The sequence below is a fragment of the Cydia amplana genome, chromosome 14 (genome assembly GCF_948474715.1).
Source record: "Cydia amplana chromosome 14, ilCydAmpl1.1, whole genome shotgun sequence".
NCBI classification, from domain to species: domain Eukaryota; kingdom Metazoa; phylum Arthropoda; class Insecta; order Lepidoptera; family Tortricidae; genus Cydia; species Cydia amplana.
Genome location: NC_086082.1, coordinates 1,142,909 through 1,203,000, shown reverse-complemented (window position 1 = coordinate 1,203,000; position 60,092 = coordinate 1,142,909). Strand labels below are relative to the sequence as shown.

The 60,092-nt window shown below is 40.8% G+C and overlaps 2 protein-coding genes across 2 annotated transcripts; one reads left to right on the top strand and one right to left on the bottom strand.

Moving 5' to 3' along the window:
* Positions 1–2,412: 2,412 nt before the first annotated feature.
* LOC134653937 (protein transport protein Sec31A) lies at positions 2,413–37,530 on the bottom strand. Its single transcript, XM_063509307.1, has 26 exons — positions 37,445–37,530; positions 37,074–37,294; positions 36,222–36,358; positions 34,959–35,128; positions 34,645–34,727; positions 33,991–34,107; positions 32,634–32,778; positions 31,601–31,759; positions 29,772–29,927; positions 27,875–27,946; positions 26,346–26,446; positions 24,375–24,487; positions 23,478–23,554; positions 22,624–22,680; positions 20,636–20,720; positions 18,667–18,777; positions 17,952–18,149; positions 16,659–16,867; positions 14,486–14,647; positions 11,922–12,030; positions 11,340–11,447; positions 9,483–9,961; positions 6,679–6,903; positions 5,978–6,106; positions 4,532–4,603; positions 2,413–2,627 (listed from the first exon to the last, which is right to left on the bottom strand). Exons 2-26 carry the CDS (start codon positions 37,274–37,276, stop codon positions 2,439–2,441), a joined length of 3,666 nt encoding a protein of 1,221 aa, XP_063365377.1. The 5' UTR covers positions 37,277–37,294; positions 37,445–37,530; the 3' UTR covers positions 2,413–2,438.
* A 423-nt stretch (positions 37,531–37,953) lies between these two features.
* Positions 37,954–59,655, top strand: LOC134653945 (trichohyalin-like). Its single transcript, XM_063509315.1, has 14 exons — positions 37,954–38,034; positions 38,234–38,393; positions 40,114–40,289; positions 41,005–41,208; positions 41,729–41,849; positions 42,529–42,699; positions 42,977–43,098; positions 50,408–50,551; positions 51,152–51,251; positions 51,703–51,879; positions 53,567–53,650; positions 54,745–54,885; positions 58,426–58,521; positions 59,472–59,655. The coding sequence occupies exons 2-14, from the start codon at positions 38,238–38,240 to the stop codon at positions 59,550–59,552; spliced, it is 1,773 nt and encodes a 590-aa protein (XP_063365385.1). The 5' UTR covers positions 37,954–38,034; positions 38,234–38,237; the 3' UTR covers positions 59,553–59,655.
* Positions 59,656–60,092: the final 437 nt, after the last annotated feature.

Below are 60,092 nucleotides of genomic sequence, written 5' to 3'. Positions count from 1 at the left end.
GCAGATTTTCGCGTTTCCCGGTAGGCCCTTTGTAAAAAAACCGTGAAACCGCCTTGATGTATCAATGTCGTATATTATTGTCTGTGAAAACTTGTCAAAAACAGTTTAAGGTACAGTATGTATAAGTTACTCAATGGTATACGATGAGTGCTGGTGCTGCACTCTGGCGGCAGAACATTGCAGTAATACCCCCTAGTATTAAGTAACAAATAGTATTAAGGAACAAATAGTAAATTTTATGATTACCAAACGCCTAACTAAATCATTTAAATGCACACAATTTTTAACATTACATATTTATTTTATTTTTTCTAATATTAGTAATGATAGATAAAATGGGGCATTATGTATGAAAAGGGACCTTATTGTCGATGGCGCTTACGCCGCACAGCGTCGCGGGGCATTGTATTTATATCGGAGCATCGTTAATAATGGCGTAAGCGCCATCGACAATAAGGTCCTTTTTCATAGATAACGTCACAAATAACGTGTTAACTAATAGCAATATCGAAACGCGTTTTTTTTTACACGAAACAGCATCGAAAATCGGTTACTTTATACATAATTTCTAACTACAATGACCTGAATTCATTGCTCGTGAGTTGAGTGTAGGGTAACTGCTATAGTAATTGGCCACTCCCAATGGATGACTGGCCCAATAAGGCTTCAAATGGCTTATTTCTTTCTGACTTGTTAAGGATGACTCAAGCCAGACCGGGCCGGGCCCGAGCCGAGGCGTCCCACATGTCATTTTCTATAACGGCTGATCGGATCGGTGATCACGTGGTGCTTTCCATAGAAAACGAAGCGCCGGAAGCTCCGGCCCGGACCCGGCCCGGTCTAGCTTGAGTCATCCGTAACAAGTCAAAAAGAAACAAGCCATTTGAAGCCTTATTGTTAAAAGTGGCCAATTACATACTATGTAGTGGCCAATAACTGGGCCATTTTATTTAAAGTTGTCCCCTAGCTACACTTTTTCCATCCATTCCGAAACCGCCATACAAAGTCTATGAAAAATAATTTGATTTTCCATAGATTATCAATATGGCTCCGAACTCGTGGTAGTAATTAATAGCATAGTTAACACATTAATTGCCACCCAGCCAAACAAGACATCCGCGCCAGCCCACAAACATCTCTTCATATAAAGCTGTAGTACCACGATCCCGACTATCGGGTCGTTCGGCCTGGGAACGAAATCATAAAATACCCGATAGTCGGGTTTTGGGCACTAAATGTGTTAAGTGCGGCACTGTTAATAGGTGTTTTTAATAGCATAATTAAAATAAGGCACAAAATAATATTAACTTACATCGTCGACTCGATAGATCTTATCGGATAATATAAAAAAATACTAAACGTGTTTAAAGTTCCAAACAATCTAACGTAAAATAATATATATTTAATTAAATTAATAACGAACACATTTATGGAAAGTCTGCGCAAATTATTTATCATACTTAAACATGGATAGAATTGCGTTAGATTGACACGTACACTGCAGTGTAACAAGTGAACGCACATGTGCGTTCTTGGCATTGACCGTCAGGTATCGTTTTTCACGTTGAAGAGTCGGAAAATACTGTTAGAATATATTTCATTTGTTAACATTTTTATAGTCATTGATTGTTTTTTTATGACTTAATTTCAATATTGAAAGGTTTTTTTTAGATAAGACATTCATCAATCTTCGTATTGAAGAGTCAACAATAGCGTTACATATTATTTATCATACTTAAATGGATAGAATCTTGGGCCATGTTAGATTGACACATTCACTGCAGTGTAACAAGCGAACGCACATGTGCGTTCTTGGCAGTTAAGATAGGCGGACATGTGCGTTCTTGGCAGTGGCATAGAGAAAAAAATACATAGAGTGCTCACTCCATACATCAGTTCAGACTATTAATTTCAGTGTCTACATCTAGCATGGAGTAGCGGAACTATCAGTATAGTTTGTAGCTTTCTAATAGACCCCGAAGGCTAATCCTATTGTCTATTGTTAAGAAAAACCGCTCGTGCCACGTGCCACAACCACCTGCATAAAAAATCGGTACTTCGGTTACTGAGTGCCGGCGAGTCGAACGCTACAGAACCAGTCTAAAATGTGTCATCGAGATGCGTAACAAAGGCGCGTTATCGGAGAGCGCACCTACACTGGTTTTTTGAGCGTTGGACTAGCCCGCGCTCAGGTGTCAAATAGAATAATTAGGACCCTTTTTTGCAGGTAAGTAGCACGTGCGGTTTTACTGAACAATAGACAATAGGAATAGGAAGCCTTCGGGGTCTACTAGAAAGCTACAAACTATACTGCTACTTGACAATAGATGTAGCACCGACCGGTCTTTTCGGTACTAAAACTGATGTATGGAGTGAGCACTCTATGTATTTTTTTCTCTATGGCAATGGCGACAAACGCACATGTGCGTTGATGGCGCTCACCGCACGTATACCTGCAGTTGGTACGCGAGTTGGAGCAGCGTCTTGAGGCCGGGCAGGAACGAGGCCGCGGCGGCGAAGTCGGCGCCAGTCGCGAGTGAAGTCGTCGCGCGCAGTGCGTTCTCGTAGTCGGAGGATTGGACGTGCTGCACGCAGGTGTGGAGCGAGCTTAATGCCGGCTCCGATAGCTAAACAAGATAAAATAATTATTAGCAGGGGTCGGACAAAAAGTGCCGATGACGTGAAAATGACGTAATCTTGCACACAGGATAATGTTTGAGTTTGTATTTAAACTTCCGTGTGACATGTAGTAACAAAGTAGTATTAATGAAGTAACAAAATAATCGTAAATAAATCCATGGAATTAATAATACAGGTGGTAGGGTGATGTAGTGAATAAAATAAATTTCTTCGTTGGTATATCTTGATTACAGCAAGAGCAGTATACGTGTTTGTCACGTACCTCCAAAAACGGAAAATTGCCACAATATTCGAGTACAGATGACATTTTAGAGCGTTTTCTTATACATTAGTAAATATACATTTTAGCTAAATATAATCGTGAAGATACAATAGCTAAACAATAACGAAGTCAATTTACTGTTCATCTGATTGACAATGTGTCAGTCAAAAACGTACTTACTCATTTCAAGTGGCGATATCGTTTAATAAAGAGGTTGATAAATGATAAGTGATAATTGTTTATGAAAATCAAAAATACTATTTGAAATCATCCTATAAGTGGTTTGACGTCATCCGCACTTTTTGTCCGACCCCTGATTATTAGTAAAAGCTGTGGTGTTCTCGGGATATTAGCAGGAATATATAGACGAACAGCATTCAGGACAATATCTATTTATTGATTAACTACATTGACATATATTCAAATTGACACTAGCCTTATGGCTTTCCAAATAGTTATGCGGCCGGAGGTCGCATACACTACAAAAGCGAATAGTTACTGATTGTAGAAACTGTGCGAGGTCCAGGAATCTAGGTCTAAAAGTCTAAGAAATATCTGCTTTTAAAATATTTAAAACTTTAGCGTTTTGAACACATATTAACTCACATTTCAGGGAAACCTGTGTCGAATGGTCGGTAAATATGGGTAATAAAATAAATTTCGCGATAGACCCGTCTATAAATGTGAGTTAGGTAATAATATATCTGCCTTTAACCTGCTTTTAATGTACGGGATCCGTACAGATACATCTACTTCAGCTGACAATATCGAAGCACACATTTTGTTAAATAGATTTTTTTAGCTCTTCTTAAGTCAATAACTCAGTATCTATATTCAAAAGTTACCACAAGCCACGAGGTGGCAGACCCAAGGAAAACGGCTAAGGATAAGGGCGAAACATTTTTTTGACCAACACAAGATGTCCACAACTTTTAAATTTTCAACTTAATGGCTTTTCTATGTTTCAATTTATTAAAACATTTAAAGCCCAGACTTTTAAACCTAATAACCAGAAACTATAAACTGAAATAGATATCATACACTAAATAAAATGTGCCTAAATCTACCAGTCGCCGAGGCGGGAATCGAACCCGCGAGCTTACGCGGCTAACGTCCTGACCACTAGACCACCCGGCCACAGTTAACCGGGTGGGGCGGGTACTTGAACAGAAACTATGTATATTAGAAGTCCTATTTCTTGGTAACCCCAGAGACATTTTGAGTAACGCAAGAGACACTCAAAACTAGTTGAACAGAAACTATGTATATTAGAAGTCCTATTTCTTGGTAACCCCAGAGACATTTTGAGTAACGCAAGAGACACTCAAAACTAGTTGAACATAAACTATGTATATTAGAAGTCCTATTTCTTGGTAACCCCAGAGACATTTTGAGTAACGCAAGAGACACTCAAAACTAGTTGAACACAAACTATGTATATTAGAAGTCCTATTTCTTGGTAACCCCAGAGACATTTTGAGTAACGCAAGAGACACTCAAAACTAGTTGAACAGAAACTATGTATATTAGAAGTCCTATTTCTTGGCAACTCCAGAGACATTTAGTAGTAACGCAAGAGACACTCAAAACTGCCAAAGAGTAGATTCGCCCAATGTGTTCGCCACTCACCCGGTACTCTCGCAGCAGGTCGTACAGCGTCTCAAGCCTCCGTTGGACGTCTTCTAGTTTCCTCTTCATTTGCTGAACGAAACAAATTATAAAACAGTTATTTGGGTCAATCAACTATTTCCAATCAACCTGCTACTGTCTACTCATACAGTAGCAGGTTGTGTGCAGATGTCAGCCGCACCTAATAATTAGTAGCTACCTACTTGTTTAGTTTTAGATTTAGTATACCTAGCTTTAATTTTATTGTATTATTGTAAAATGTAATGGGTTTATACCTAAATAAATAACATTTTATTTATTTATTTCTTGTTGTTATTCTGTCCCATCAGCGAGGAGACAATAGTAGCATGGATTGTTAGAAGAACTGCTGTACCATGTTCTACTAACATGCTCAGTAGATGTCCCATTGTGGAAAGGTCTTATAACTACCATAAAATGCAAGTTTGGTTCATTTAAATAAGAAAAAACCTAGAATTTTAAGGGTGACTCAGGAGACCGTAACCATAGCAACGTGTGACAAGAAAAAGTTGATTAACCCATTTAAATCCATAATTAAGTGTACATATAATGATAAAAGTGCCGATCCGTCACCGTCAACGCAAGCTTCTGATGACACTCCTCGGTACGGAGTGAAACATGTCGAAAGGTCGTTATACAATACGTGAGTGACCCGTTTTTAATATATTTAATATTCTGTGTCTCACAGGAGTGAAGCTCTTCCTTTTCTGACTGTATCTGAGAGTAGTAGTCAGCAGCAGAAATTGCTAAGCGGGCGAAGTGTTCAAAATTACCTTGACGCGCTTTTATTCTCTTAACAATAAAGTCGCGTCAAGATCATTTTGAACACCTCGCCCGCTTAGCAACTTCCGCTGTTGACTGCACGTATACAAATAGCCCTTGCCATATGGCGATCTGCCCAATCAACATTTTAATATGTCGGTCTTCCCTATCACAGACAAATCATTGATCAATAGTTATTTACGATACAAGTGCGGAAAAGAGGAAATTCGAAACGAGTGGCGATATACCTATTCGCACGTGTATCGAACAACGTTTCACAGTACATATGCCCGTTTAAATTTTTGACATAGCCACGGAATGTGCTTATTTCCGCACTAGTGCGGAAAAGTAGCACCATATGTACTGTAATAGTTATTTTCCATACAAGTGCGAAAAAGAGGAAATTCGAAACGAGTGGCGATAAATTAAAACACGACCGAAGCACGTGTTTCGAAGAACGTTTTACAGTACCTATGGCACTTTAAAGTTTCGACATCGCACGAAAAGTGCTATTTTACGCACTAGTGCGGAAAAGTAGCCCCATATGTACTGTAAAAGGTTTTTTTATAAAACAAATTGCTTGTTTTCAATTTACAGAACAGCTATGACCATGTTAGCTTTCACTGTAATCTAGACCTTGTTCACTGCACATTAAGGTCCACTTACCGGGTTGGCAGCTCTGTTAGAGCACTCGGCCCTGATGGCGTCAAAGACACTCTGCATCACTTTATGTTCCTCCGGTAGTTCGGCCTTCTGCGCGGGCTTTGCCTCCACGGCCGGTAAAGGTGATGCCGACTAAAAGTAGACCATATTTTGTATTAGATTGAAATAGTTATTTGTTTTACAAGGGGGCAAAGTTGTTGTTTAACCGCTCGTGCTAATATTTATACCCGAGCAAGCGAAGGATTCTAAAGTTGAATCACGAGCGTAGCGAGTGGTTCGAAATATGGATTCTAGAGCGTTGCGAGGGTTTCAATACACGAGGGTTAAACAAAATTTGCCCCCGAGTGGAACACAAAATTTTTCACCACACCAACCCCAAGCAAATATTAAATGTAAAATATCAAACAAAATCAAATCCAAATGAATGTTATTAAATATTTATCATCCAAAATCATCATTTAAAAGTCAATTCTACCAGCAAACATAAGAAAACAACTCAAAATTTGCATTTGATTACTTTGCCTCACATGTGAATAAAATACAACTTTGCTATCAGTTTCTGAACAATCAAGAGAGCCTTTGCCACTTGGTGTGGTGAAAAAATAATACGTTCGAGTTAGTTTTAGTATAGTTGAAAGAATTTAGACAATATTTTAGCGGTTTAACAGTATGTATCTAGTTAAAAAGGTGTCTAAGTTTGTTACCTGAGGATACTGCTTTACAGGTGGGTACTGTTGCTGCTGATACTGGTCGTACTGCCCTGGGTACTGTTGTTGGCCAGGATACTGTTGTTGTCCAGGATATTGTTGTTGGCCTGGATATTGTTGTTGTCCAGGATATTGCTGGGCCGGGTTTAGAGGCACGTGTGTGGGTTCTACTCCGTATAGGGGGTGGGTGATGGGTGCCTGTTCCTGGACTTCTTGTTTTGGCTAAAAATAGAATAGTTTTGGTAACATTTTTAGTTATGTAATTTGTCTCCGTCTCTCGACTCATTTTGATTTTGTCGGTCACTTTTTAGTCGTAAGATTATTTGCTGTGTTTATCAATATTTGTATAGTTATTTATTTTGAGGTTGTGCAATAAAGAGGATATGTATTGTATAGTTTATAAAAGTAAAGTATTACCTATCATGGTTACAAATTGCGGAAAACAAAACACATCAAGAACTCTATTTACAATTTAGATTAGTCGAAACACATCCAACAGGACCAAAAACAAAAATACAATATTTTAATAACGAGACAAAACACATGAAATTATGAAGGGAGCGAATGATAAAAACTTAAAGCTATGTTACGGGTTGGGGCTGATTCGTCATGTTTTGATTTTATTTCAGATTTTTACATTCCAAACTCTTTAACTCAATATATTTGGGGTTTGACTCGAGTTATATTATGAATATTTTTTTTCTTAGTTTTTAAGTCTAAATTTAAGGTTTATCTGTAAAAATGTGATGTTGAATAAAACTTTTCTATGTCTATGTCTATGAGTTATGATTCAAATTTATTATCAATGATTAATCTCAATCTGCTTTTCACGGGTTAACCGTGAAGTGGTTTTTCCCAATATCTCGGAGTTTGACGGCTGGGCCGATTTACAAAGAGGAATGTTTTGTGAAGTCGGTTTTTTTCTGGCAAAAATTGTTATGAAAAAGGGTCACACCATCAGACACACAAAACTCGTCCCAAGGCTACCTCGCCGTTGCGGCGGTGTTCTATAATGTGTCCCCAGCGCCTCGTCCCGGCGTGGAGCGCGGACATCTCGCCTGACTCGGGATGGTAACCATACTAAACACATTCATATTTTTAGGGTTCCGTACCCAAAGGGTAAAAACGGGACCCTATTACTAAGACTCCACTGTCCGTCCGTCCGTCCGTCCGTCCGTCCGTCTGTCACCAGGCTGTAACTCACGAACCGTGATAGCTAGACGTTGAAATATTCACAGATGATGTATTTCTGTTGCCGCTATAACAACAAATACTAAAAACAGAATAAAATAAAGATTTAAGTGGGGCTCCCATACAACAAACGTGATTTTTGACCGAAGTTAAGCAACGTCGGGCGGGGTCAGTACTTGGATGGGTGACCGTTTTTTGCTTGTTTTGCTCTATTTTTTGTTGATGGTGCGGAACCCTCCGTGCGCGAGTCCGACTCGCACTTGGCCGGTTTTTTTCATTTGACCCTGCCTGTGAAGCCGCGGTCCGAAGTTCGAATCCCGGTAAGGGCATTTATTTGTGTGATGAGCACAGATGTTTGTTCCTGAGTCTTGGCCGTTTTCTATGAATTTATGTATTTGTATATTATATATACCGTTGACAGAGTATCCACAACACAAGCCTTCTTGAATTTACTGTGGTACTTGACTGTGGTGCAAGAATGTCTTATAATATTTATTTATTTATTTTCAAACAGCAACACTCTTTAACTGTCCATCGGTGGACCTTATGCCTCTTATAATAAGGTTTACGAACTGTCAGTTAACAGTGTGGGCGATGGTACCTACTAAACCTGACATACTTCACTCTAATCAATTTTATTTTCTATGCTCACGGTTTACGAAATATTGTATAACTTGTAAGGGCCACTTGCACCATCCCACTAACTCAAGGTTAAGTGGTTAAACCGTTAACTCAGTGTCAAATTGTACTGGTAACCATGGTAACTCCAGGGTAAACTCTGCTAACCCAGGGTTAGTGGAATGGTGCAAGTGGCACTAATACAAGTAAAATATTATTTAAACCTTTTACGGATTTACGAAATTATATCATTTGATATTAACTAGTCGCTTTTCGGTGAAGGAAAATATCGTGAGGAAACCGGATTAATAATAATAAAATAAGGGCCTAGTTTACCCTCTGGGTTGGAAGGTCAGGTGGCAGTCGGTTTCGTAAAAACTAGTGCTTACACCAATCTTGGGATTAGTTGCCAAACGGAGCCCAGGCTCCCTTGAGCCGTGACAAAAAACCGTGATAACGTAAAGGAAGATGATCATCCTCAAATTTTCATAACTATATTAATATAACAATAACACGTTGTAAATATACATAAGTCAGTAATGTCAGTAACTTGTTGATAGTCATATATTTATCGCAGTAATATCTTTCCGTTTTTTAGGGTTCCGTACCCAAAGGGTAAAAACGGGACCCTATTACTAAGACTCCGCTGTCCGTCCGTTCGTCCGTCCGTCCGTCTGTCACCAGGCTGTATCTCACGAATCGTGATAGTTAGACAGTTGAAATTTTCACAGATGATGTATTTCTGTTGCCGCTATAACAACAAATACTAAAAACAGAATAAAATAAAGATTTAAGTGGGGCTCCCATACAACAAACGTGAATTTTGACCGAAGTTAAGCAACGTCGGGCGGGGTCAGTACTTGGATGGGTGACCGTTTTTTTGCTTGTTTTGCTCTATTTTTTGTTGATGGTGCGGAACTCTCCGAGCGCGAGTCCGACTCGCACTTGGCCGGTTTTTTTTTTAAATATACATATGTATTTATAAAACCTACCTTAGGCTTGGCAGTAACCGGCGGCGGGTCGTTCCAGCCAGGCGGCGCCTCCTGCCGCCGCTCCTGATGGTAGTTGCCGTTCATTTGACTCGCTACTGGCGCCGGGTTCATTGGAGTTACACTCGGGTTCATCGGGTTTAGTGGATTTACACTCGGGTTCATCGGGTTTAGTGGATTTACACTCGGGTTTAATGGATTTACGCTCGGGTTCATCGGGTTTACACTCGGGTTCATCGGGTTTACACTCGGGTTCATCGGGTTTACACTCGGGTTGATCGGGTTCAGCTGGCTCGGGTTTAGCGGCTGGCTGTATGTGTAGCTGCCACTGCTGGGGACTGTCGAGCCACTGTATTGGTCGGGGAGGGGGCTGTTGAAGCCATAAGTGGGGGGTTGGGGGTTGTTGAAGCTGTACTGGTTGTAGAGGGGCGCGGATTGCACGGACGGGTCCACTTTGTATTTGGATTTGGAGGTTATGCCACCTGGAACACAAAGGATAATGTTTGTAATCACTACATAGTATAAAACAAAGTCGCTTTCCGCCGTCTGTTCCTATGTATGCTTAGATCTTTGAAACTACGCAACGGATTTTGATGCGGTTTTTTTAATAGATAGAGTCATTCAAGAAGGTTTTTGTATAATCTGTTAACCCGTGCAAAACCGGGGCGGCGGGTCGCTAGTTTATTAATAATACAAGATTAATACATAGTCAGCACAGACTGTGTAAGTGTAACTTTAAACGTCAAAATTACAATTAAAATGTGTTTATGCGTTTAAAATAACGTTGCACAGACCGCGCTATCAAAATCGCCGCCGAGGTAGTTTGGTCTGACTCTATGTAGTAACTTGAAACATAACCCTCCCGGAGGTGTGTGGTCTCGTATGACGGCGTGTGTGCCGCGTGCGTGTGTTTGTGTTTTGTTGCCGGTCCCATATTGGGATACCCTCCTCCAATTGAGGGGGGATTTAAATCTTCTCGAGGCAGAGGTGTAGGGTTGGAGCCGGTGTAGCTTTATTTGACGTTCATAAGCGCATTGTACAGTCGCCATCAGATATATCGGAGCGGCCAAGGTATTCACAATATCTGAACACGCACTCAACACCCTGACAGTAGAGGCGTGTTCAGATCAGGGATGTTGCGGATACAGATTTTTTGACATCCGCGGATGCGGATATTTAAAGGCTCACATCCGCGGATGCGGATGTCAAGATTAGGTACTTAGAAAATTTACGTCAAATATTTTTAGTATTTTTTTTATTAAAAAAAAACGAAACGTTTAGTATTTGAGCAAGAATACCTATAGGTGCGTTATATTTAATAAACAGTAATTTGGCCGACTTTTCTGGATCTAGACCAGCGGTCGGCAATCCGCGGCCCGTGAACCTGTCACTTGCGGCCCGCGAGCCTCCCTGGCTATTTTGTATGTAATATTGACAAACGGCAATGTCTGATAAAGTCATAAATATTAACAAAGTGCGGCCCGCGTTAATTTCGTTAACTACTATGTGGCCCTTGGCTGCTAAAAGGTTGCCGACCGCTGATTTAGACGATTTCGTTATAGGTATACCTAATGACGAAATTACCTAGCACTTACGCCGCCGCTAAGACGTTCCTGTACCGACTTGTTCGACATCCGCATCCGCATATGCTCCGCATCGATTTTATGCGGATGCGGATGTTGAAAATAATGCGGAAGTTCCGCGGTTGCGGATGCGGATGCGAACGTTCGCAACATCCCCGGTTCAGATATTTGTGAGCACCTTAGCCGCTCCGATATATCTGATGGCGACTGTAATATGCCTACTTGAATAAACTATCTTTTATCTTTATCTTATCTTATCTTAGGCATGAATGTTTACCAGAGTGCGGCCCCACGCTGCCCGGGCGGGGCGGTTGTGGCGGCGCGGGGAATGTGGGCGCGGCTTGTTGTTGCTGCGCCCACGGGTTGGGCTCGTAAGATGGCGCCACTGTTCGTGACAAAATATTTGATGTAACACTAAAATAACAATCATACCTAAAGAAAACAATGCTCGCCCTCTTTTATAATTTTATTGACTTTCCGGTAGTCTATTGTACAATGTACAATCAACAGCAGAAGTTGCTTTGCTAAGCGGGCGAGGTGTTCAAAATTACCTTGGCATGCTCTAATTCTCATAACAATAAAGTCGCGTCAAGATCATTTTGAATACCTGGCCCGCTTCTCAGTGCTCTATACCGTTCTTAATCAATTCTCATCTATTCAAAGGTTAACTGGAAGAAATCCCTTAAAGAAATAAGTTCTCCTTTGTACAGCCTATCCTGTGCCATATTTGTGTTTTGTACAATAAAGAGTTTTGTACATACAATGCCACTGAATAGTTAAACCGCTAAACAAAAAAGTTTTCACAATCATCTTAAAAGTTCAACAGATTATCTATTTCGAAATACTAGCGAGAGCGAACCTGCGCTGTAGGTGTTAGAAACGTCGTTGTGTGCCACCAAATGTCCGCGCTTGGCGTGACCGCTCGTCGTGCGGCAGCGCGCGAACTGCGGCACACTTTGCTGCTGTTGCTGCAACAAAACATAGCCAGTTAACAAACAAGCTCATACAGATCTAACGCATAATTATTTTCCATCGTATTTTCACGAAAACGTACGAACGTGTCTTGCTATTTCAGTCAGTCTCGGTACAGTTGCCATCAGATATATCGGAGCGGCCGAGGTGCTCAAAAATATGTTAACACGCACTCTAGCGCCTTGAGAATAGAAGCGCCTTCAGATGTTTGTGAGCGCCTTGACCGCTCCGACATATCTGACGGCGACGTACTGAGGAAACAATTAGAGTTAGACCAAGAAAACGATTTTGATAGCATAATAAATAAATAAATAAATAAATATTGGGGGACATCTTACACAGATCAACCTAGCCCCAAACTAAGCAAAGCTTGTACTATGGGTACTAGGCGACGATATACATACTTATATAGATAAATACATACTTATATATACATAGAAAACATCCATGACTCCGGAACAAATATTAGTGTTCATCACACAAATAAATGCCCTTACCGGGATTCGAACCCAGGACCATCGGCTTCGCAGGCAGGGTCACTACCCACTAGGCCAGACCGGTCGTCAAGTCAAGTACGCAGTGCAAGTATTATTTATACGTCATTTCATAGAAATATGACATTTCAAATGACACTTGCACTGCGTGTGCTATCAGAATGGTTGTAATAGACTTATCTTGGTCTAACTCTATGCACTACATCTGTACGTTAATTAAAATTAGATGTATTTATTAAGGCATGAGTGGGGGGGGGGGGGGGAATAAGGGGACTTGTATAATGAAGTCTCGTGAACGTCAGCTGCCGCTCCTCGGGTGGGTTGAGGAACGGCACAGACAAGACATCCTCTAAGCATAGTAACGCTACCCCCTCTGCCACTCATACGGTAGCGTTACTCCATCTTCGAGTCAATCCCGTGCCGTGATTGGTCCGTGTCTTTGAACGGACCAATCACGGCACGGAATTCGCTCACCTCGTCCCCCGCACCCCCGTATTTTTGGCAGCATCGGTTTCATGAAATAATTGCTCTAAACTCAGTCTAGAGGATTCCTAGTCTATAAGGAACGGTAATTTCTCACGTCACAAACATGAAGTTTTCTTGTCGATACAAATCAGCTGTCACAAATATTAGAGTATGTTCGGAAAGAGAAGAGTCGTGGAATGTATGGGGCCCCATACATTCCACGACTCTTCTGTTTCCGAACATACTATACTGATTTAAACAACTCACGTTTTACGAAATACAAAATTGAACTGGAAGAGACCTATATACCTCTTTTTCTACTCCAGCACTTAAATGTGTCAATTAAATGACTGACAGTGATATCTAAAGCAATGACATTTGAATGATTTGTCTATAGGCTCATAAGATGACTGCTAGCAGTCATCTTATGAGTATAATACAACTGCTTTATTTTTTTTAAAGATACAAGTTCCGATCATCTTGATTGAAAGAGGTATGTTTTCATTTACAATAATAACTCTTTTTTTTTTAAATAATAACTCAATTTTTTTTAAATAATAACTCTTTTTTTTAATAATAACTCTTTTTTTTAATAATAACTCTTTTTTTTAATAATAACTCTTTTTTTTAAATAATAACTCTTTTTTTTTAATAATAATTTTTTTTTTTTGCTGCAGCTGTCATAGAAAAAGTAACGTATGCAACAGCTCATAATTGGTTCTTAAAATTCTCGGGTCTTTTTTTACAAAACTCGACTACGTCTCGTTTTGTAACTTCGACCCTTGAATTTTAAGAACCCTTATTATATCACTGTTGCATAAACTACTATTTAAGATGGTTTTGGAGTAACTTTTCAGTAATTAAGATTTATCTTAGACTGAGTACAAATACTTTATAATGTATGGTTACCCAGAAATAAATGGTTTTAAAAAAAAATATCGGCCAAGTACGATTCGGACTCGCGTTCCAACGGTTCCGTAGATTAAGTCCGACTCACGCTTGACTGCACATTTCTAACGGGTTTTCCTGTCATCTATAGATAAAGAACTATTCTGTGTATTTTTTTCCAAAATTTTAGACTCGGTAGTTTCGGCGATAAGGGGGGGGGGGGAATGGTAATTTTTTGCCTATTTTCTTGAATAACTGCTAAACTATTAATCCTAAAATTATAAAAAATATATATTTGAGATCCTTACAATGAGCTCTTTCATTTGATATGCAACACGATATAGTTTGAAAAACTTTTTTTTTCTCATATACCCCCCAAAAATGGCCTCCATATTCAAAATTCATTTATTTACGTTACACGTCCATCTTTGGGTCACAAACTTACATAATTATCTGTGCCAAATTTCGACTTAATTGGTTTAGTAATTTCGGAGAAAATAGGCTGTGACAGACGGACGGCCAGCAGAGGAGTGATCCTATTAGGGTTCCGTTTTTTCCTTTTCAGGTACGGAACCCTAAAAATAAATAAAAAATCCCAACTCACGTGGCTTTGCCGACGCGGGTTGAGTCCCAGGGCTGTGTTGAGCCGTTCGTGCAGCTCGTTCGGTGGCGCGCCCTCCAAGCTGTTGAGGGCGCTGCGGAGGCAGCCCTGAGCTGCTAATCGTCCCGCGTATTCTGTAAGTACGGCTTCCAGTTTGCCGCCATTCTGAAAAAAAAAATTGAATAAAGCCTTATGAGTTTAAAATTAGGGATGTTGCGAACATCCGCATCCGAAACCGCGGAACTTCCGCATTATTTTCAACATCCGCATCTGCATCCGCATAAAATCGATGCGGAGCTTATGCGGATGCGGATGTCAAACAAGTCGGTACAGGAACGTCTTAGCGGCGGCGTAAGTGCTAGGTAATTTCGTCATTATCTATAACGAGATCGTCTAGATCCAGAAAAGTCGGCCAAGTTACTGTTTATTAAATATAACGCACCTATATTCTTGCTCAAATACTAAACGTTTCGTTTTTTTTTAATCAAAAAATACTAAAAATGTAATAGTTGACGTTTTCTAAGTACCTAATCTTGACATCCGCATCCGCATCCGCATCCGCGGATGTGAGTCTTTAAATATCCGCATCCGCATCCGCGGATGTCAAAAAATCTGCATCCGCAACATCCCTGTTTAAAATCACGAATGTATTTTGCAGGTACCTTACAAAGGTACCCAGTTACAGAGACTATAAAGAAAATAAGACAAGACAAGGCGTCGGCACTAGCGCCCACTACTGCTGTCTCTGTCTCACCTGTGTGTCTCTCCCTCTAGCGGCCGCGGCTCGTCTCATCAGTAGCGCCAGCTCCGTCAGTTTAGCCAAGGCGTGCGCCCCCCCGTCCCGCCGCCTCGCCCCCCAGCGGGACAGCAAGGCGTCGGCACTAGCGCCCACTACTGCTATCTCTGTCTCACCTGTGTGTCTCTCCCTCTAGCGGCCGCGGCTCGTCTCATCAGTAGCGCCAGCTCCGTCAGTTTAGCCAAGGCGTGCGCCCCCCCGTCCCGCCGCCTCGCCCCCCAGCGGGACAGCAAGGCGTCGGCACTAGCGCCCACTACTGCTATCTCTGTCTCACCTGTGTGTCTCTCCCTCTAGCGGCCGCGGCTCGTCTCATCAGTAGCGCCAGCTCCGTCAGTTTAGCCAAGGCGTGCGCCCCCCCGTCCCGTCGCCTCGCCCCCCAGCGGGACAGCAAGGCGTCGGCACTAGCGCCCACTACTGCTATCTCTGTCTCACCTGTGTGTCTCTCCCTCTAGCGGCCGCGGCTCGTCTCATCAGTAGCGCCAGCTCCGTCAGTTTAGCCAAGGTGTGCGCCCCCCCGTCCCGCCGCCTCGCCCCCCAGCGGGACAGCAAGGCGTCGGCACTAGCGCCCACTACTGCTATCTCTGTCTCACCTGTGTGTCTCTCCCTCTAGCGGCCGCGGCTCGTCTCATCAGTAGCGCCAGCTCCGTCAGTTTAGCCAAGGCGTGCGCCCCCCCGTCCCGCCGCATCGCCCCCCAGCGGGACAGCAAGGCGTCGGCACTAGCGCCCACTACTGCTATCTCTGTCTCACCTGTGTGTCTCTCCCTCTAGCGGCCGCGGCTCGTCTCATCAGTAGCGCCAGCTCCGTCAGTTTAGCCAAGGCGTGCGCCCCCCCGTCCCGCCGCCTCGCCCCCCAGCGAGACAGCAAGGCGTCGGCACTAGCGCCCACTACTGCTATCTCTGTCTCACCTGTGTGTCTCTCCCTCTAGCGGCCGCGGCTCGTCTCATCAGTAGCGCCAGCTCCGTCAGTTTAGCCAAGGCGTGCGCCCCCCCGTCCCGCCGCATCGCCCCCCAGCGGGACAGCAAGGCGTCGGCACTAGCGCCCACTACTGCTATCTCTGTCTCACCTGTGTGTCTCTCCCTCTAGCGGCCGCGGCTCGTCTCATCAGTAGCGCCAGCTCCGTCAGTTTAGCCAAGGCGTGCGCCCCCCCGTCCCGCCGCCTCGCCCCCCAGCGAGACAGCAAGGCGTCGGCACTAGCGCCCACTACTGCTATCTCTGTCTCACCTGTGTGTCTCTCCCTCTAGCGGCCGCGGCTCGTCTCATCAGTAGCGCCAGCTCCGTCAGTTTAGCCAAGGCGTGCGCCCCCCCGTCCCGCCGCCTCGCCCCCCAGCGGGACAGCAAGGCGTCGGCACTAGCGCCCACTACTGCTGTCTCTGTCTCACCTGTGTGTCTCTCCCTCTAGCGGCCGCGGCTCGTCTCATCAGTAGCGCCAGCTCCGTCAGTTTAGCCAAGGCGTGCGCCCCCCCGTCCCGCCGCCTCGCCCCCCAGCGGGACAGCAAGGCGTCGGCACTAGCGCCCACTATATAGCACACTGTTGATGCCTCAGCGAGGGCTGGATCGGATTCTTTTGAGAGGCGATCGCCGAGCATTTCTACAACAAAAGAAAAACAATAGGGTATTTGACTGCATTTAAAAGGAATTATTTTACACCATGTACGAAATAAAGCACTATAGCGCCTCCCAGCGGCCGTTCAGCAAACTACTGGCTACTAGAGCCACCGGCTCATGTTAGTACATACCGCAGTAATGCTGCAGCTCGGCGCCCTCAGTGTGAGTGACACATGCCGCCAGCACATCTCTCCACGAAGACGGGCTAGACGAAGACACTAGCGCCTCCCAGCGGCCGTTCAGCAAACTACTGGCTACCAGAGCCACCGGCTCATGTTAGTACATACCGCAGTAATGCTGCAGCTCGGCGCCCTCAGTGTGAGTGACACATGCCGCCAGCACATCTCTCCACGAACACGGGCTAGACGAAGACACTAGCGCCTCCCAGCGGCCGTTCAGCAAACTACTGGCTACTAGAGCCACCGGCTCATGTTAGTACATACCGCAGTAATGCTGCAGCTCGGCGCCCTCAGTGTGAGTGACACATGCCGCCAGCACATCTCTCCACGAAGACGGGCTAGACGAAGACACTAGCGCCTCCCAGCGGCCGTTCAGCAAACTACTGGCTACTAGAGCCACCGGCTCATGTTAGTACATACCGCAGTAATGCTGCAGCTCGGCGCCCTCAGTGTGAGTGACACATGCCGCCAGCACATCTCTCCACGAAGACGGGCTAGAGGAAGACACTAGCGCCTCCCAGCGGCCGTTCAGCAAACTACTGGCTACTAGAGCCACCGGCTCATGTTAGTACATACCGCAGTAATGCTGCAGCTCGGCGCCCTCAGTGTGAGTGACACATGCCGCCAGCACATCTCTCCACGAAGACGGGCTAGACGAAGACACTAGCGCCTCCCAGCGGCCGTTCAGCAAACTACTGGCTACTAGAGCCACCGGCTCATGTTAGTACATACCGCAGTAATGCTGCAGCTCGGCGCCCTCAGTGTGAGTGACACATGCCGCCAGCACATCTCTCCACGAAGACGGGCTAGACGAAGACACTAGCGCCTCCCAGCGGCCGTTCAGCAAACTACTGGCTACTAGAGCCACCGGCTCATGTTAGTACATACCGCAGTAATGCTGCAGCTCGGCGCCCTCAGTGTGAGTGACACATGCCGCCAGCACATCTCTCCACGAAGACGGGCTAGACGAAGACACCAGCGCCTCCCAGCGGCCGTTCAGCAAACTACTGGCTACCAGAGCCACCGGGTCGCGGCCGGAGTGCGCCAGGTGGTATTTTTGGACTTTGTAGAGGAGCTCTTGACTGCCTGTGGAGAAATTAACTCGTTAAAGTATGTCTAGCAAATTGAAACACGTGCCAAAAATTCTTTGTCCAGAGATGAGACATAAATTAAAATAGTAGATTGTTAAACAAGGGATGAAAGGCACCCATTTCTGCCGAGGTAAATTGGTGTTCGAACGCAGTGAGAGCGCCAATAGTCCGAGGCTAAAATGATGCCTTTCACCCGAGTCAAACACTCTACTTTTCATTTCAAATACGAGGAAAGTAAAATGCATGTGTTTTTTTTTTAAACATGACTAAGTATAAAATTTTATAGTAAACCTTGAGGGTACTTTCAATTAACAACTTAGGCAAAAGTATCGTTATTTATGGAAATTGTAAATCCATTTAAACCCGAATTTCAGTTGCTTATCGTAAAAATAATCATAAAATCGTACTTTTGGAACGTAAAATGTTCTAGTACGGAAACGTATCATTTTCTGCACACCTTTTAGAACAACAATGACCCTCTGTCAGAGCATGAGAAATGAAAAATAAGTTACCCAGAGAGGCGATGACGAGTGCGTCAGCCACCCGCTTGGCGTCAAGACACAGCTCCACGGCCTCCTCGAGGTTCCCGCACACCAGCGCGCGGCAGATGACACTGGTCGAATCTGACAACATTCGACACATTTAGGGCACCCGTACATTGTGTTGGAACTTACTTTTTTCTACTCCAGCACTTAAATGTGTCAATTAAATGACTGACAGTGATATCTAAAGCAATGTCATTTGAATGATTTGTCTATAGGCTCATAAGATGACTGCTAGCAGTCATCTTATGAGTATAATACAACTGCTTTATTTTTTTTAAAGATACAACTTCCGATCATCTTGATTGAAAGAGGTATGTTTTCATTTACAATAATAACTTGTTTTTTTTTTGGCTCTATGTTTTGCTGTGTGCATAATAATTCATACAAAGTAACCCATTTTCTTAGTCTTAACTGTTTTGTGTCGGGTGCAGCTGTCATAGAAAAAGTAATGTATGCAACAGCCTTGGAGGATACAACTAAACGGAGTAGCCATTAACAGGCTTTCCCCTCTGTCGAAAATAGGCGGCCAACGGTCATACACAATGTATGGACTGACGTTTATCTGACATGGCTATTTTTACGTTACGCATACATTTGACGTTCCCCTCCCCCGCAAAAATCGGCAGACTGTTTTGTACAGAAAATTACAGACATGGCGTCTCCGTTTGATTATATCCTCCAAGGCAACAGCTCATAATTGGTTCTTAAAATTCTCGGGTCTTTTTTTACAAAACTCGACTACGTCTCGTTTTGTAACTTCGACCCTTGAATTTTAAGAACCCTTATTATATCACTGTTGCATAAACTACTATAATAGGGATGTTGACATGAATCGCGAATATATAACATGTTATGTTTTTACCATAACAGGGAATATTAGAACGCGGAAAATCATATTTTGCAAGTGTAAATATGTACGCATATATAAATTAATTAAAAATAATCAAAAGTATTTAAAATAATGCCCAGTATCACGTGACTGCAAACGCCAATCGGAGCGCGTGACGTAATCACAGTGGAATCACCAAAGACAAGTTATAAAACCTGCCTAAGTGTCTGCAGATTATCGTACCGAAACGCGATCTTGGTGCGGTGCGGCGCACGAATCGATAGTGTATAAGGTGGTGCGTTAAGGACGCAGCTATAAGTTAGAGCGAGAAAGAAGGTCGCTGTCCGATGCGGTAGTGTGTTAACGCTTTAAAAAAAATTGTTAGTTGCCATATAAAGAATTTAAAAAAATGACTGACAGCAGTTTGTTTAAAACGCCGTTACATCATCAAGGTCACGTGACAGTTTGGAGCGTTTAGGCGCGAAATTTAAACACGAAACTTATTATACATGTTTTTTTATTCAAAATTAATGAATATATTTTTTTAATATTTTTTTCTGTAATTATTACGTGTCTATCTACAAAATGAAACCAGTTCCAAAAAATTGTCAACATCCCTATTACAACAGTGATGTTGGCGTGTGTCTAATATACCTACATAGAGTTCGTATATGTATGTACCAACATAAACTCTGGCTATATAGAAGAAGTCTTCTAAGACAGATATGTGTCACATTTACATATATGTATGTCATTATCTTCTGATCGTTTGCCTGTGCGGATGCACAATACATTCTAACTGGTAAGAAGAGGGAACGGAATTTTATGGTTCGCGGGGAACGATATAATACCGGTTATTCTCGGCTTTCGGAGACTTTCGGTTAAACAAGTGGTCATGCGTGAAAAAGACAGCAATACTCATTCTACCTTGCTTAGATATTTTTAATACGAAAGGCGAAGGAATAAAACAGTTTTCGAGGCCTGCATTGCACACGTTTTCGCATCAACACCAATAACCTATTACCTACTTGTTTATTATAAAATAGTATTTATTATCCACTTATACAATACCTAATAGTAATTCATACATATAACAAATTTAAATACCTTCTCCGTTGGGAATGACGACATTTTGTGCTTGGGGCTCCAGGTCCAAATTTGACAGTTTCCTTTCGATCAGTGTGTGTGCATCCTGCAACGAATACATACTCAATTATAAACATTTATTATGACCTTAAGGCCCAAGATACACTTGTAAGTTTTACTTACGTAAGTAGGGACACAGCTATACGACAGAATGAGAGATGAATATCGTTATCTTATTCTAATAGCTTTGTTCCTACTTACGTAAGTAAAACTTACCATTGAGGTACATAAAAGAGACGACATCTCGAACAAAATGTTTCCGCACCTCAGAGAAGTGCATGCATGCATGCGAAGCCGGAAATTGTTAATAAAGACGCCACGAGTATGTTTTGACTCAGTTAAACAACGTTGCATACAATACTTTTTCTACGACCAAACATTTACTTTGAAAACTAAATAATAGTAAATCAACAGTTATTCCGTTGCTTACCGGAGTTACCGGTGAAATGTTATTCCATCCCTTTTATTATATTTTCTTGTGCTATTGTTGCAATTTTTTAACACGCACGCATTTTTTTTTTTTTTTTTTTTAATTTTCTGTACATGTGTGGCATCTCGTCAGTGGTCGGTGACGTACTAAAAGCAAAGAAGTGCATGCACTTCTCTGAGGTGCGGAAACATTTTGTTCGAGATGTCGTCTCTTGTATACCTCAATGAAACTTACAAGTGTATCTCGGGCCTAACAGTCCCCGGCAAGGTCGATTCTCCATACAAACGTAGTTACGCTCTCATTTTAAAACGACTAGTGAGATTGCTGTGAAACGTTGTACTTACAATAGTATAAAGTATATCTAGTTCTGTGATTAGTTTATGTAGTTTCAGATGCCATAGTTAAAAGAAAAACAGCGAATTTAAATTATTTATAAAAACTTGTTTTTGCTCTATTTCGTTTGTTTTATAAACTGGAGCTATATAAATTATAGTTCGTTTTTTTTAGCATTAGAAAGAACTTGCAAGAATGTAAGCGATCTTGACATGTCTTTTAATTGAAAAACGCTTTTTAAAAATCAAAAACTATTACTTATGAAAGCAGAAGAATATAAATGATCGTATTAGGTTCATAATTGTTACATATTTGCCGTGACTTATTTTTAAAATGTGTTTTTTAAGACACATCAAGATTGTTTACCTTATTTCTAATGCTAAAAAAAACGAACTATAATTACAGAACTTGATATAGCTCATGTCATTGTATGTGCAAAGTTTCATTACAAATCCAACACGTAGTTTTAAAATGAGAACAAAACTCCGTTTGTATGGGAAGGTGAAATTCGGACGAGCTTGTTGGCGACAGTGGCGACTTAAAAACTGTGTTAAATATTAATGTACATGCGTTATTTACTGTATTGAGGAAATTTTGTAAAGATGTTGTTAGTGTCAGTAAGCACTGAGATAGTTAAGAATTTAGATGACGTTCAATGTGTAACATAGCTCAACGACACAATTAAATATTTGACCTATTAATAATTATTGTTGTTGTGTTTATCACGTAATAATAACACTATAAAGTGTTCTATTACTATAAAGTGTTAATAAAACACTATAAAGTGTTCTATTACTGACAAAAATGGATAAGCATTTGGCCTTCTGAAGTACCTAACAAAATTCTCTTAAAATCCAAACGCTGCCATTATCAAGGAGTTAAAGTGAGATCAGTTATTTATGACCGTTGCATTTAATAGTACATTACGATACAAGTGCGAAAATTAGGAAATTCGCAACGAGTGGCGATAAATGACACGGGTTGCGAATTACCTTTTCGCACGTGTATTGTATAACGTTTTACAGTACATATGGCCCTATAAATTTTCGACATAGGCACTAGGGCACTAATTCTAACAGCAAGTATTCATAACCTGTCGCACTATTGAAATTTAATTTTGAACCATATGGATATAACTTTAAAGTCCACAATCGTTGAGCTACGTTACATAGTCGCCCGAACTCACCGAAAGATCAGTGCTGGTGTCAGTGGAGAGTTCCGCGTCGGTCTCCGTGGACTCGCCCTGGGCGCGTGTTAAAACAGACCTTATGTACACTGGTGCAGGGCATAGTTTACAGTGGCAGTGGAAGGGAGTTACGGCGTTATTGTGTGGAGAAATCTGATGGTTGTGTTTTTCATTGATTTTGTACTTTAAGGCGTTTGGAATAGAGTATATAACAGCTTATTCGGGTGATTCCGAATAGATGCTTCAGATTGACGAGCTATTCTAAAAATTGTGTCTAATGTGATGGATTTTTATAAGTGATTTTCTTTTAAGGTTGTTCAAAATAAAGTTGTATAGAGTATGTGCAATTGTGCATAGAAATACATATAGAGTTATTTTTTATAAGCACAAGATTGATTTTTCCACACATAACACTTTAATGAGTAATAGTAAATTATCGAGTACGAATATAGCAAAAGTAAATCTTATGTGGTGAGTGTAAGGTAGAGATTAGAGTTCTAGAAAGAATATTAAACATTAGCTTTAGCCATTTATTAATAGAAGGGAATAAGTTAAAAACACATAAGAAAGAACTCAAAAAAACTTTTCTAGCTAATTTTATTTTAGCTTTGTCAAAGCACGGGGTGTTATACTGATGGCAACACTTTATATTAATACAGATATAGAGCATATAATTATTTTCCATCGTATTTTCACGGAAACGCACGAACGTGTCTTGCTATTTCAGTCAGTCTCGGTACAAAACGTACTGAGGTTGACTGAAGTAGCATGACCAATACGAACGTTTCCGAGAAAATACGATGGAAAACAATGAATGCAATACATATATATTTTTCTATGTTTAGATAACTTACTCGGCTGAGTCCAGCGTGGTCTGTCTGGTCGGCGATTCCACTTTTGAACTTGGACGGGATTTCGTCTTGCTTGAATCCTGGACATAAAATAGTTAAACCCTGCGATTTTGGTAGATTTAAACTCTTAAGCTTAGAATACATAAAATTCAGAGGTCGTGAGTTCAAGTCTCACCCAAGACAATAATTTTTCCACTTTTAAATTACTTCTAAGCTTAATACCATCGTTAGCAGAAGTTTCTGCTTGTTAAAAATAAAAAATTCTTGACGCGCACAAACATTGATTTACAAAGAAATGGACATTCTAGAACCTTTTGAAAAAGCCAAACAAATATATTTTTTGCAATTTAACTACCTAACGCAAATAAATCACAGTATTCAAATCCCACTTCTAATTGACATTTCATTAACTTACGCCTTATAGTTACTGATTACTTGACTGTGTTTTTTTTATTATTGATATAAAAACACATGGACAGAAACACGTACATGACGGAGCTATAACTACATACTAAGTATAAATAAATAAATAATATAAATAAATAAATATTATAGGACATTCTTACACAAATTGACTAAGTCCCACAGTAAGCTCAAGAAGGCTTGTGTTGTGGGTGCTCAGACAACGATATATATAATATACAAATACATAAATATATAGAAAACACCCAAGACTCAGGAACAAATATCTGTGTTAATCACACAAATAAATACCCTTACTAGGATTCGAACCCAGGACCGCGGCTTAACAGGCAGGGTCACTACCCACTAGGCCAGACCAGTCGTCATAGTATAACTATTTAATTTTTTTGCTAAATCTCTAGTCACGGACCGGCGACGTAGTCAGTATGCGAATCTAAAATAAACACTAAAAAGCTGAAATGAAAATGGCGGGCGTACCCAGCAGATTGAGGACTTCGCTCCGGAAGTTAGGTAGGAAGCTCGCTCGCAGGAAGAACCACGTGTATCGATCATTTTGCTCGCTAGCGGCGTCGCCTTTCTGCCGACAGTACCTGACACACACAATGAATTCAATCGGATCTATATCTGAATCCCTAAAGTCTTTTCTCCTATGTTTGCATTCCCTAATATTGGTTGTCATAATGATCAGTAGTCCTAACACTAAAAACCCTAATTTAGGTTTCCCTAATTATTGATTCCTTATCCTAATGTTATTAAGCATATTTTATTTTTTGCGAGGGTCGCAGTTCTAACCCTAACCTAACCCACTTTTGTGGCAGCAAGTTCTAAAACCTAACCATTTTTCAGAACCTTACATTATGGAAAATAATCGTTATGACAATTAATCGTTAGGGCATGTGCTTATTAGGACACACCAGTTAGGGCAAGTGACTTTAGGACAAACGTTGTCAGGGATTCAGAATGACACCCAATTCAATCGCTGCTATCAAAAAGAACCTTCTGTGAAGCCAAGTTTATAATTAAAAATAATAGAAGATATCCTCCTAAGGCCCAAGGTTAGGACCTTGACCCAAACAAACGAAATATCCAAAACTTGCCACTGAAATTTGAACCTAAATTGTAGGAAATAGAGTTGAATTTGCGTTGTTTGAAAATTGAACGAAACAAAGCAAAAGCGACTCTGTTCCAACCTATACCTATAGTATTACCTATACCTATAGGCCTACCTATAGTATTCAGTTCGATGTAATTTAAACCATGTTCAATTGGAACAGAGTCGCTTTTGCTTTGTTTCGTTCAATTTTAGTACTATAGTACTAAAATTGAACGAAATTGATTGTAGTATTTTAGTAGTAGTAGTAGTTTTTACTATAGGTAGGCCTATAGTATTCAGTTCGATGTAATTTAAACCATGTTCAATTGGAACAGAGTCGCTTTTGCTTTGTTTCGTTCAATTTTCAAACAACGCAAATTCAACTCTATTTCCTACAATTTAGGTTCAAATTTCAGTGGCAAGTTTTGGATGTTTCGTTTGTATGGCTGGGCCTTAGGAGGATAGAAAAGATAGGAAACGCTGCCTCAGGGCTCATATAGACGGCGCATGAACTCGCATGCGATTTTAGTTACATTGCGGACCATTAAGGTGACATCAATTCAACCGACCGATCAAATGACGCAATGTAATGAAACTCGCATGCGAGTTCTCGCACCGTCTAAATGGGCCCTTAGGGTTTTGTTTTATAGAAGATTTGGTTGTAAATGTAAAAAGCGGCCAAGTGCGAGTCGGACTCGCCCATGAAGGGTTCCGTATTTAGGCGATTTATGACGTATAAAAAAAAACTACTTACTAGATCTCGTTCAAACCAATTTTCGGTGGAAGTTTACATGGTAATGTACATCATATATTTTTTTTAGTTTTATCATTCTCTTATTTTAGAAGTTACAGGGGGGGGGGGACACACATTTTACCATTTTGGAAGTGTCTCTCGCGCAAACTATTCAGTTTAGAAAAAAATGATATTAGAAACCTCAATATCATTTTTGAAGACCTATCCATAGATACCCCACACGTATGGGTTTGATGAAAAAAAATTTTTTGGGTTTCAGTTCGAAGTATGGGGAACCCCAAAAATTTATTGTTTTTTTTCTATTTTTGTGTAAAAATCTTAATGCGGTTCACAGAATACATCTACTTACCAAGTTTCAACAGTATAGTTCTTATAGTTTCGGAGAAAAGTGGCTGTGACATACGGACGGACAGACAGACGGACAGACAGACAGACATGACGAATCTATAAGGGTTCCGTTTTTTGCCATTTGGCTACGGGACCCTAAAAAATGTGTTAATATTAGTATTTTAATCTCATTATGTAAATATGTAAAAACCTTGACTTGTAAAATAAATTTTACCAATAAATAAATCAATCAATCAATCAAATATTGACTCACTGTGCCAACGCCTCGATGGCTCCCGGCTCGTTGCTTAGAGTGGAACTGAGAACCCCGTCCAGCTCGGCCGCCAGCTCGATTATCTCTGGTTCACTCACCACCTACATGATTACACCTCAATAAATAAATAAATAAATATTATAGGACATTATTACACAAATTGACTAAGCCCCATGGTAAGCTCAAGAAAGCTTGTGTTGTGGGTACTCAGACAACGATATATATAATATACAAATACTTAAATACATAGAAAACAACCATGACTCAGGAACAAATATCTGTGCTCATCGCACAAATAAATGCCCTTACCGGGATTCGAACCCAGGACCGCGGCTTCACAGGCAGGGTCACTACCCACTAGGCCACACCGGTCGTCAAACTCAATATTCGGGCCTTGGTCCAATGTGTATTTGCGTCTCACATTTTGCTTAATGAGAGAGTGAGACGCAATGCACATTGGACACGTGGAATACCACTCTTACTAAGGGTGGTATTCCACCTGTCCAAATTTTATATCCAATATTTGAACAAATTTCTTTGAGCGAGGCTCATTCCACTCACCTATCTTGGCTCAAGTTTTTATATTTCTTGGGCATAGAGAAAAAAATACATAGAGTGCTCACTCCATACATCAGTTTTAGTACCAAAAAGACTATTAGCATCTAGCATCGAGTAGCGGAACTATCTGTACTGCTACTTGACAATAGATGTAGCACCGACCGGAAAGTCTTATGCTGTTGAGATAAGACTTTCCGGTCGGTGCTACATCTATTGTCAAGTAGCAGTACTGATAGTTTCGCTACTCGATGCTAGATGTAAACACTGAAATTAATAGTCTGAACTGATGTATGGAGTGAGCACTCTTGTCTTATTATTATTTCTCTATGTTCTATGGCTACCCAAAGCCATTTTGGATTAAATGTCATTCGTAATATTTGATTAAATGTCGATGTTTTTAGTAAAATTGATGAAGTGCCCTAATTTCTTTGAGCGAATGCACATTGGACATAGGGAATATCACCCTAATAAAAAAGTGGTGCATGGAATTACATTTGAATATTAGATAATATCGAAAACTTCTAACCCCACATTTAAATTTAAATTGACGTCATAAGAAAAATATTTAAGAAATTAATAATTACTTAAGAAAAATAATCAAGACCTTCAATGCTCAGGGCTGAGATCCAATTATTTCAAATTCCCGTTTTTTTATAGATTAGAATTTTTATAACCTCAAAATTAAATCTGAGTAATTATGCACTTAATTATAGTGTCGTTTACATATTATTGTACCGCAGCGTTAGATATCATAGGAGCTCTAGCATTTCGGAAGAAAGCGACAATTACCACTACTTTTGAGGTTAGAAGAAATGCAATCTAAAAAAAATAAGGGGATAAAAAAGAATATTAAAAAAAATGCATTTATTTCAGACTTAAGACGAGACGACGACAACGTAACTAATAACGTATAGACAACGTATAGACAACGTATAGACGTAAACGTAACCGATCGTAAGAATATTAATTACCTGACTAATGTATACGGTCTTCTGTGGATTTTCTCGGGGGCACTTTTCAAACGTCACCAATTTGCCGCCGAACTAAAAAGAAGATATTTAATTTAATTTTTCTCAAAAATGGACGGCAAAGTCGACGTTGCCGGTTAAAAAATAGGTCGCGAAGTGTGTTGTTTATGGTCATTCAAAAAATTAAAAAGTTAAAAATCATTGCAGTCTCGATGTCGGGACTGCAATGTCGCATACAAATTCGATTTTTTAACGAGTTCCAAACTTTTTTAAACTTGAAATGGCTATATCAAATGAAGGCATAGGTCCCTTAAACAGCCAAACAGACGATCAGCACTTATTATTATAAAGCCTATAACAGACTATCTTTTTTTATTTTTATTTTATTTATTTAGAAACAAACAGTCTCGTATTGCTACATTGGATACAATAGCATTTAGTAATGTAGTAGACTTACAGTTTCCTTAATTGGATTATATAAACCTGAACATTAAAATATGAAAATACATAAGAATTATGAATTATCTATATAAATCAAACATACTTAAACGGTGTATTAATGAACAGTGCCAGAAAACTTGAAAGTTAACAATTATAATGCCTGTTGAATACATTGTAAAGATAATCGTTTGAAATTAGATAGTGTTTCAAGAAAAATATCTACATTTTGAAACTTTTCATCATAAAGCCTGCACGCTCTCCTAATGAAACCGTGTTTTGCATATGAAGTACGACTACGGGGGATATGAAAGAGGGGTTTTTTTCTACAAGCTCGCTCACAACGCCGGGGTACTCTAAAAGAAACAGAGTGTATTAACGAAGGGGCATCGATGATGTTATTAATAATTTTGTAGAGGATCAAGACATCAATACGTTCGCGACGAGAACTCAATAAAGTAATATTTTGTCTTTTCATGGAGGTGGTATAGTCTATGTATTTATGTCCGCACCGCACCGCGACCTTGGAGCGTCGCACCCATAAGTGAGAGCGAGAAACAGATATCTCTCTCTCGCTCTCACTTATGGGTGCGACGCTCCAAGGTCGCGGTGCGGTGCGATAGTCTGTTACAGGCTTAATGTTGGTACCGCGACCATTTAGGTGTCTCAAATAGGTTGGCGTATTTTCAGCAGAAAAATACACTTCTTTTTTTTTAAAGGCGGCAAGCTAATTTATTTAATGGTTGTATTTTTTTCTGTGAAAATTAATGGAAAATTAGAACGTTGCTTCTGTAAGTTCTGTAAAATATTTGTATTTCTTGCACCATCTTTGAGAAAAGCACTATATATGATTCGGCCGGAAGGCTACTTGCTGGCTTCGGATTCAATTAAACGGACTCCCAAGGTCGTCCGTTTAAAACGAATCCTCGGCCTGCAAGGAGCTACTTTCGAACCTCGACAATAATGTACTATTAAACGATCTAGAGCCAACGTCCACTTTTTGCCTGGTCGTCGGTTTGAAGTAGGGATGTTGCGGATGCCGATTTTTTGACATCCGATTTTTTGACAGCGGATTTTTAAAGGCGGATCCGGATCCGCGGATGCGGATGCGGATGTCAAGATAGGTACATAAAAAACGTCAAATATTACATTTTTAGTCATTTTTATTTCAAAACACCGGCCAAGTGCGAGTCGGACTCGCGTTCCAAGGGTTCCGTACATTAAGTCCCACTCACGTTTGACTGCTAATTTCTAATAGGTTTTTTGGCTAATGACTAAATTACCTAGCAGTCTAGCACTTACGCCGATGCTAAGACGTTCCTGTACCGAACTGTTCCATATCCGCATCCGCATTAAATCCGCATCGATTTTATGCGGATGCGGATGTAGAAAATAATGCGGAAGTTCCGCGGTTGCGGATGCGGATATTCGCAACATCCCTGGTTTGAAGTGCAATACTCACGGCGAACTTGGCTCCTGAGGGTCTCCGGAGCCACTTGGGAGCCCTCGGCAGCGCGGCGCGCGGCGCGGGCGGCGGCGCGGCGCGCGCCACACAGGGCAGCTGCCCCAGCGACGCTGCTCCGAACGCCTCCAAGATGTTTGACTGGCTCTGACCGCTCTGGAACGATGCTATTTGTTTATACTCCGATCACAGACAATCCAACCTCTAGACATAGCATAGTCGCGCTACCCCCTCTGCCACACACACGGTAGCGTTACTCCATCTTCGAGTCAATCCCGTGCCGTGATTGGTCCGTGTCTTGGAACGGACCAATCACGGCACGGGATTCGCTGACCTCGTCCCCCCGCACCCCCGTATTTTTGGCAGCATCGGTTTCATGAAAGAATTGGCCTAAGCTCAGTCTAGAGGATTCCTAGTCTATGACTCCGATCGACCACGAGGAGTCGTCTCCGTGTCATCTCGGGCGAAAAAGACCCGGTAGATAATTATATACAGGGTGGATTTTCTTTTTGGGTCGGCGAGGGCGGCTCCCGGATCCCGTGCTGCGACGAGAAAACGGTCTCGGAAGACCTACCCTCGATTTCGAATTAATGAAAATTGGCTTTTACAGATTTTGGAAAAAACATACAGGGTGCGAGAAAAATGTAATTTTTGACAAAAAAAAATTTTTATGCCGTTCGATCCCATTCCTATTAAGGATCAAAAGCTTGTATGGAACCAAAAAAAAAATCCGGCTCTCAACCCAAAAATCGAGACAATTTGTATGAAAATGAAAACTTTTATTTTTCACATGGTATTTTTGTATGCCAATCGATTCCATTCCTATCTAGTATCAATAGTTTCTTATGGGTCAACTTACGGCAATGTACTAAAAAGCCACAAATTAATAAAAACTTTTTCCATACATTTACTATGAAAAAAATGTGAAATTTTATTCACTCAAAAATTCTCATCAAAAATTACCTTTTACTCGCAACCTGTATATTTTTTCCAAAATCTGTAAAATCCAATCTTCATTAATTTAAAATCGATGGAAGGTCTTCTAAGACCGTTTTCTCGTAGCAGCACGGGATCTAGTAGCTGCCCTCACTGACCCAAAAAGAAAATCCACCCTGTATTCTTGTCAGTAGAAAAAAAAAGGCGCAAAATTAAAATTTTCTATGGAACGATATCCCTTCGCGCCTACACTTTTATAATTTGCCGCCTTTTTCTACTGACGAGATCTGCTTACTACTTGACCATCTATATCTCATATTTATTTATTTAATACAGTGCAAACTTAAAACAGTGCTACACCGATTCACTTCCACACTAGAAGAATAGATAAATGTCCGAACAATTACAAAAAAAAAAACATTAAAACAGATAAAATATCAAGAAAGATACAATTTACAAATTCAGGTAATTTAATACAATACTTATATTAAATTTATAAATGTCAAGAGACATAAAAATTAACATTTCAGTGAACTATTTACAATATTTAAAATTTTGAAAGTGTCTAGCCACCGTTTTTTTTGACGCTTCATTTTTTAGAAAATCTTTCAAAAGAAAGAAGAATGAGGTTCATTGTTAACAATTTCTAGCTTATTTATAAAAGAAATCGCATAAGTAAACTAAATTATAATTAAATATTATAAATCTTAGTTTAAGGAAATGTTTGTCATACCCTTTTAGGGTCCATGAGGTACTTATATACTTGTATAAATGTTGTAACATCTCTTGCTGTAACCATGGTGCAATAAATGATTGATTGATTGAAATTTCACAGTTAGTAAATTTCATAAAATCAGCTAGGATTAGAGTCAAAAATACTTATAAAAACTTACAGTTTCCGGCCTCGCACTGCCTCCCCCGCCCAACAGCGAGTGCACTGTGACTTGCTGCTCAAAAGAGCTTGACACCAGCAAACTAGGGTCCCGGGCACACCAGGACACATCGAACACCCACTGCTCCTGCTGTGCCACTTCCACTAGCAGCTCGCCACCCTGCAAATATGGACTTTAAGTACTAGGGATAAGGAAGAAAGTCCTTTAAAAAACCCAAGACGGAACACACTTAACTACCAATCAATAATAGACCTTATTTTATTGTATTACAGTCTAGAATAGTCAATTACCTCTATGCACTTCCTCGTACGTCAAACATCCACTGTTCTTGCTAGCTAACGACCATGGAATTATGGACTTTAAGATCCCTATCTATAAGGTAGAAGTTTCAGATGGTCGGGATTCATTTGAATTCTCACGGCATTTCGTATGTCGTGTGTTTCAGCAGCCACATACTAAAATCACCTCCAAGAAGCAATGTACGGGGCAATAGGGATGATGACACATGTTGAATTTTATAACAAAATCTAGTAAAATAGATAGCAAACGAGCAATTTATCACAATAATGTGGATATTAAAATAAAATATTGAAAAATTACAAAAATACAAGAACCTGAAAGTTTCAAAATTTAAGTTTTTTTAACTTCCAAAAACGATAAAAGTAAGGGTACCATTCGATTCCTTACATTTCATGCAATAAAATATTGTATAGCAACTATATACATAAACGCAATATTTCACCGACAAAAACGCAATTTTCTTGTTTTGTCCATACTACAAGATGGGCGATGACGTCACGGCCCCTGGCCGTTTTGTATAGGGCGTTTCGCGAGTGAAGTGCGACTGTCGGCCTCTGACTTTTGTGTTATTTTAATGCAATGGGTCCCATATAGACATTTGATCCTAAAAACAAACCCGATCGATTGATACCATAAAAAAAATTAGTCATGTAGCCTATTCCTTACATTGTGAGAATTCATATGTTTTTGACCTTCAATCATAATGTATACTTTGGTAAGGTCTGGATGTTACCGGCTGGGTGTTATTGGGGTTCCAACAGAGCACTCGGCCGTCTCGCCCGGCTGACAGGAGGAGGTCAGGGTCCTGTCTGCACCAGGATAACGCCGTCACGCCCTTCTGGTGACCCTCAAGTGTCACTAGCGGGGATGCTGCCAATCTGACGACAAAAACTCACATTTAAACATACAAACCATATGATGATTTATAAGTTTGGTATATGTATTTTAACCTCCTAAGGCCCAACGAAAAATTGAGTATGTAGTCAGTACGGCCCGTAGTCCTACCAGTAGTACTATTGTTTTATACTCATTCAGACCCAAGTACTTAAAAGACTTTTTTTAATGTTATTGTACTTATACAGCACCTAGTACAGCACTTTGATTTTTTTTTACGAACTTGTTAAAGGACTCACAGACAAAACAAAACCGTCCTTTAGAAGTTCGTACACGCCAATTTCGATACGCGCAAAATTTTAAAACAAAATATATTAAGATATATTAAGTCCTACTGGTAGGACCGTGGTACGCTATGACTACACAATTTTTGTAGGAGCTGGGTCTGAATAAGAAAGTTAATAAGTACTATGAGTAGGACCTTGGGCCTTAGGAGGATATGTAGCAATAAAGTTTAGGCAAGCCGGTGGGAATCGAGTTGTCTGGAGCCGCCGTTCCTAATACATAATTTAGTGATATGACCGTTCATACCACGACGTTACACGTAGTTACGTTACGTTAAATGAGTTAAATCCGACGTTGATTTAAGGTAAAAATTATGAAATGTGCCATTTTCAACCAAAATGGTACTTATTTTTGATTGTCAATAAGGCGCTATTTCCATATTAGCTTCAATTTGAAATCAACGTTATCGACAACCGACAATGTGGTACCTTTTGTTTGAAATCGTCACAAATAATGAAATGATATCGCAGTAGACCCGTTCATCACTACATAGTATAAAACAAAGTCGCTTCGCGCTGTGTCCCTCTGTATATGCTTAGATCTTTAAAACTACGCAACGGATTTTGATGCTGTGTTTTTAATAGAGTGATTTAAGAGGAAGGTTTATGTATATAGGTTTATTCCAGGCGCTAATGAACTAAGTATTCATCTTAAGGCTTCTATTGCCATTTTCAATTATGCTTTTTCCCCCTCTCTTTTTGTACGCATGTGTGTGTGTGTGTGTGCGTAGTTGCTAGCATTCGTTTTAAACTTAATACTTTGTAACTATCTGTGAGTTCCTGTAATTGGCTTCCTGTTTTTAATCTTGTTGTCTATTGTAAGTTTTAAAGCTGTTGGTTCCCCATAACATAAATAAATAATGAGTTAACCCGTGCGGAGCCGGGGCGGGTCGCTAGTATGACTATAAGTACCTGAGGTCCCAGAGCTGAACAACGGGGGCGGCGTCGTCTTCTGAGGCCACACACAGCTGCGTGGCCACGCCGGGGTGCCACGCCAGCGCGCGCCACCGGGTGCGGGACACGTTGTCACTGACAGACATACATACATATTATACGACGATGATTTTAGTGTTCAATTTTAACCTGTCAAATCCCACGATGTGACGTCACCATAAGCGTTGCGGCTCATATATGAGCCGTGGGAACTGGCGAGTTAATGCAGGAATTGGAATCTATAGGTTAACTCTTAACTCAAACGGTTCCGTAGCGGAGCGTCAAACATGTCTGTTGTCGAAGTTAATATGGCCAGATTTATCTTGAAATTCTGTACGGTACGGTACTGTACGATAAGTGCTCAACTTTCTCAAATGAGGCAAGCCAGAAGTGATCAAGTTCTATGACTGGTTGGTAAATTAGTTGCGTGGGTGGGTATTCTGTAGTAGAAAGTAGCTTAGTTTTCGGACGTAGTAAGTATTGAACTTTTAATAACTATCAAAACCACAATAAATTCTTAATAAACGCCTCAGTAAAGTGTTAGACCTCTAGATTGGTCAACATAATAAAAAAAATACCCATTTACTAAAATGTTGACAGTTAAAATAGGAATGTTACAAAAACAAGCCTCACCTTAATTTCATGATAGGCTCGTTTTTCCGCAGATCCCACACGACACATCTGGATGCAAATGTCGAACCAAGAATGTGTTGCACCTGAATAAATATTGTACAGAATTATTACAAAAAGTAACGAACCAACTGTCGAATGAGGGTGCTACAAATACATACAGTGAAAGCAAAACAAATTATTCGCTTATGCGGCTTATAGCATTTTAAAATTCTTTGTCATTTTCGAAATAATTTGGCAAATATAAATTTCAGGACATCCTTTGATTATTTCATATAGCACTGTCACATTTTATGGTTGGAACTCATATATTTCACCTGCTGATTCCAAGCTAGTGCCTGCACATGGTCGAGCGGCTGGCTCTTGTTGCCCGGAGCCATGGGTTGAGTGGTGTTGTTCAGGTCCCAGATGAAGATCTCGCTGTCAGACGCTCCGGAGGCCAGGAGGTTCTTCTGGTACGGGTTCATATCCAGTGCTGACACATGATCTGTGAGGCAGGACAAATATAGTTCAGAGAAGTGATGACCTTGTGCTTTGCAGGATATAAAATTTATACTAAGGTCAAACTGTACCCAGATGTACTGTTGGGTTGAATTAATAATCGAATACATAACAAGACAAAATAAATGGTACGCTAAATAGTATAAATGTATTAATTAATTCCAGTTTTGTATGATTCACGGTTAGTTTCACTAGACTTATATATACCGGGATATGAACAGTGTTTACCTTTAGTATTGTTTTCTAGCTCCCACAACAAACAATACAAAAGTTAATGTCGGTTCATATCCCGGTCGATATAAGTCTAGGAAGAAATTCCATTGGAACATAGTGTATATTTTTATGCACATTTGCAGCAATGACTTCTATAATCCATTGTGGTTTTGTAATTGTGTCCTGTAGTTAATCCAGGTAACTAATTTAATTCTCAATAAATTGCCAAAACTGAACTCAGGTTTAACCTGTTTGTTTGTAGTATAAAACAAACTTCGAGAATAACATATCATCAGTTCATTGATCATTCTAAATTATTAAAAATTAAAACAACCTCTGTACTCTTTGTAGTCCAACAATGCTCACTTCTTATCAGGCAGGAGATAACTTGGACACTATCACTGAGCTGCATGTTTAGAATAGACATGTTTACTTAGAAACTGCTCAGATTCTAACAATTTAACAACTTTGTGCTGACAGATTAATATTTAAAATAAAATGAAAGAATAAAAACCAAACATAAATTGCAAATATGTTTTAAAAACTGCAAAATTTGTTCCAGACATTAAGCATAAATAATTAGTAAAAAAAATACCGAGCCAACTCGATGCGCCCGGTATCCATTGCGCGCGGCTGCTGCGCGAGCCAATGTTCGATGGTTTGCCGCGTGATATGGAGACGGGGGTTTATAAACGCGCAACATGTTTCATCTCGGAGCAACAACTGCACCGCCTTTACTGGTCAAGTGAGCGACGTCTCGTTGCTCCGAGAAGATGATCCTCGAAAATTGGTTGAAACATGTCAAGCGTTTATTCAATTTAATAATATTATATGAGTAACCTGTTTAAAATAATTGTAATACTTACTATTGTGTTTAGTGTTGCTGCCCAGCAGTGGGTTGTCAGCATTCTTGAGCAGCCTGTCAGCACTGTAGAACTCTAAGAGACCCCCGTCACAACCTCCCACAATGACACCAGCTCCTGACCATACTAGCTTGTGAAATCTGGAAAGATAAATGAAATTCTGTTTTGGTTTGTTTTGTTATGTTTAAAACTTAAAACTAATGGGCGGACGACGGATGCAATATACGTCAAAATCATGTTGTCTTATTTAAACCAATTTTAATTACGTACATTGGTTGACATGATTTTGACGTATATTGCATCCGTTATCCGCCCATTACATATAACATCACTCTACCTATAATGATTCACTCCCTAAAACATTAATTTATCCTGTAACAACTCTTTATGAAGTCACTAATTGTCCAATCCCTTGACCTGACCCTCAGTATATGGTGTTTATATTGTATGTATATTCACATTTTAACAAAAGTCACAAAATGCTCTAAGTATATGTACATTTTGTGATTGATTATTGTTCAAATGTGAAAGTAAAATTATGTCTAAAGTAATCATAACCATGAGATAAATTTATTATGTTATTAAAACTTGAAACTATAACAGTCATCCACATATTGTAGTCAAAATATTTAAATGGTCAGCAATTAAGCATATTGGTGTTGCAATGTCAATAAATATTAGTAACACTAGATGCCAGATAATCAATTACATTCCAACAAGCACGTATTTTTCATAACTCCAATTTTTCTGATGTCATTGACCTTTTCATATAAGATATTTAACTAATAAGTACTGAAATTGCAATGCAAATGAACTGTAAACAGATTTCATTGCAAGAAAATCAAAATAACTCACTTATGCTGCGTTTGTAAACTGGCTTTGAGTTCCAAATCGAGTCCAGGATCGTCCAAATTCAAGGAATACAGGTCCAACTGCGACGAACTGCTGAAGGACGCATCCACCTGCTGCGCCGCCGAGCCTGCCGCCAGCAGCACCGGCGCCTGATCCGCCGGCGACCAGCTCACGTTCACTGTCCGCTTCAGCTCCTTGATCTTCATCCTCACTCGCCAACGCCGCTAAAACAAACCAAACACAACCACTACTTCAGACAATTATGTCACCACTTTTATGACGCGCATAACCGAAAAAACACAACAGTGGCTCGAGTCTAAAGCATTGTTAAAGATTTCTGAAGCAATTAAAAATGTATCTTATGTGAAACTTACGGTATTTAGGTGAGAAAAATAAAATATTTATCATAAAAACACCGAGTTGGCAGTTCCAACGTGGCTGACGTAAATACGGTGTCAGTTTGACAGCTGGCTGGAGATGTTGCGTTTCGTTATTGCGTGTGTTTAAAAATGGCTTAAAATACGACAAACACTTTTGATATGGATATGATGCAAATATGATGCCACATTTATTTATTTAAGTACTTTAATAAATTTAACTGCGGTCTCCTCAGATTCTTTAAATCTCCTAACACGCACGCATAATCTGCCCACACTTTGCTATTAAAATCTCCTAGGCAACTAAGGCAACAGTTCATCTTTTTGGGTTTTCGTTTGTCTATAAACTTTTATTTTATTTATTTTCTAAATTTACAATTTTTACTAAGCTAGTAATTTGTATTGCAACCTGCTTGCTATAATACCTATGACCATTTTGCTCATAGAATATTTATTATGAGTGTTATTATGTCAATGATCCTGACAAAAGAGTAAAAACAAACATCCTCAGAATTTTTAAATATGTACAAGATATTTATAACATTGAGACACCTATAAGTTGACTGGAAAGAAACAAATAAAAACTTGTAAGCACCCTTTTATTCCTAAAGAATTGGTGTGGAAAAATGAATGAGTCGGACTCTGGTTTTCGAAGAGTCTAGTGGTTAATTGCCTGATGATATCGTCATCTCTTTTATAAGCACTTAGAACAGTATTTCAGAGCAATCCTTCCTATCTAAACGTAGGTATGTATCAAAGATATAATTAGTTTTTTTTTCTTTCCAGAACCATGCCACTGGTATTATCTCAAGCGGAGTTCGACAAGCTGGTTTCCTGGACGGACGGCAGTCGGGAGAACAAGGATGCGGCGCGCCAGAGCGAGTATGTCAAACTTCTGAACGAGCAGAGCTCACGCATGACTCGCGAGTGGCCCAATTCTTTCGAGGTGAGTATAGGAAAGTTCCACTGGCAGTCGCGTTTTATAAACTACAGGCCGTTATAAAACGTGACCTGTCGTTGCTGTCCATCTCTTTCGGAGACACTGATGATAACGTAATAACATGTTTCAGGGCTCTACATATAAAACTCGACTAGACCAGGAATCATCAGTGATCGTTCAAAGTTCAAACATTTACCGCCAATGTTAATGCTTACCATTGTCGACACAATCCCTTATCATGCATCATCTCAAGACTCGGGTTCTCGAGTCTAGTTGCGGCAGTTGCGCTTCCGTTTTATATAAATCTTTAATACCTTTTTATAAGAATTATAAGGATGTTCAAACAAGAAACAATAATACCTACCTATACATATAGGTGAACCAGGATCTATTGAGGGTGCGCCATGTTGCGGAATTTCACTGGAACTAATTTTTTCATACTACACTGAATTGTCACCCTATACATGAGAATAACAGCGCCCTCTTGACAATTATCATATATTACTGGTCAGGCTATACATTCAGAGAAGTTTACTATACTTGGTCAACCAGATCTTGACAGTAGAAAAAGGCGGCAAATTTGAAAAATGTATGCGCGAAGGGATATCGTCCCATAGAAAATTTGAATTTCGCGCCTTTTTTACTGACAAGATCTGGTTGACCAGCTATAGTGACAATTTGGGTAGCTATCTATGTTACACGAGCGTTCGGTACACATATATAGTGTGTCAAAGGACTGTCTTATTTCAAACACTAAATATATTTATTTTCACCTTTGTGAGGTGAAAATAAATATATTTTATTATTTCAAACACAGACAGTGAGAATCATTCTTTGTCTTATACTAGTAATAGCACCCAAAAAAAACCGGCTAAGTACGAGTCGGACTCGCGCACGGAGGGTTCCGCACCATCAACAAAAAATAGAGCAAAACAAGCAAAAAAAACCGGCCAAGTGCGAGTCGGACTCGCGCACGGAGGGTTCCGCACCATCAACAAAAAATAGAGCAAAACAAGCAAAAAAACGGTCACCCATCCAAGTACTGACCCCGCCCGACGTTGCTTAACTTCGGTCAAAAATCACGTTTGTTGTATGGGAGCCCCACTTAAATCTTTATTTTATTCTGTTTTTAGTATTTGTTGTTATAGCGGCAATAGAAATACATCATCTGTGAAAATTTCAACTGTCTAGCTATCACGGTTCGTGAGATACAGCCTGGTGACAGACGGACGGACGGACGGACGGACGGACGGTCGGACGGACGGACAGCGGAGTCTTAGTAATAGGGTCCCGTTTTTACCCGTTGGGTACGGAACCCTAAAAACAAGCAAAAAAACGGTCACCCATCCAAGTACTGACCCCGCCCCCCGACGTTGCTTAACTTCGGTCAAAAATCACGTTTGTTGTATGGGAGCCCCACTTAAATCTTTATTTTATTCTGTTTTTAGTATTTGTTGTTATAGCGGCAACAGAAATACATCATCTGTGAAAATTTCAACTGTCTAGCTATCACGGTTCGTGAGATACAGCCTGGTGACAGACGGACGGACGGACGGACGGACGGACGGACAGCGGAGTCTTAGTAATAGGGTCCCGTTTTTACCCTTTGGGTACGGAACCCTAAAAAGGATGAATATAGTTTTCCTGGTTCTTAGTGACTGACAAATTGGTTTGACCAACTATACGATTACTATTCAAAGCATTATTCTGATAACTTATCTCTTAGAATGTGAACAAACGCAATGAGGAGTTGCGTCGCGCACACATCGAGGCCGCCGAGCAGGCCAACGCCAAGTTCTACAAGAAGTACATGCGGAAGCAACGCGATGAACAGGCGCGGCTCATGTACAGCGCGCGTGACACCATATTCAAGAATAAGGACGCGCCAAAGATGTTTCTCCGGTAAGGCAACACCAAATTTTTCAAAGACTTGTATGGGCCCATAACCTATTGATACAAATATTCCTTGGACAATTGTATATTGAAGTCTGTCAAATTTACATAGGTATTTGAAAATACAGCAGTTACTTTACCTATATAAAAAGTTGTACCTGATGGCCAGTTTCAACAGTTCATATGTTCCTCAGGAAAACCACAACAGAAATCTCTGTCAAGCAAAAGGAATCGAGTTACTATAACTAGCCTTGGGGGATACAACTAAACGGAGTAGCCATTAACAGGCTTTCCCCTCTGTCGAAAATAGGCGGCCAACGGTCATACACAATGTATGGACTGACGTTTATCTGACATGGCTATTTTTACGTTACGCATACATTTGACGTTCCCCTCCCCCGCAAAAATCGGCAGACTGTTTTGTACAGAAAATTACAGACATGGCGTCTCCGTTTGATTATATCCTCCAAGTAACTAGCAGACCAATATATATTATCGCTAGAAATAGGCGCATTGTTTGAATACCCATACCAACTTTGCCTTACGCGCCTTTTTACTGGTACCTAAGCTGATTTGCCTGTCTACAGACGGATACGGTAACGTTGCGGGAAATTCTGCTATCTTGCTGCTAAGAGCGAAAGGGAATTAACATATACCTTTCTCTACTGTCTCTGTCAGCAGTTTCAGCCAAATCAGACTGCAGGATATTTTAATGCTATTTCAGTGCCGTTATAGAAACCTGCGTACAGAAAGAGCGACAAGAACAGCTCAAGTTCAGAGGCGAGCGAATGCGGGAAGAGAAGGAACGGAAGAGAAAGGACGACGACGAAATCATCCGCCGCGCGGCCGAGTGGCACGCCCTCACGAAAACGAGGCGTCAGCGACGGTTCCAAGTTGATAAACAGCACCAGAAAGAGATCCTGGAACAGTCAGTAAAGTCTATAACCCCATTATTCATACAATTTAGCAACCATTTGTTAAATTTTGTTTTACTTTCTAACAAACAAGAATGTCAATAAATATATAAGGAAAAATGATTTTCAAGGGCTTATCAGAGTTGGCAAACGTTCACCAATTATCAAATAAGATGTCAATAATAGGTTGTCCTTATCTGATAATTTGTATGGAATTTCGACCCTTATACGTCCAATGTACCTATACGTCAAACCAAATTTTTATGAGAAGCCACTTCTGCCAGCAGAAAAAGGCGGCAATATTGAAGGCTAAGGCCCACTTGCACCATCCCAATAACCCGGGGTTAAGCGGTTAAACCGGTAACCCAGTGTCAAATTGTACTGGTAACCATGGTAACCCCAGGTTTATCCGATTAACTCGGGTTAGTGGAATGGTGCAAGTGGGCCTTAATAGGCCAAGACGGGTCGAACTCCCATACAAATTTTAACTATTTTTGTGACAACAAGCAGGTGGTGAAGTTTTGTTGAACACAGGGCGCACGAGCTGGCCGAGCGTAATCGCGCCGAGCACGAAACGGAGCTAAATTATCAGATCATAGACAACATCAAGGCCAACGAGCAGATGGAAGCGCTCAGCGAGTTTGAGCGCAATTTCGTGAGTCCCTGTCCTGTCTATCCCTTTGATAGTGTAGGACCATTGTAGGACATACAAAATCTGAGACCCTCTTTTCGTATTTTTTCCTAATCAGTAATTCAGAATCATTATAACTGTCGAGCTTCAATGAGGCTTGAACTCACGACCTTGAATTTTTTGTGACAAATTAGGATCTCCCCACACTTATCGACTCGAAATCGGCAAAATAAGCCGGTACCTAGAAAAATGCATAAAGTCAGGGACAAACTGAGCCCGCACCTACGCAACGTATGCAATGCATTATGAAATGGACCCTACAATTTGTATGCTTAGAAACATACTTGTCATACGCAACGCATATTTCAGATTGCATAAGTATTGCATTGCCTAGTAGGTAGGTACTTACTTGTGTAGGTGGGCTAAGTTAGTCCCTGCCTTTGTATCCGACGGCTGCCGATGCGGCGATGTCAACTCCATACCGACTTGGCAAGCAAATGTAGAGTCTATTGCAGACGATTTATGATGTAAAACTGTAGAGACATCCCATTACACCGCCTTTGATGATTAAGGAAACGCAGGGATGCCCAGCAGGCCTACCTGCAGGCTTACCTATAATGTGTTCGTTTGGCTAGTTCTTTCATAAAATATGGTTGGTTTTAAACACAGTCAATTCATACATCTTACCTATTTGCCCTGTCAGAACAAAGCCGAAAAAGCCCGTATCCTCGCCGACATGAAACAGTCCAAGGCTGAGACAGACGCCCGGCGCGCTGAGGAGCGCGCTCGGGACGAACTGGACGACAAGCTGATCGCCGTCTTACAGCGCTCGCGGGCCAGGATCGAGGCGCAGAGGAAGAAAACTGAAATAGAAGTAAGCAGATAGCTACAGTAATAATGAAAGTTGATATAGACGCGTGGCGGGAGCGCGCCCGCGACCAACTGGACGACAAGCTACAATGCCATGTGCTGATAAAAAACTGAACGAGGTTTAAGCAGAAACATCAGTTATAACATTGGCGACTGGTGAAACACGCAAGCCGCTACGCGCTTTTACTGTTAAGGATTGAAGGGGTATCACCTCTTATTATTTTTGATTCTCGATATCAGCGTAGGTTGCAATGATTATATAGGTTATTTATAACTTTCAGGCCCGCGAAGAGCAGCTGCGCGTGCTTGAACTGAACAGCAAGCGCCTGGAGAGTGGCGAGGCCGCGCGCGCGGAAAAGGAGCAAGCCAGTCTGGAGGCCGCCGTCAGGGAGAGGGAAGCCATGTAAGTTGACCATCAGGCGCGCGACCAGCAGTGCGTGTTGGGAGCTGAACAGCGAGCGCCTGCAGAGCGGCGAGTCCGCCCGTGCGGTCAACGGAGCAAGGCAGAATAGAGGCCGCCCTCAGAGAGAGGGAAGGGACGGCGAACCAATTTCCACTCGATCGAACAAGCCTCGGATCGTACCAGGGTCGCAGTCTGGTACGCCCGTCTGTTAATGCTTTTATCATATTGGGCTCTCCAAAAGGGCCATCCACACTCGCGCGCGTCAAAGGAGGCGCGAAGCGCGAACTAGCAAGACTCCACATTACTTACTATTTTGGCTCATCAATTGTAAGATAAATATTAATTATATTATATAAAGCGGCTATAATATACGGTTTTACAACAAAACAAAAAACACAGCAAGTATGATGCCGTAGATAAATGACAGTTAAACTCGATCAGCTGATGCTTTTCCGCCATTTTGGCGCGAACCAAACTGCGAATTCACCATGAAGTGTGCGAGTGTGGAGTCATACGTCAACGTCGCGATATATTCGCTCCGCGAAGTCTCGCCGCGATTCACGCGCATAGTCTGGAGGGGGCTAAACGTCATCGATAATCGCAGGCAGGTGATTTGCACGGCATTTGATCGATCTGCCCCCTCGATCGATCCACACGCGTGCGCGAATCCCGGCAGGAAGCCATTGTGCGGAGTGGGCTATCGATTGAATTCCTTGCTCCTAAGGTAGCTAACACATTATCGCACCGCGTCACGACCTTGGTGCGTCGTACCCATAAGTGAGAGCGAGAAACAGATATGTCTTTCTCGCTCTCACTTATGGGTGCGACGCTCCAAGGTCACGGTGCGGTGCGATAGTGTGTTATAGCTGGTCAAGCAAATCTTGTCAGTATAAAAGGCGCGAATTTCAAATTTTCTATGAGACGACATCCCTTCGCACCTACATTTTTCAAATTTGCTGCCCTTTTCTACTGACAAGATCTGCTTGACCAGCTACCACTTAAAGGCCCAGGCCATGCGGTAGAATGAGATAGCAATATCACTTGCTCCCTCTAACGCATAAATGCGTCCCTTGGAGTGGCCGGCGATGGCCCATTGTGTACTGGGGCCTTAACAGTTTGGTAAGGCTATCCGTATTATTTAGTATGGAGACGGCCGCTATATGACGGCACCGCTATCCTAGGAAAACCGATCTTTTACAGTCGTAACAGACTACCGCACCGCACTGCGAGTAGAGTACCGCAACTATTTTAATTTTGCACTGGCAACATCGTTAGATGGCGGTTTGTAAAATTTCCCAACCCCACGATTTCGATCAATTTATTTAATTTTGTTTCTACTACTACCTACCACGACTGTCTATCGAACTGAATCTTACGTTATTAACGTTTGTTATTGTTAAAAATTAAACGAGTACTGAGTAGTCAGTAGAAGAAGTGGTGTAGTGTAGGTAGTGCGAGGCGAGAGTTATGGAGTCGTAAATATAGAACACACGAGAACAAGTCCGTGTTTTAAGCAAAGCAAAATCACTTCTACAACAAGGCCCATTATCAAATAATCTAAGAAACTCAAAACTCAAAGTAAGTAACTTATAATATTTCTTGCTAAAAAACAAGTAATACTAATAAGTATGGCTGCTAATATTATGGTAGAAGTATTAAAACAGCTCCAACGAGATATAACTGATCAAAAGGATTACATGAGAAACTTGCATGTCATACACAGAAACATAAATGAAAAGTTTAATGTCATGTCTGAAAAACTGACGGAGTTAGACAATAAAGTAGACAAGCAGCAATTAACTTTGGACAGGCTCGAACAACTGGTTTTAAAGAACAATGAGTTATTATTTGGAAACGACGAGACTGAAATCAGTTTGAACGACTTAGCTGTTCTGCCCTACAAACCTACAGTTGACAAAATGGCCGACCTGGAGGAGCAACCACAGAAATATTCGGAATGTAAAGAAACAAATCAAAGTCCGTCTAAAGGTGAAGGGGAATTTAATTACAATGATGATAATAAAAAAAATGATTGGATTAATGTATCAGGTAAAGAAGAAGAATTAATTTCTAATGAGGTGATAGAAATAATAGACAGAAATGAAGTATACAAGCAAAAGATTGTTCACATATCTCCAAATTTAAGCACAGAAGAGATCACCAATATGGCCGGAGACTTGAAACAAATGATGTATGATGTAAGTGAAATTAAAGAGTTCTTAAAAGAGACTACAAAAAAGGCAACTTCAGAGGATGCTGAGACTGCGGATACAATAGAAATATTACACAAAGAAACTCCAATTTGTAATCAGGAGGTTTCATCAGAATCTCCAACTGATTTCAGCACCGAACAGATCAGTCAGCTGGACAGTGACTTAAAGCAAATGATGACCGAGATAAGTGAAATAAAAGAATTTATGAAAGAAGTAGCAGAAAAAGATAAAGAAGCTGCAAGTCCAATCAGAAAACAAGAGATTGTCCAGATATCCCCAACTTTTTTCAGTACTGATCAGATCTGCTTGCTAAATGCTGCATTGAAAGAAACCATAGAAAAGTACCAGTCTGCTAGTGTGCTCCCTGTTATACAAGTCATCCCAGGTTCTGCAGATGATCATCCAATTATAAGGAGACTGTGTCAAGGTGTATCAAGTTATAAAAAATCAGACAGCTGTCGTCATGATTATTTTAAGCTTGGAATAGGTGGGTTTGAGAGATCCATAGTACAAGACCTGATTACGGATTATCCACATTTGTCAGTGAAGGATGTTATTAAACATGTGCTGACATCTCAAAATGAATGGAATGATTTTAATGAAAAATACACTGTTATATAAATATTTGATGCTAGCTATACCATCTACTTCAGCTGTTAAGTCTTAGCTCCTTAATTTATGTTTTATCCCTTTCTTACAAATATGTAAGTCAAAATGACATTAGGACAAACAATTCTTAACTAATTGGCGCTTGTAGCACTTTTATGAATAAGTAACATAAACCTTTTGTGCATTTAATTACGTACTTTTTAATGTTATGAGTAAGTATGATAAAAATGTGTTTTATCTTGCTGTTAACAGTTACTATATTTAGATTAAGTTAGACTTACATATTTCAGTCTCTGTTGAGCATTACAAAATTGTGGTTAAGTTATATTTTAAGCTTTAAACAATGTTCCTAATCTAAATAATCAATGAATATTTGAATGATTGTATTGTTAAGAAATGTGCTGTCTAATTAACTGTTTTAATACAATAAGAGTACCTGTTGTCATCACTCATCATGAATGCTGATTATTGAAGTAAATTTGCTAATTTTTGCTTTATTCAAGCTGTGTTTTCATTTGAATTTACCATCTTTGTATGAATAGTTTAGTTCTGCCATTATCGTGCTCCACTCATTCATCGGTTTTATTTATTTATTTAACCTTTATTGCACAATACAAGAAAGTACAAATGATAAGGTAAGTTTTCTTACTAAAACCAGGCGTGTCTCACTCCGCGATTTCGTCGCTTTGCTACAGGTAGCTAAAAGTACATCCGTTCCGGCCCCAATTTTGGGGAAAGCCATAAGCCGCGCGTGGCGCTGTCGCCACCTAGCGGCCATATCTGTGCTGATCGTAACAGACGCGTTAGAGAGTGAGTCTTCTGTACTTAGTACTATTATTTATTCTGTGCTAAAACGCTTATTATTTTCGTAGTCTAGCGTCACGTAGCGGATTTATCAGTACTGCCACTTGCCATTAGATGTCGCGACGACCATGTATGTATTATGTAACATCTATACTATGGAATGCAAATAAAGATCTCTATCTCTACCGCAAACACCGAAGTTCATGAATAAATTTCGGGCACCTTTGTCTTTTACTTCAATCGTAATTAGAGTGACGGAGATCGATTTCCGTTATAGCCCTGGAACCGGGGTCCCGTTGTTTCCCATAAAGTTTTAAGTCATAATGCATTGTTTGTCATATTATCATTAGTCATAAAACTGAAACCGCTAACATTTCAGGATTTTCGTTAGGTTATCCTATAGATAGGTTAGGTTAGGTTTGTTTAATGGCAATCCTGAAAAGTGACGCGTTTCTGAACCAAATGAATTATGACTAACGAAAATTCGGACAAACAAGACATTATGGCTTAAAACTATTTGGAGAGAGAGAGAGAGAGAGAGAGATCTTTATTTGCATACCATTTTTAGATGTTACATACATGGACCCTGGAAAGGGTGTAGCAAAAATTAGGTAGTTCACAATATCACAGTTTGCTTATTATTACTTCTTACTAATTATTATCATTCTTATACATTTTCAAAATTTTCTAAATTGCACTTTCTAACTAATACTTCTTGTTAGGTACCTATAAACAAGGATTTCTACATTTTGGGAAACAATTAGAGACCCCCTGGAACCTAATGGTCATGCACTGTGCGTATTTAAAGGAATATCCTCCCGAAAGATCGCTTCCGAGGTTTTCTGGAGGAACTACTGTATGGGGTTTTTCAACCCTTAATTTGACCGTGTCCGGTGTGGCGGTCAACTCATTTGAAAAAATATGACAGCTTTTCGTGAAATTATTTACTATATTTTCACATGGCAATCGATTTTTGAATTTCTGCGGATGGGTAGAAAAATATAGTTGAAGTACCCTCAATGTCATTATATTAGTTAATCTGTAAAATGGCACCGCCTCGCACGTCAGTTGTTTTTACCAAGGTATATATGCGTTTATCTCTGTTATTTTCCAAAAAAACGAGTCAATATGAATCAAAATAATAATCTTTGTTATATAATTGAAAGGAACTAATATTATAAAATTGCATTTTATTACTTTGTCATTCTCTAAACTGCCGCGAATCAGTTGTCCGTTGCACCGGACTTCACCAAATATGCTGTAAACGATGTTTAGTAATATTTGTCCGCAGTGGCGGACTCTGCCAATGACACCGAGTTTAACTTTACTAGTATAATAAATTTAACTTTTATGAATGTATAGTTTTTTTCGTGAACAAACTCACTTCTTTGCTAAGACTTTTTGTTTACCTTCCAACAGCACAAGGTGTTAGGCCGCTCAGCTAAGATTTTGGCGCTCATACCTAAAGAACATGCCGAATCTGAAGCAAGTGAAGTTTCTACTCGCGAAAATGAAGTGCTTGATAATTTTGACGCTGACTCATATTTTTCCTCATCAGCATCGTTGTCATCCTCGCTAGAACGACTGAATATTTCAAATAGTTCTGAAAATGACCATGAACTTATGTACAACAATGTTGTAAATAGTTATGAGGTACATACATTGCAGGATGTAAATGTCCCATTAACACCTATTATGCGGGAAGTAATTAATCAAGAAAATTATTACTGAAAGGCATCGCCGGAGTACCTACATTTTGCGCGAAAGATACGGCATATTTTCTGTGGGAACTATTCGTCGTAATCGATTGCGAGGGGCTGATGAAAAACTTACTATCGAGAAGGTGCTGAAAAAGAAAGCCCGGGGTAGTTTTTCCGAAGTTGTCTGCAATACCAATAAATTGGCGATACTACGTTGGAATGATAACAAATGTGTCACCTTCATAAGTTCATAAGTCATGCTTATCTATCTAATACCTTTAAACGAGCAATTCTTGCATATTTATTTATTTATATGTATATATATTTCGGAGATCTCGGGAGCGGCTCTAACGATTTCGATGAAATTTGCTATATGGGGGTATTTGGAGGCGAAAAATCGATCTAGCTAGGTTTTATCTCTGGGAAAACGCGCATTTTCGAGTTTTTATATGTTTTCCGAGCAAAGCTCGGTCTCCCAAATAGTATCTCTATAATATACAGAATTCCATTTAAAAGTCGAAGGTGGTACTTGAATATCTTCTTGACATACCTATGTATAAATAATGGGTGGCTTTTGTATAAAAAAAACTGTTGCTCGAAAAATCTAAAATCAAAACCACTAAAAGCCTTCAGACTAGACTTATATACAGCTTTGACTAAGTCTAACAGGTCAGATCATCGTGAAAAAAATGTGGAATGTACCTACTGTCAAAAGGCCAGTTGCAGCTCGTCCAGCTGACTCAGTGCGTTATGATAATATTGGGCATTTCATGAGCACCAAATCTGAGGGTCGCTGTATGTATTGCAACAAAAAAACAGTTGTATACTGTATAAAGTTCAATGTCAGATTATGCTTTGTTACAGGAAAAAACCCCTGAAATTGTCAACTACATTTTCACACAAAATAATGTATATATTTGTATTTTGAAGTACATTTTTAATTTCTAATTATTTTTTTATTTCTTTGGCAATGTCCGTCTCGGCGGACATCTCCATTTGTCTATTATATTCCAGGAATTTGGCAGAGTCCGGTGTAGCGGACATAGTTTTTCTCGGGATCTGGAAAATCTAGATTTTTATTTTTATTTTTTGGAAGCTTCTGAAGGTACAATTATTCAATTTTATTAGCAAAATATATAAATTTCTGTTATCAAAGTCTCTGCCAAATTAAGGGTTAAAAAGTGTACAGGTTTCTGAAAGCTCGGCTCTGTATCGGTGATTGAGTGCCAGCACCAGTGACAATAAGTTTGTTCAACATATGCTGGTTGCTTATGCTTATATACTATCAGCTGGGCTGTATGCTCGTTTGCCGCCGACGTGGTATCAAAAAATATGTCAACCACAATGAAGTCAGGTGACTCAGGTGACAACCAAACCTCAGTACCTAATTAACTAATTACTACCACAAATTCAGAGCCACCTAGTGAACCGTACAGTCACCTGCAATAATATACCTATATGTTACTCTTCGAAGGCCGCAAAAATATGTGACACGCTCTTATAGTTCGTTTTTTTTTTAGCATTAGAAATAAGGTAAACAATCTTGATGTGTCTTTTAATTGAAAAACACATTTTAAAAATAAGTTACGGCAAATATGTAACAATTATGAATCTAATACGATCATTTATATTCTTCTGCTTTCATAAGTAATACATATATAGTTTTTGATTTTTAAAAAGCGTTTTTCAATTAAAAGACGTGTCAAGATCGCTTACCTTCTTGCAAGTTCTTTCTAATTCTAAAAAAACGAACTAAAATAAGGACCTACAAATAAGATCGTATCAGATATTTTTGTGGCCTTCGTTGTGAAACCTATTATTGCAGGTGGTACCAGTATAACAAAACACAAGGTTGATTTTTGGTTAATTATTATTTTTTGCAAATACCTGCTTAGTGAGACAAGTGCAACATATCCTAACACTAACAGGATAAATTACATGAATGTCTCTAGGATCTAATGTCGTATATTATTTTGTCATCAGCGCCGAGGCAAGACTACGCAAGGACAGAGAAAAAGAGGCGCGCTTCAAACGCGAAAAACAGGAGGTTCAAGACAAGTACCTTGCGGACGAGGCGCGCCGCCTGCACGAGTTTAATACGCAGCGCCAGTGGGAGATGATGAACCGGTGAGTGACCGGGGAAGTTAGTGACCCATTACACAAGAGTTGTCTGTCAGCAGTGCCCCAGTATAGACATCTGACCGGAGCACGTGAGTGACCCAACAGTTGTGAGTGACACATCAGCGAGTGAAATGACCCAGAACCGGTGCTGACAATGGATGCATGCATGGGTATGGGCTGCACGATTTCAACACGCAGCGACGGTGGGTCATGTTGAACCGATAAATGATCGAGAATCAGAGAGTGACCGAAAGAAGTTATACAGTGACCCATTTTTTTACCGGCCAAATTCCAATTCCAATGTGTAACTGTAAAACGCATAAAAACGTATCAAAATTCGAAAACCCAGGAATTCCAGTATTTCCAGCCGTTGTCATTGCAGTTAGTCGAGTGTGCTCAGAGCATAAAAAGGTCAACTACGGCGTTGCATGAACAAGAGATTTCCTTTGGCAGGATTGGTCCTTAGGACCCAAGGATGGATTTAAGAAGTGGAGCCACCCAGATTTTTAGGACCTACACTGTCGACTAAGTTTACAAATACAAAATACAGAATTTGTTTCAAAAATGAAAAAAAATACAAGCAAGTAATTTATATTTATTTTCAAGGTTCAAGAACCAAGAGTTGTACGAAGAGTTCAAGGAGAAACTGCGTCAGGAGAAAGCGCGCAAGATCAAACAGTTCAGAGAGGAGACGCTCAGGCTTTGGGTGAGTGACGTTACTGTGAGGTGGGACGTTGAATGAAACAAGTATCTTCGAGTATAGACGTATAATCACTTAAATAACAAGTACATGCTTGTGTGTGGGTGAGGCATAGCGCACACTACATTACAATTGTTGTCTTAAGTTTTATAGTCAGCAGCAATATCTGCTAAGCGGGCGACGTGTTCAAAATTACCTTGACACGCTTTTTATTCTCTTAACAAATAAGTCGCGTCAAGATCATTTTGACTACCGGCCCGCTTAGCAGCTTCTGCTGCTGACTGTAGGTAAGAGGGGACCAACGCAAAATTGTAGTTTGAATATAGAATTATAAAACTAAAAATGAATTCATACGGAAAGTACCTAGACTATTTGCGGCAGGATAAACACTGTTTATTAAACAGCGCTGCTCTCCAAATATTTTGATGCCGGTGATATAAATGACATTGAATTTCAGAAAGAGCGAGAAGAGCGCGACGCGCGCGAGCTCGCCGAGACCCGCTACTTCTACGGCGAGCTGGCCGAGAGGAAACTACGCGACGCCGACAACAGACTGTTCGCGCACGCGCAGGAGCTGCTGGCCGAGGCGCGGCGCCACAACAGGCCCGACTACGCGCTGCGCAAGGCTCTCGACGTACGTAGCCAGCCTAGAAGGCTCGAGTCTATCTATAGTTCTCTCTCTACTTCAGCGAGCTGGCCGAGAGGGAACTACGCGACGCCGACAACAGGCTGTTCGCGCACGCGCAGGAGCTGCTGGCCGAGGCGCGGCGCCACAACAGGCCCGACTACGCGCTGCGCAAGGCTCTCGACGTACGTAGCCAGCCTAGAAGGCTCGAGTCTATCTATAGTTCTCTCTCTACTTCAGCGAGCTGGCCGAGAGGGAACTACGCGACGCCGACAACAGGCTGTTCGCGCACGCGCAGGAGCTGCTGGCCGAGGCGCGGCGCCACAACAGGCCCGACTACGCGCTGCGCAAGGCTCTCGACGTACGTAGCCAGCCTAGAAGGCTCGAGTCTATCTATAGTTCTCTCTCTACTTCAGCGAGCTGGCCGAGAGGGAACTACGCGACGCCGACAACAGGCTGTTCGCGCACGCGCAGGAGCTGCTGGCCGAGGCGCGGCGCCACAACAGGCCCGACTACGCGCTGCGCAAGGCTCTCGACGTACGTAGCCAGCCTAGAAGGCTCGAGTCTATCTATAGTTCTCTCTCTACTTCAGCGAGCTGGCCGAGAGGGAACTACGCGACGCCGACAACAGACTGTTCGCGCACGCGCAGGAGCTGCTGGCCGAGGCGCGGCGCCACAACAGGCCCGACTACGCGCTGCGCAAGGCTCTCGACGTACGTAGCCAGCCTAGAAGGCTCGAGTCTATCTATAGTTCTCTCTCTACTTCAGCGAGCTGGCCGAGAGGGAACTACGCGACGCCGACAACAGACTGTTCGCGCACGCGCAGGAGCTGCTGGCCGAGGCGCGGCGCCACAACAGGCCCGACTACGCGCTGCGCAAGGCTCTCGACGTACGTAGCCAGCCTAGAAGGCTCGAGTCTATCTATAGTTCTCTCTCTACTTCAGCGAGCTGGCCGAGAGGGAACTACGCGACGCCGACAACAGACTGTTCGCGCACGCGCAGGAGCTGCTGGCCGAGGCGCGGCGCCACAACAGGCCCGACTACGCGCTGCGCAAGGCTCTCGACGTACGTAGCCAGCCTAGAAGGCTCGAGTCTATCTATAGTTCTCTCTCTACTTCAGCGAGCTGGCCGAGAGGGAACTACGCGACGCCGACAACAGACTGTTCGCGCACGCGCAGGAGCTGCTGGCCGAGGCGCGGCGCCACAACAGGCCCGACTACGCGCTGCGCAAGGCTCTCGACGTACGTAGCCAGCCTAGAAGGCTCGAGTCTATCTATAGTTCTCTCTCTACTTCAGCGAGCTGGCCGAGAGGGAACTACGCGACGCCGACAACAGACTGTTCGCGCACGCGCAGGAGCTGCTGGCCGAGGCGCGGCGCCACAACAGGCCCGACTACGCGCTGCGCAAGGCTCTCGACGTACGTAGCCAGCCTAGAAGGCTCGAGTCTATCTATAGTTCTCTCTCTACTTCAGCGAGCTGGCCGAGAGGGAACTACGCGACGCCGACAACAGGCTGTTCGCGCACGCGCAGGAGCTGCTGGCCGAGGCGCGGCGCCACAACAGGCCCGACTACGCGCTGCGCAAGGCTCTCGACGTACGTAGCCAGCCTAGAAGGCTCGAGTCTATCTATAGTTCTCTCGCTACTTCAGCGAGCTGACCGAGACTTTTTGTAATTGTGCCTCTCTCTCTTTCCACAGCGCTACTGTTCGCTGTACCGCTTGCACCCGATGCCGGAGCTGCCGAAGACGCTACAGTCGCACTTCCCCGACTACAGGCCCAAGGTACAGTCGGACAAGGAATTGTAGAAATTAAAAAGTGCAGGCAACATTGTAGTGTCGACTGTCGTCCCATTTTCTTATAGGGGTAACAGACTATCTCACCGCACCGTGACCTTGGTGCGTCGCACCCATAAGTGAGAGCGAGAAAGACATATCTGTTTCTCGCTCTCACTTAAATGGGTGCGACGCACCAAGGTCACGGTGCGGTGAGATAGTCTATTACCATTGTTAGATTGATTTGAAAGGATTCCGTACGGAAACCGAATGAAAATTCCGTGCGTGTGCGGCCAGGGTAACTCAACAGTAGGAGCAGCCGCGCTAGCACTGGAGGGGCGCGACAGTATGTCGCCCGCGATATACTCTCCCCGTCCCTCTCTAATTAATACAGTTACAGCCTGGCAAGAGTAGAAGTCCCGTTTTTCTTAGATTGATTTGAAAGGGACGACACAACAGTATTGCCGCTACCGTGCCACTACCCCTCTTTTTAGTTTCTACCCTTTTTGCCAGGCTATAGAAAAAGACAGGTATAAGTCTATCTCGCGGGCTAGATACTGTCGCGCCCCTCCTGGGCTAGGCCTACAGTTATAATTGGGGGGTTTCATTCTGAATCCCTAACAACGTTTGTCCTAAAGTCACTTGCCCTAACTGGTTTGTCCTAATGGGCACATGCCCTAACGATCAATTGTCATAACGATTATTTTCCATAATGTAAGGTTCTGAAAAATTGTTAGGTTTTAGAACTTGCTGCCACAAAAGTGGGTTAGGTTAGGGTTAGAACTGCGACCCTCGCAAAAAAGAAAATATGCTTAATAACATTAGGATAAGCAATAAATAATTAGGGAAACCAAAATTAGGGTTTTTAGTGTTAGGACAACTGATCATTATGACAAACAATATTAGGGAATGCAAAGGTAGGAGAAAAGACTTTAGAGATTCAGATATAGATCCATAATTGGGTCGGGGGTTTATAAATTTGATGTTTTTTGATCTAAGTTGTCAAAATATTTTTTATAAGGTTTTAAAAAGTTGTAATACCTAGATATAGTTAGTTATATACTTGCATATCTGCAATGATTTAAAATCAAGTATTTGTACAGGATTGCTGCATACCAGACCCGGGGTATAAGCCCGAGCCGCCACCGCAGCCCGAACCTGAAGAGAAGGAGACTCCGCCGAAGGACGCTGGTGGTCCTGTTGGCAAGAGAGGCGGCTTGCAGCCCGCTGCAGACGGTGACAAGGTGAAGTGTTGTGTAGGATCATTATCAAAATGCTTAAGTAGAGTCCAGACGAGCTGGGCAAATCGACCGATTTGATCAGGAAAATGATTGGCGCCAATCTTATCTAGCGTCCACACGTACACAAATTTAATCACCAATTTGCACGGACATACGGCGGACCACCTTCCACTCGAACGAACAGGCGTCGGACCGGACCAAGAGCGGGGTTCGGTACGCCTGTCTGTTACAAGTTTAAGATGACAGGATATCCTGCGATCGGTTTTGAGCTCCCTCCACACGCGAATCGGCTTGGCTTTGATTCCATATAGTCTTACTGGTTATGAAGCTTTTTTGCCCGAAAGCTGCATTTTGAGAGGAAAGCAAGCCGCTTTGCACGATGATAGTGGAGGCTCAATAAAACGATTTTTTTCGAAGAACCGGTAATTTCGTCCCTTAGGAGCCGAGGTGAAGCGAGGTCTGTTATAAACAGAAAAAAAATCCTACAAATTTTACAGATCATCCGATTTCGTTAAATTTGGTATCAATTGTAAGAAAATGACTTTATTTATCGTAAAAAAAATTAAAACAAAATATTTCAATACAAAAATAATGTATAAAAAATTGAAAACTTATTTTTTCCTTTTACACTTTATTTTTGCAAATAGTGTGTTTCGTATAGAAAAAAGTCTACAAAAAGCACTAAATGATAAAATCAAACATATTTCTTATCGTATATTGAAAACCGCATCAAAATCGGTTAAGCCGTTTATGAGATTCAAGTTTTAAAATTTGGCTAAGTTTTATTTACATGGCGATTTTTAGTACTGTAATATTCTTGAGTTGGGACTATTATTGGGCTTCTGTTAATGACCAAGTTTATGCGCTGTAGGTTGTTAGGATAAGCAAGGATACACATGTTGAAGTGTTTGTGTTTTGATGCCAGTGGAAGACCCGTAGCAGGCTTAACACATTAAATGCCGAAAACCCGTCTATTGTCACCGTCTTTGTCATATAGCTAAGCGAAATTATCTAAGTCAGAAAATAAAAAGTAGTTCCGACATTATTAAAGCAACCTGGAAAGTAATAAATGTGGAGACTGGTCGCTCGAAACACACAATTAAAGAACTTAAACTAAATATTGATAACAAAATTATAGATTCCAATTTAGAAGTAGCTACAGAATTTGAAAAATTTTTCACCGAGGTACCAGTATCCACAACTAAGGATTTAAATTCATCACCCTCATCTGCTGTTACATTATTAAAACATAACGCTCCAGAGTGTTGTGGAGACCTTCATTTTGAACATGTTTCTACCTCAGATGTAATAAAGGCGTTTAAATCAATTAATGACAAAAAAACTAATGACCTCTGGGGAGTCTCTGTCCATGCTGTCAAATCCTTAGTAGAAATTGTAGCGCCTGACTTGGTAGTTATATTTAACAACAGTGTTGATTGCGGCGAGTTTCCTGATTTAATGAAACATAGTTAAGTAACTCCTTTATTTAAATCTGGTAGCAGCTCTGACCCCACTAACTTTAGACCGATATCTGTGCTACCAACATTTAGCAAGATTTTTGAAAAATTAGTTCTTTCTCAATTAGTACGACATTTTAACGTTAATAATTTAATGCATAATAAGCAGTTTGGTTTTACGCGGGGTCGCTCAACAACCGATGCTGGTGTTGAGCTAATTAAGCATATTTTCGATGCCTGGGAGGAGTCACGAGATGCTTTAGGTATCTTCTGTGATTTGTCTAAGGCCTTCGACTGCGTTTGTCATGAAACATTAATCAGGAAACTTCATTATTATGGAGTTAGAGGATCGGCACTGAATTTACTTAAGTCCTACTTAAATGGTAGAATACAAAGGGTCGATGTGAGTGGACAGCGATCACCGGGGTCATTGGTCTCTATGGGTGTACCGCAGGGGTCAATATTGGGGCCTTTCCTGTTCCTTATCTACATAAATGACTTGCCATTCCTTGTAAAGACCCACCATGATATAGTATTGTTTGCAGACACCTCACTTATTTTCAAAGTCAAACGACAGCAACAAGCTTACAATGATGTAAACGATGCTATTTCAAAAGTAGTAAATTGGTTCAATGTTAATAATTTATTGTTAAATGAGAAAAAGACTAAATGTATTAAGTTTGTCACTAGTACTAACGTTAGGCATGTGCAAACAAGTGTCATTGTGAAGGATGAGGAATTGGAATTAGTTGATAGTACAGTTTTTCTTGGTATAACTTTAGATTCTAAACTCCAGTGGGGTCCCCATATTGCTACTCTTTCGAATAGACTGAGTTCTGCAGCTTTTGCAGTGAGCAAAATCCGTCAGTTAACTGATGTGAAAACAGCTCGATTAGTATATTTTAGTTACTTCCATAGCATTATGGCATATGGTATTTTACTGTGGGGTGGTGCTTCAGAGATAAATACCATTTTTGTTCTGCAGAAGAGGGCTATTCGAGCAATATACAAAATGAACCATAGAGACTCACTTAGAGATAAATTTAAGGAAATTGACATAATGACAGTGCACTGTCAATACATTTATGAGAATATTCTGTATGTACATAAAAATATTGTAAATTTTAGAAAAAAATGTGAAATTCATAATATTAATACTAGAAATAAACATAAGCTCGCAGTGCCCTTCACTCGGCTCCATAAAATTAAAAAATCATTCATGGGTAATTGTGATTACTGAATTATCTATTAATAAATTTAAGAATTATGTAAAGCGTAAACTTATATCTAAAGCGTATTATACCACACAAGACTACATGAATGATAAAACAACGTGGGATTAATTGTTATTCGAAATGATTATTTATTTATTAGGTATATTTGATTAATGATGAGGAAATTGATATTCCGAATATTCCGATGTTTGTACTTCTTTTGTGTTTTTTATTTATTTATTTGACATTTAGATTTTATTCTAGAAACATTCTAGACTAGTATTTGTTATACAATTTTTTTTTCATGTTTGACGATCCTTTTGTGAAATTCTTAAATTTGTGTTAAATTTGATTTGTATAATAATCCAATATTATTCTGGAATAATAACATCAATAAATTGCTCTGATAATTAGCTTAATATAATTTATAAGTATGTTACGATTCATAAGTGCTTGTTGCTAGGCCTACATGAATAAAGTATATTTTGACTATTGACTATTTTGATTGGGTATTTTATGATTTCGTTCCCAGTCCGGACGACCCGATAGTCGGGATCGTGGTACTACAGCTTTATATGAAGAAAATTTTGTGGCCTGGCGCGGATGTTTTTTTGGCTGGGTGGCAATGAATGTGTTAAGCGAGTCGGAGGACCTACCGCGAACCACGTTCGACGTGCTGCCTATGTCACACTTTTTTTTCAATCTGATTTATATTGAGGCTTTGGACATGGACACTCTAGGTGAACATGTCAGCCTCATAATCCTATGTCACGCTTACGTACGAATTTTCAAGTGCGACAAAGAGGCAACACGTCGACCGTGGTTCGCGGTAGCCCCTCTGATATGCTGTGACATAATAATGTTTTGCTCAGATGGGGCCATCTGCGTCAGCGTCTGTGGTCGAGGAGACGGTGGCTGACTATAAGAGAGTCGGCCGCGCCAACGGTCTGCAGAGGACACCCGCTGAGGTAACTGTTTACAGCCGATGTCTTAACCCACCATCCCAATAACCCGGGGCATAGAGAAAAAAATACATAGATTGCTCACTCCATACATCGGTTTTAGTACCAAAAAGACTATAAGCATCTAGCATCGAGTAGCGGAACTATCAATACTGCTACTTGACAATAGATGTAGCACTGACCGGAAAGTCTTATGCTGTTGAGATAAGACTTTCCGGTCGGTGCTACATCTATTATCAAGTACCAGTACTGATAGTTCCGCTACTCGATGCTAGATGTAGACACTGAAATTAAGTCTGATGTATGGAGTGAGCACTCTTGTCTTACTATATTTCTCTATGCCCGGGGTTACCGGCTAAACCGTTAATCTAGTGTCAAATTGTACTGGTAACCATGGTAACTCCAGGTTTAACCGGTTAACCCCGGGTTAAATGGTGCAAGTAAACAAAAAGGTCGAAAAATGTTTATTCGCAATTAAGTTCGCTTCGATAAATCGGTTCGGTTCTAATGCCTTATGGCATTAAGTCCGCCTTTTGTACTATAAGGTTTATCTTTTGTTCAATAAATATTAAATAAATGCTACAGTCATATTTGGAGTGTACACATAATCCGAACAAGGTTATAGGTATAAAAAGGTCGTTTGCAATTATTTTCCAACTAGCTTTTGGCCGCCGGAATTAGTTCCAGCAGTCAGAGTAGCGCCCGGATAAAATCTAATGGCAACGACTTACAACAATTAACAGGCAATTCATTAATTTTCTCATTTCCACCCTCTTAGATGACTTCCGACATAAAAAACTATCCTATGTCCTTCCCCGGGAGTCTATGCCGAATTTCAACTAAATCGGTTCATCGGTAGCGTGAAGAGGTAACACACAGGCAGACACTTTATAATATAGTAAGTAGTATATAAGTATGGATTTGTATGTAGAAAGTGAGATTACAATCGTTTTCAGACTGATCTATTCAAGCTCCCACCGATCAGCGTGATGGTCCCCTGTCAGACCCCGACCTGCACTTGCCCGTTGAAGAAATAAATAAAACAAACGTATACAAAATATTAATTTATTCATTTTATTATAGTGTTGTCATGTCTAGAGAGCTATGGCACCGCTGCTGTGACTAGACACTTGGTGGTCCTGTTACATTAGTAGAGTTTTATCGGTATTCGGTTCGGTAACACCGAAGTGCTTAATGTAAACCTTGTTACAAAGCATTAAGGCCTATTGTTGGTCATTTAGGTGTCGAAATTTGTAAACTTTTATAAGTTACAAAGACGTATTAGAATCTCAAAACCACAGATACTGAAAAGATGTGTTGCTTACAGGCATGCCGCGTTACAATTTCTGTACGATACATTCAAAATCATGATACCGAATTAAAATACATTGCTTTTGGCTTTGCGGTACAGTCGCCATCAGATATATCGGAGCGGCCAAGATGCTCACAAATATCTGAACACGCCTCTATTGCCAAGGCGCTAGAGTGCTTGTTCAGATATTTTTGAGCACCTCTGCAGCTCCGATATATCTGATGGCACCTGTACAGTTGTGTATACAATTACGTAAACTAATTTT

Bases quoted from the DNA above. Each gene is read 5' to 3' on its own strand.
- LOC134653937 (XM_063509307.1), bottom strand. From the start codon at position 37,276: ATGAAGATCAAGGAGCTGAAGCGGACAGTGAACGTGAGCTGGTCGCCG. The intron at 26,447-27,874 runs GTAATTAATATT...GTAATCATGTAG, and splicing joins AGACCGTATACATTAGTCAG to GTGGTGAGTGAACCAGAGAT. The intron at 23,555-24,374 runs GTACGCCCGCCA...TTTTATGTCCAG, and splicing joins CGAAGTCCTCAATCTGCTGG to GATTCAAGCAAGACGAAATC.
- LOC134653945 (XM_063509315.1), top strand. From the start codon at position 38,238: ATGCCACTGGTATTATCTCAAGCGGAGTTCGACAAGCTGGTTTCCTGG. The intron at 40,290-41,004 runs GTAAGGCAACAC...ATGCTATTTCAG, and splicing joins GCGCCAAAGATGTTTCTCCG to TGCCGTTATAGAAACCTGCG. The intron at 41,850-42,528 runs GTGAGTCCCTGT...TTGCCCTGTCAG, and splicing joins GCGAGTTTGAGCGCAATTTC to AACAAAGCCGAAAAAGCCCG.